Source organism: Loxodonta africana, chromosome 20, assembly GCF_030014295.1.
Source record: "Loxodonta africana isolate mLoxAfr1 chromosome 20, mLoxAfr1.hap2, whole genome shotgun sequence".
Taxonomy (NCBI): Eukaryota; Metazoa; Chordata; class Mammalia; order Proboscidea; family Elephantidae; genus Loxodonta; species Loxodonta africana.
The window spans coordinates 58,156,170-58,228,258 of NC_087361.1; the positions used below are offsets into that span (position 1 = coordinate 58,156,170).

General features: G+C 45.1%; 1 protein-coding gene and 2 pseudogenes across 1 annotated transcript; 2 read left to right on the top strand and 1 right to left on the bottom strand.

Annotated features, from left to right (window-relative positions):
- Positions 1–14,100: 14,100 nt before the first annotated feature.
- On the bottom strand, positions 14,101–31,444 carry LOC135228310 (large ribosomal subunit protein eL39-like). Its single transcript, XM_064273232.1, has one exon. The coding sequence runs from the start codon at positions 17,621–17,623 to the stop codon at positions 17,468–17,470; it is 156 nt and encodes a 51-aa protein (XP_064129302.1). The 5' UTR covers positions 17,624–31,444; the 3' UTR covers positions 14,101–17,467.
- LOC111750723 (5S ribosomal RNA) lies at positions 27,248–27,366 on the top strand (annotated as a pseudogene).
- Positions 31,445–42,641: 11,197 nt separating the features above from the next.
- On the top strand, positions 42,642–45,606 carry LOC135228311 (small ribosomal subunit protein uS8-like; annotated as a pseudogene).
- Positions 45,607–72,089: the final 26,483 nt, after the last annotated feature.

Sequence of the window (72,089 nt, forward strand, 5' to 3'; positions counted from 1 at the left end):
ATAGCACTGGCCCATGCAGTGTTTTGTTCTGTTGTACATAGGTTCGCTATGAGTCGGAACCGATTCGACGGCACCTGACAACAACAATACATAGCATTCTTTTGTCATTCCATTTTTTTAAATAAATAATTGCAAATACCAAGTTGTGGATATTTATACGAATATAACTAGAACCTGTAATTATAGCAGACCCAAGAATATATGAGTTATTCGTAAGTGTTACCCAAGCTCCACCTAGATGCTGGAAGACATTTTTCCAAAGTAGATTCTTAAACCTTCCTCCGAAACTTTCAAATGGACTCCTTAGTCCAATCCATTAAGGCAATTACGTGTTCATTTTCTCATTTTACTTAGTGCAAAGCTAGGTTAGGGAAAATTCAGTTGTATGGCCACTTACTAGCTCTCTTTCAAACCAGGTCTAAGCCAGCAACACACATACATATGTGCTTCAAATAATCACGTTCTAAAAATCGTTTACCTAAATTGTAGTGTTTGAATTATGGGGAGTTTAAATTTGGCTTCAGAGGGTGGCAAATATTTGGGGCCAGATAATGATATGTCTAAGAAACACTCACAGGGCTGTAAACCAGACTACGCCTTCCCCCCAGAGTCACTCCAGACCTGGGGTAGAAGAAAGAAAAGCAAATGCTAAAAGCAGAAGTAAACCTGTTGTGTCTGGGTTATTTCAAATACAGATAGGCTCCTCTAGGTGAATGCAGGTGATTGAGATCAGGTGCACTACATAGCTGTTCATTTTTCCACTCAATATTGTGTGCCCACCATGAGTGGTGCAAACTGTTAAACACTTGGCTACTAACCAACTGTTGGCAATTTGAATATATCCAGAGGTGCCTCTGAAGAAAGGCCTGGCAATCTTTTTTGAAAGGTCACAGCCATTGAAAATCTTATGGAACACATTTCTAACACATGTGGTTAGTATGAGTCAAAATCAACTTGATGGCAACTGATTTTCTTTCTTTTTTCTATTATGTGCCAAAAATGGTGTTTGGTACGTGTGGCAGAGGCTTTTGGTACCATGTGCCCGTGGCTCTTCCGCATCTCCCAGAATTCCACCTTCCTTTGTGATGACCAAGGGCAACATGAGCATTTGTGTTCTGGGGTCCTTAAAATTCGATGTGCTTCCTCCATCCCTAACTTCACTGCCAGAGACTTGAAGCTGTACTTCTTTTTTCCATGGCTGCTGCAACGAATGACCACAAACCTGGTGGCTTAAACAATGCAAATTCATGATCTCATGGTTCTGTAGTTCATAAGTCTGATGTGAGTTTCACTGGGCTAAAATCGAGGTGTCAACAGGGCTGCATTCCTTCCTGGAAACTCAAGGGGAGACTGTTTCCTCACCTTTTCCAGCTTCTAGAGGCCGCCTGAGTGCTGTGGCTTGTGTTCCCTTCCTCCGTCTTCGAAGGTAGTAGTGGTGCATTGAGCATTCCTACATGGCATCTGTTGGGCCTTCATCTGTTATCACATCTCTCTGGCTCACCTGGGAGCATTCCTCCACTTTAGGGCTCATAGTTATATAGGGCACCCAGAGAACCCAAAATATTGTCTCCATCTCAAGGCCCATTTACCTTATAGCTGTGACACATTCACAGGTTCTGGGATTAGGACATGGGCATCTTTTGGGGCCATTATCCAGCCTACCGTGGGGGAGATGCTGGTATCTGAGATGACAAGGACTAGATCCCTGAGTTACCAGATGGAAAACAGCCATCAGTGACCTCGTTGTACTTTGAGTGAACAAGAAATAAATTTCTGTTAAGCCAATGGAATTTGGGGGGCTTCTGTGTGGTAAAAAAAAAATAATTTTTTTTTTTTTTTCTGTGTGGTAGTTAGCATTAATTGTCCTGGCTAATGTGGTGTTAGTTAAGAATGTTTTCAGGTTTGTTTCCGTTCCATCCCAACCAATAGAATTTACATGCATTTGCAGAAATAACGTCTTACGTATCTTTGGATTCTTAGCGCTTGAAAAAGAACCAAATACAACGAAGGGATTGTTGAATGGAACCAAATGGAAAATAAGCAAACCAACAAAAACAAGTGAACGGAAAACCTGAGACCCTTGTTGGACCTATTTTAAGTACTTCCTTAAATGAAGGGAATTATCTTGGTCAAAGATAATTGTTTGTTCCTGGGCTCGACTAAGGCCAGAATTTCTCTGGGAGTCTGCCATCCTTCCCACCTTACTCCCAAGTCGGCCCATCCATAGAGGAGCTACAGGTGACTAGGAATCCTGGCCCAGGCCTCTGGCCAGGGGCTGGGACCTAAGACACACAGACCATGAGAAAGCACAGCAACAGCTGATGTCCTCAGCCATTGTTTTTACCCAGGAGGAAATACCGCAGACTTTGGAAGCACACAATCCTGAGTACCACTCAGAGCTCAGCAGTTCTTAGCTGTGTGGTTATGGGCAAGTCAGTCTCCAGCTCATGGCAACCCCGTGCACAACTGAAGGAAATGCTGCCTGGTCTTGTACCACCCCCATAATCGATTGGGATCAGATCAGTGTGATCCATAGGGTTTTCATTAGCTGACTTTTGGTAGTAGATAGACAGGCCTTTCTTCCTAGTTTGTCTTAGTCTGTAGGCTCCACTGAAGCTTGTTCCCTGTCATTATGGCACCTAAACCTCCACTGACAGACTGGTGGTGGCTGTGCGCGAGGTGCATTGGCTGGACGTCACACCTGGTTCTTCTGCGCAGAAGGTGAGCGTTCTACCATTGAACCATCACTGCCCCTCGGGGCACATAATAGGACCTTATTATTGTTACTCCCACACAACAGAGGCATTCTGAGAGTAAAGCAAGGATGAGCTTAGTTTAACCCTCTCTCCTGGTAAGTTGACTGATGAGCTCGATAGACCTGGAAATCCATGAGGTAACTGTTACCCTCACACCCTAGAACAATATTGAGATCAGTGCAAGGACCAGTCAATGGCAAAGGGTAGGCTACGCTTAATTGTAGAACTGTGGATGAAGTAACCATGTGGAAGCTTTATTCATTGTTTTAAAACCCTACGGGTTAGTGTGCTCTGCCGTTAACCAGAAAGCTGGCGGTTCAAGCCCACGCAGGAACCATTTCGGATTGTGTTTCTACGCCAAAAATCCTATCTTACGAAGGTAGACAGCAGCCTTGCTTTCCCTCCTACCCTCTTTGTCTTGGAGACTGGAAACTCATAAATGATTGAAAAATGGAATCACCATCACTGTTTTAAGGGATTCCTGGTGGTGCAACAGTTGAGTGCTCGCTGCTAACCAAAAGGTCGGGAGTTTAAACCTACCCAACCGCTCGGTGGTAGAAAGCCTGGCAATCTGCTGCCATAAAGATTACAGCCTAGAACACCCTATGGGGCAGTTCTATTCTGTCACATGGGGCCACTATGAGTTGAAAATCTACTTGATGGCACCTAACAACAACAGCAATTAAAGATTAGAAGAAAATCACTGCCATCAGTTAAGAAGGTGGCTCACTCAGTACTTAAATAGGATATATTAAAAAATTATTTGTAAAGCTGATGATCTGTGAGTCGATTCTGACTCACAGTGACCCTATAGGACGGAGTAGAACTGCCCCATAGTTTCCAAGGCTGTAAATCTTTATGGAAGCAGACTGCCACATCTTTCTCCTGCAGAGACGCTGGTGGGTTCAAAACGACGCCCTTTCCGTTAGCAGCCGAGCACTTTTAACTACTGTGGCACCAGGGCTCCCTCCAATGCACAGAGCCATTTTTTTCATGAGTAATCAGTGAACACCAAGTTCTGCTTTTTTTAATCTTCTAACAGTTTACTGTACGTTTTCTCAGGTCACGTGGGATAAAGCAGGCAATATTTACTACCTCACTTGGAAAGAAAGGCGCCATCTAAAAGGAAGTCAGCAGAGTCCTTCCACGTGCGCCAGGAAGACTTGTAGAGGATATAAATATTAATTTCAAACCAGATCACTCTGATGGAAGTGCTCTCAAAGTGTTATTGTAAATAATTTCAAGTTACACGATAACGCAAATGGCCCAATAACAGAGAACAATTCACCATCCACCATACGCAGTGGACAGATTGAAAGTAACAAGATCAGATAGAAAAAAGCCATTAAATTCTGACAGTTTAGATTGCTCCAGCGCTTTCCAATGGCCTGATCATGAGTACCTGCTTTTTTAAAAAAAATAATCTTTTTATTTTAGAATAGTTTTGGATTTACAGAAAAGTTACAAAGATAGTACCAGGAGTGTCCATACAGCCCTCACCCCATTTTCTCTATTGTTAACATCGTACATATCCATGGTACGTTTGTTGTAATAATGAAACCACATTGGTACATTTCTATTTAGATTTCACTAGTTTTTTTTTCCACCACCACGTCTGTCAGTTTGTCCTACTGTGGTGGCTTGCATGTTGCAATGATGCTGAAAGCTATGCCACCAGTATCTCAAATATTAACAGGGTCACCCATGGGGGAGAGTTTTCAGTGAAGTGTCCAGACTAAGACAGACTATACACTGCGTATCACATTAGCCTGTGGCACGAGCAAGAAATATATTTTTATTATGCAAGTCACTGAGATACCAGAGCTTGTTTATTAAAGCAACTAGCGATACTTTTCCTAACTAATGTTGAGCTGTTGAATTGGCTCCAGCTCATGGGGAGCTTACGTACAACGGAATGAGTCATTCAACAACCCTGCACCATCTTCATGATCGATGGTGTGTGTGAGCCCATTGTTGTGGCTATTGAGTCAATCCATCTCACTGAATGTTTCCCTCATTTTCGCTGACCCACTACTTTACCAACCGTGATGCACTTTTCTAGCGACTAGATGTTTCTGGTGACATGTCCAAAGTAAACAAGTTTTAGCCTCACCATCCTCACTTCTAGGAGCATTCTGGTCGTATTTCTTGTAAGACTGATTTGTTCTCTGGTTTTTATAGTCTATGGTATATTCAATATTCTTCACCATCACCACAGTTTGAATGCATCAATTCTTCTCCTGTCTTCCTTTTTCATTGTCCAACTTTTGCTTGCATATGAAGTAATTGAAAAGACTATGGCTTGGGTCAGGTGTACCTAGTCATCAAAGTGGCACCCTTGCTTTTTAAAACTTTTAAGGGGTCTTTTGCAGGTTTGCTTAATGCAATATGTCATTTGATTTCTTGACTCCTGTTTCCATGGACATTGATTGACGATCCAAGTAGAATCAAATTGTTGACAACTGGAGAATTTCTCCTCCAATCCTAACTAATACATTAAGAGGCAGTTTAAAAAAAACCTTTCCTGGTCATTTTGTTTTGTTTTGTTTAAAGTAACAGAACCCATTTGAATTACCAAAGATTCAGGCAATATAATTAGGCATATGTGGAAATATCTCAAGTCCCAGGAAGGAGGTACAGCCAGCCCTTGCAAAGGGTAAGAACCGTGAGCCGTAAAGCTATCGAGGAAAGTTACTCCCTCCACCTGCCTGGCTGTGTACGGAACCCTGTTTTTGTTTTTTTCTCCATCCCTCTTCATTCTTCTCTTCCCGTCAGAGCGGCTTTCTCTGCTGCTCCCTGTACCTGGGCCAGACTCAGCTCTCTCGTGAACAGCACTAGCAACCCTCTCGTAAAGATGATTGGTTCAGGTTGCTCCAAACTTACTCCCTGGATTGATCCACTGTGGCTAAGGGGTGGGACCACCTTGTACACATTAGGCTGTAGTTTTCTACCAGAAGGAGGCACAGTTGTTACAGACAAGATACCAGTGGGACTAGACGGTGCTCTTACTTAACTTACTGGGGTAAGTGCTGCTATGACCGACGCGTCACATTTTATTTTGTGCTTGTCGTTGTTGTTAGCTGCTGTCGAGTCAACCTGAGACTCATGGTGACCCCGTGCACAAAGGACCAAAGCACTGTCTGGTCCTGTGCCATCCCCATGATGTGTAGAGTGGACTCTTGTGATCCACAGTGTTTTCACTTGTTGCTTTTCAGATATAGACCACCAGGCCTTTCTTCCTAGCCTTAGTCTGGAAGTCCTAGTGAAACCTGTTCAGCATCACTGCAACATGCCAGCCTCCACTGACAGACAGGTGGTGGTTACCCATGAAGTGCATTGGCAGAAAACAAACTGGGTCTCCCTCATGGAGAGCGAGAATTCTACCACTCCCCCATTTTAGTTTTTAGTCCATTGTTTTTTATGACCTGCCCTTCAATGAAAATGTATATTTAATTGAAGAGCCACCTCTAGTTATCTGCTATAATTATCATCTCTTATCCAATTTTGGCTTTTTGGTATCAAACCTTACTAAGGAGGTAAAATGTTTTGTTGATTTGTAATTTTCTGTGGGCATTGACACTTAGGAAAGAACAAATCATCAGATCACACAGAGTGTTTGCAAGTGCTGGTGTTGTCTTAATGCAGAATAGTGCTGTTTTAAACTTAAGCACACGGACATCCCTGGGGTTTGTTCTTGAGCTCCCTGTTGGAACTTTTTATTCTTTAGCTCTCAGTTGGAATCCGCCTTGAGCTATGGCATGAGCTGCCACGTTAAGGGCCAATCAGTGAAGCTGCTTATCTCTCAGGGGAATATGAGCTGTAATCTCCCACACGCTTAGCACTCCCTTTTTGGTGATAGAAACTGTCATTCTCATTAGGTAATTTCCATAGACTTCTGGTGCCACATAACTGGAGGCATTAACAAGGATAAAATGGCTGCAAGGGAATTGTTAATATAAATTTTGATGGCATGTCCTCAGCTGATCAGAAGCAGGGATGACAGAAGAAATACCCAAGAATGGGAAGTTGACAGAGGAAATACCCGAGAATGGGAAGAACCACAAACTGATTAGGGAGAGATACTCTGAGGGCATCTCTAATCCCTCTTTGATCTGTATAACAGGACTGTTATGGACTGAAGTGTGTCCCCACAAAATCTGTATGGAAGTCCTGCCCCTATACCTGTGGATGGGACACTATTTGGAAATGGGGTTTTCTTTGCTTTGTTAATTAGGTCATACTGAGTAGGTATGGGTCTCAAACCTAATCACTTCTGAGTTTTAAAAAGAGCAGATTAGACACAGACACACACATACACAGGGGAAGACAGGCATCCGGTGAGGGCCAGTCTATAAGCAAAGGAATGCCAAGACCACCACCAGACACTACAAACTAGAGATGCTCACAGAAAGAATCCACACAGCCAAGGCCCTGACTCGAACTTCTACCCTCCAGAACTGTGAGGAAATGGATTTCTGTTCTTTAAAGCCACCATTTGTGATGTTTCTATTACAGCAGCACTAGGTAATTAAGACAGGGTTGTGGGGTGGAGGGTTGACATTGAGTAAGAGAATGTACAAATACGGTATCTCCTTAAAAAAAGTAGCTGAGAATTGTTCACGACAGCAAAAAGATGGAAACAACCTAGGTGCCCATCAACAGATGAATGGATACACAAACTGTGGTACGTACACACGATGGAGTACTATACAACGATAAAGATCAATGATGAATCTGCAAAACATCTCACAACGTGCATGTATCTGGAGGGCATTATGCTGAGTGAAATAAGTCATTCACAAAAGGACAAATATTGTATGAGACCACTACTATAAAAATTCATGAAAAGGTTTACACATAAAAAGAAACAATCTTTAATGGTTATGAGGGAGTGGAGGGGTGGGGAAGGAAAAACGCTGGCTAGACAATAGATAAGTGGGCACTTCGGCAAAGGGTAAGACAGTCCACAATACTGGGGAAGCCAGCACAACCTTTACAAGGCAAGGTCATGGTAGCTCCACAGACACATCCAAACTCTCTGAGGGACTGAACTGCTGGGCTGAGGGCTGTGGGGGCTGTGGTCTCCGGGAACATCTGGCTCATTTGGCCTAACATATTTTATAAAGAAAATGTTCTGCGTTCTACTTTGGTGAGTAGCACCTGAGGTCTTAAAAGCTCATGAGTAGCCACCTAGGATACTCCACTGGTCTCACCCCTTTGGGAGCAAGGAAGAATGAAGAAAACCAGGGACACGGGAGAGGAATTGATCCAGGTGACTGGTGGACAGAGACTGCCATGGCCTCCACCAGACTGAGTCCAGCACTGCTGGGTGGCGCTCGGCTGCCACCGCTGACTGCTCTGATGGGGAGCAAGGTGGAGGGTCCCGGACAGAGTTGGAGAAAAATGTAGAACAAAATTCTAACACAAAAAAAGACCAGACTTACTGGCCTGACAGAGACTGAAGAAACCCCAAGAATAGGCCCCAGATACTCTTTTAGCTCAGTAATGAAGTCACTCCCGAGATTCACCCTTGGACCAGGGATCGGCCAGGCCCATGAAACAAAAGGAGGGGAAAGGGGTGCAGCAGCCCAAGAGCGGGGACTAGAAGGCAGGAGGGGACAGGAGAGCTGGTTAATAGGGAACCCAAGGTGGAGAAGGGAAAGGGTCGACATGTCCTGGGGTTGGTAAAGGTGAAAAAAAAAAAAAACGTGGCTGGGAGGTTTTGCCATTACTTAGGTTGAGGCTTTGTGTATGAAAGACATATTTAAAATTAAATCAGGAAATTAAGACATAGCCAGAGAGAGTAGACGGCCATAAATGAGGTCAGGGGAAAGTCAGACCCAGAGACCAGTGAGGACGCTGGACTCAGCGACTCTGCCGCTTCTGTCAGGATGTCGGTTGGAAGTAGAAGAGAGAAGATGGCGGCTCCGTCACTCCAGTCAGGAGGTCGGTCGAGGTAGAAGAAAGAAGATGGTCCCTGGGTGGTACAAACACTTACATATGGCTGCTAATTGAAAAGCTGGAGGTTCAAACCCACCCAGAGGCACCTTGGAAGAAAGGCCTGGTTACCTACTTCAAAAAAATCATCCATTGAAAATTTTATGGAGCGCAGTTCTACTCTGACACACATAGAGTCGCCATGAATCTGAATCCACTCGATATCAACCCGTACTGGTAATGTGGTATACCACATAACCGTCTGTCAATTTGTTGTACTGTGGTAGCTTGCGTGGATGTTGCTGTGATGCTGGAAGCTATGCCACTGATATTTCAAATACCAGCATGGTCACTCATGATAGACAGGTTTCAGACTAAACAGACTAGGAAGAAAGGCCTGGAGATCTATTTCTGAAAACTAGTCAATGAAAACCCTATGGATCACAAAAGAATAGTGTCGAGTGCGGTGCTGCTTCACCTAGGTTGGAAGGCTGTACACAGTGGAAGCAACAGCGCACACCATTGTTCATGAACACGGTGTGGGGTCAGGCAACATTTTACTGTACTCGGGGTCACTGTGAGTCAGAGCTGGCTCCACAGCAGCTAAGAAGAGCAACGGGGTGTACGAATAAATGATAAGGTGGCTGTAATTAAATTGTTTATAAAATTTGACAGCCTATTCTTAGCTTGTCACGAGCAGAGGTGAGGGAGGAAATACCAGAGAAAGGAAGGGATCAGAGACTCCTCAGAGCGACAGACTGTGGGGGTGATCTACAGCAATCCCTTCCTGATCTGTGGAAGGGACAACACAGCTGTTTGTTGTTTGCTTCCTTTGTTTTAGTTTTCCACCTTTGGTGGAGGCACTGCCCTTTGGCTGGGATGGCTGGGTCAGAGGGATTGTTCTGGGCCAAGCAGAGCTGGTGATGCTGCTGCTGTTAGCCTCTCCCAGAGAAGCAAGGTCGGGGTGGGGGGACCTTCCAGGCAGGAGCATTGCATCCACCTGTAAGAGACAGCGGAGCGTTGGAGCCCAGTCCAGCACACGTCTGCTCTCCTGGAGCCCGGGGTGCACCCACGTGAGAGTGCTGTGGGAAAGGTGCAGCTGTGTTAGTAGAGGCAGGACCAGGAAGGGCCCAGGCCTCAGAGCGAGGGCTCCCCTCTGTGGTCCTTACCTGGGTGCGTTAGGGGAAGCACGCCCCTACAATGTTGATGAAGGGTGAGGGGCTGAGAGAAGCAAGGACACCAGGGACAATGGAGCCATTTTTCACAATGGCTGGTTCCTGCTGCCCACCCCCAGCATTTTGAAATTTAGCAGAACAAAAATCATCGGCAACCATCTGCTGCTAACTCCCCAGGAGGAGATTTTATCTTATTAGCCCTGATGACTGAGAGAAACATATGTCAAAGAGGCTGCCTTTGTGGGGTAACAGTCTAGATTAGATCAATCTGGGGTGTTTCCCAGTCTGAGAATAGGATTCTGTGGTTATATTACACATGTTGATGTTGCCACTGCTACACTTTATTATTGGGGCCCCCCGACCCCTAAACCCACACTTGGCTGCCACGACCCTGAGGCTCTGGGTGACCCTCTTATTTCTGTCTGAGTCCTCCTCGCCCTGAAATTGTCTCTATGGGTCATGGGTCAGCCTCTTCCACCTTCCTGTGCAATGCTCCTGGCCTCTGGTTACTTCATGACACAAAACTACAGAAAATGTCCCTGTGCTGTTGGCCAAGCGGGTCACTTCCCTTCTGCTCTTCCTTCAGCTACTGGGGTGTATGTGCCACGTGTCGTTACAAAAAGAAAACAATCCTGCTCTCGTAGAAATTCATGCAGTTTAGGAAGCAAATTCTAACAAGATTGAGAGCTTGCAAGGATAATTAATAGATGACCATAGGCAAGTTACCGAAAGGTCGGTGGTTCAAACCCACCAGCCGCTCCACAGAAGAAAGCTGTGGCAGTCTGCTTCTGTAAATATTTCAGCCTTAGAAACCGTATGGGGCAGTTTGACTCGTTCAATAGGGTTGCGATGAGTCAGAATTGACTCAGTGGGGAAGGTTTTTTTTGTTTGTTTTGTTTTTTGGTATATGCAAGCTGGAGCCCTGGTGGCACAGTGTAAGGGCTCAGCTGCTAACCAAAAGGCTGGCAGTTCAAATCCACCAGCCACTCCTCAGAAACCCTATGAGACAGTTCTACTCTGTCCCACGTGGACAGATTTGGACTTGACTCAACGGCAATGGGTTTAATAAGCAAGTGGAGCCCTGGTGGTGCAAACGGTTAACATGCATGCCTGCTGACTGAAAGGCTGGCAGTTTGAGTCCATCCAGAGGTGACTAAGAAGAAAGAGCTGGCAAACTATTTCCAAAAAATTAGCCATTGAAAACGTTGTGGAGCACAGTTCTTCCCTGGCACACGTGGGGTCGCCACGAGTTGGAACTTATTCAGTGGCAAATGATGATAAGCAAGTCGACCAAAAATACTATCAGAATTTTTTTTTTTTAGGTCATTGGCTGCCCAATGCAGCCAAGGCCAAAAACCCACCTGAAGTCCAGCCAGGGCCTGCAGACCACTCCTTACAGAGGCGAACAGCCAACATTCTTCACTGCCAGGGAGGCCCGTCCACTGGGAGTCACCCAGCAGAAGTGAGGCCCACCCGTGGCCCGAGAGTTGTTAAGATGCATGTGGACTGCCCCTTGCAGACACCTATCCTTGGCCAGCAGTTCACAACATCAGCGGGCCCCTGAAGTGACATCACTGAGCCCCTGAAATGACATCAGCGAGCCCAAGATGACAACATCATGAGCCCCTGAAATGGAGCAGTGAGGTTGCTACGTTAGCGAAGCCCCCGGCTGCTGCAGGGCTGCAGAGCGGCTCAAACCTACCACATTATGAGAGGGCACTTGCTCAGGGCCTAAGACAGTCTGCGTCAGCTGGAGGGCAGCTCCATGATCCTGTGCAGGGGAACGGGGAACGGGCAGGTGAAGGAGAGGCAGGACGGTTATGTTTAAGGCCCAGATAGACAAATAGCTGCCAGCAAGTCGACTTTGAGTCAGGGTGACCTTATGTATAACAGAACTAAGCATTGCCTGGTCCCGTGTCATCCTCATGATTGCCGGCACGTTTGAGGCTGTCGTGGTGCCTATTGTGCCAAACCATCTCACTGAGGGTCTCCGTCACACCTGCTGGCCCTCTGCTTCACCAAACACAACATCCTCTAGTGATTAATCCACCCTGGTAACTTTTTCAAAGCGAATGAGTCAGATGTTCTATGTGACCCACTTCAATGGCTAACTTTTGGAAGCATATCACCAGGCCTTTTTTCCTAGTCTGTATTAGTCTGGAAGGTACATTGAAACCTGTCCATCACTGGTGACCCTGCTATCTGAAATATCAGTGGCATAGGTTCCAGCATCACAGCAACAGGCAAGCCACCACAGTCTGACAGAGTGACAGGCAGGTGGCGGGAAACCCCAAATGACCCTTAGGTCCTACATCATACGCCTCATGTTCCCAGTGGGGGACTCAGAAGGGTACACCATGTTAAGGGAATAACACGCTATTGGTGAGGCTGCAAGGCAGATATTCCAGGGCAGGGGCAGGATGGTGATGGGGCTGAGCAGCAGTAGGTCGACAATGCCAGCGAGATCCTGGGGGTTCCAAGAGAGGTCACCATGTCTTGAGTGCTTGGGAAACACCACAGGCTTTGCCAGCTGTGGGCTTCAGCAGGAGTGCCAGCAGGACATCCTATGACTGAGTAATATCAGGACATTTCCAAGGAGTCAATAAGACCCAGAGAAGAAGAAATGAACCTGTACCAGGTCTGAGGCCCTGGCTGCACTGCTGTCAGGATGGCATGCAAGTCACCCACTATGTCTACATGTTATCTAAGAGGGCAGCTGGAGGGGCAGAGCAAGGGAAACGTTAGAGAAAAAGCCTTGAAAGAATTAACATTTACCCCAAAGAGGTGGATTAGTCCCAAGTCAGACTGCTCTTTAAACGAAACACACTGAGGTACTTCTAATGAGGCAGTTGTGGTTATCTAGAACTGTGCTGTCCAATATGGTAGCCAGTAGCCACATGTGGGTATTTATATTTAAATTAACTGAAATTAAACAGTTTCTCTGGTGTATAATCACATTTCACGTGGACAATAGTGGCTGCCTGTTGGACATGCAGCTGTAGACCACTGCTGTCATCATGGAAGGATCATGGGCAGTGCTAGTCTAAGACAGAAGCAGCAGTAGAGCTGGCCACTTCTCCATCGTAACCCCAACTGTATCCATAGGCCCAGCACATAAATGAATATGGTCAATATTTTCCTTAGAGTGCAGCTTTCCAAAATATGGTCTTCACCAACTTCTCCAAGCTTCATTTCTCAAGATTTATTCATTCATTAAACACATATTTACTGAAAGCATGTTGCCAAGTGCTCTCCTAGACACTGAGGACAAAAATATAAATAAATAAGACATAATTCCCATGAGAAAGTTTTCATGGAGCTCACTTCCTTCTAGGGAGGCCAACAACAAACAGCAAATAAACGGACACGCCCAATAACTACAGCTGGTGAAAAACAGGATGAAAGGCAGGAACGGGGTGGGAAGCAGCTGCTTTCTATAGAGTACTACGGTCCATCTCTGAGGGGGTGACATTCCAACTAAGACTAGAGGCTCCCTGAATCCACATCTCCAGAATTTGCCACAGTGGGTAGTACACAAAAACACTCAATAAATGGTTGTTGGATGAATAAACAAGACAGAGCCAAGTATTAAAAGTGTCAGGGGATGGGTAACCAGGTTGCTGTTTAAAAAAGGCTTCTGTCTAGTCAGTGCCAGTTCGTGACAACCCCATGTGTGTCGGAGAACTATGACTCCATAGGGTTTTCAATGGCTGATTTTTTGCAAGTAAATGTCCAAATCTTTCTTCCAAGGCAACTCTGGGTGGGCTCAAACCTACCAGCTTTTGGTTAGCAGCCTTTGCACCACCCAGATACTTCAAGGAGAGGGTATTCTTGGCAAATTGAATCTGAATCTCTTGACATTGGAATGAACTTGGTCAGTCTGATTAGCAGAAGGTAGACCACTAAGGCTAGCCACATCGGCCAATGGGAGAGAGAGGTGAGTTGAGTTTTTAATAAGTACATGGGCTTATTATTTTTCTGGGAGGGTGGTGACATGATCTGATTTACGTTTCAATAAGACCACTCTGGCTGCTCTGCAGAGATTAGATTGGGGCAGGGTCAGATGGCAAGAGCTCCTTGTCAACCCATTGCCACTGAGTTGATTCCAATGCACAGTGACCCTATAGGACAGAGTAGAACTGCTCCCCAGGGTTTCCAAGGCTGTAATCTTTTGGCCTGATCCAAGCCATTGTATTTTTCATCGTCTCATATGCATGCAAAAGCTAGACTGAATAAGGACGACCGAAGAAGAATTGATGCCTTTGAGTTATGATGATGGTGAAGAATACTGAATATGCCATGGACTCCCAAAAGAACAAACAAATCCATCTTGAAAGAAGTACAACCAGAATGCTCCTTAGAAGCATGGGTGGTGAGACTATGTCTCACATACTTTGGACATGTTATCAGGAGGGACCAGTCCCTGGAGAAGGACATCATGCTTGGTAAAGGAGAGGATCAGCAGAAAAGAGGAAGACCTTCAACAAGATGGACTGACACAGCGACTGCAATAATGGGCTCAAGCGTAACGATTGTTAGGATGCTGCAGGACCTGGCAGTGTTTTGTTCTGCTGTACATAGGGTTGTTATGAGTTAGAACTAACTTGACGGCACCTAACAACAACAATCTTTACAGAAGGAGACTGCCACATCTTTCTCCCGAGGAGCAGCTGCTGGGTTCAAATTACCGACCTTTCAGTTAGTAGCCAAGCGCTTAATGACTGCGCCATCAGGACTCCATACAGAGTAACAGAAGCAGGGGATTAACTAAATCACCTCAGGCAGCGTCCAGTCAGGAGATGATGGGGGAGCCCAGGTGGACCAGGTTGGGAGTTGTGGACCTAGAGAGATGGGGACACCTCTTGGTGGTGTCAGGCAAATTGGACTTAGTTTTCCCAATGCTATTCAGACTGTCCTGCCTATTCCACTTCCCACCTGCTGTTCAGATTGTCCTCCTACTCCACTTGCCACCTGCTGTTCAGATTGTCCTCCTACTCCACTTGCCACCTGCTGTTCAGATTGTCCTATTCCACTTCCCACCTGCTGTTCAGATTGTCCTACATCACTTCCCAATGCTATTCAGACTGTCCTCCTGTTCCACGTCCCACCTGCTGTTCAGATTGTCCTCCTACTCTACTTCCCACCTGCTGTTCAGATTGTCCTATTCCACTTCCCACCTGCTGTTCAGATTGTCCTCCTGTTCCACTTCCCAATGCTATTCAGATTGTCCTCCTGTTCCACTTCCCACCTGCTGTTCAGATTGTCCTCCTGTTCCACTTCCCAATGCTATTCAGATTGTCCTCCTGTTCCACTTCCCACCTGCTGTTCAGATTGTCCTCCTGCTCCACTTCCCAATGCTATTCAGATTGTCCTCCTACTCTACTTCCCACCTGCTGTTCAGACTGCCCCTCTACCCCACTTCCCACTTTCCTATCCCTCTTCTCTCCACTTGGAATGCTCCTCACTCCTATCTTTGCCTTCAAAATCCCACTTATCCTTCAAGACCCTCAGCTTTAATCTCCTTCTCAGTGAAGTCCCCTGATTGTCCCAGATAGAAATAATCCCCCCATGCTTGGAAACATTTACTAGTTACTGGGTGCCATCAAATGAGTTTCAACTCATGGCAGCCCCACGTGTTGCAGAGTAGAACTGCACTCCACAGGGTTTTCAAGAATGTGACCTTTCGTAAGCAGATTACCAGGCCTATTTTCTAAGGCACCTCTGGGTGGGTGTGAACTGCCAACCTTCAGTTGACAGTTGAGCCCCTAACCATTTATGCCACCCAGGGTCTCCTACAAGTATCACTGCATGATTAGCTATACCACCGGCACACACAGTGTTTAGCACCCTGCTGATCATCTATACCACCTGCATACATGGTGTTTAGTATACTGCTGGTATACCACCTATATACATGGTGTTCAGCGCACTGCTGGTCACCTATACCACCTGCATACACAGTGTTTAGTACACTGCTGTCTGTACCACCTGCACGCACGGTGTTCAGCACACTGCCATCTGTACCACCTGCATACATGGTGTTTAGCAGACTGCTAATTATCCATACTGCTTGCATACACTGTGCTGTGTTCTCAGTATTTGACTTCCGGTCTTCCCTACTGCTCTGAAAACTGCACTGGGTAGCCCTCAAGGTCAGCATCTAATTCAATAACTTAAATACGAGTATTCAATATTTGTTGAAGAAACAAATGATTAATCATACGTTTTTGCCCTTTCTCTTCATTTAACATCTTACTTTTATTTGCATAATCCCACTTCTTTGAGTATCATTTCCTAACCAGCTCTATGAGGGAATACAAAACTATTCTTTTAAACATAATATCTGTCCCTGGTGGGCTGCATTTGGCAGCAGCAATGGTCTGAAACCTCCAAAGGCTTGGTGAGCACTGTGGGCAAGTGTGAAATGTGTTCAATTAACTCTCGTTACCCAAAGTAAATGGAACTGCTTAAGGCAACAGCCATATATTCTCAATTGCTCTTAGGACTAGACTGGGAACTCCTTCAGCACAGCTTATTCATCTCAGCTCGTGAGTCTCTGTATGCCTGGCACACAGTAGGCTCTTTGGCATATTGGTTGAAGGCACATTTGGAAAGAAATAAGCTCTGCTGGTACAGGTATGCTCTGCAGACAGAGAAGCCACAAGATGCATTTGCCAAAACTCACAGAACTGTAAAACAGAGAGTGAATCCTAATGTATACTACAGACTTCTGTTAATAACTAAGAAACTAATACTGATAAATTATTTTTTTTTAACATGGAAAAATTTATTTCAAACATTTAAAAATGCAGAAACTTCAGTTAACAGGTTATATAAGCTCTACAAACATAGGCAGCTGACCAGAGTCTGTGGACCCCTGGTTTAGACCACCCCAGCTCTTCTAAGAACGTGCCACTCTCAGATACACGCCTCCATAATGGAATGATCAGATTATCAACCAAGATGCTATGTTCAGTGAGGGTTGCAGAGGTGTGCAGTCCAACACAGCGGCCACTAGCCACATGTTGTTAGTTTCCATCCAGTTGATTCCGACACAACGGCAACCCCATGTGTGTCAGAGCAAAACCGTACTCCAGACTTTTCAAGGCTGTGACCTTTAAGAAGCAGTCACGCAGTCTGTCTTCCAAGGCACTTATGGGTGGGTTCCAACCGTCAAACTTCAGGCTAAGAGTTGAGCACTTAACAGTTTCTACCACAATTAAACGTTAAAACTTGGTTCCCCAACCTTACCAGCCATATTTCAAGCGCTTTGGTGGCCAGAATGAGAACATTTTTTATCCTTGCAAGAAAGTTCTCCTGAGCAGTGCTGTTAGATCATCTGGCCGAGGTTGGGGATAGAGGAGTAAAACGAGTACTCCACAAACCAGAATTCAACAGTTCAAAGCAAAGGTCTCATACATTAACGGAATCACTCTCTTAATGCGGAAGCGTAAGAGCAAAGGAAGAAACGAGAATTTTCCCAACACATGTTCCAACACATGTTCAACGGTACAGATCATGGCGAAATTTTCAACTTGACCCTGTAAAACACTAGCAATCGTCAGAGAAGGGTTAATCTGTGCGCCATCATGTCTACGACTACAGACCCAGCTTGGTTCTTCTCCAGTGTCTCCTCTTGGCGTTGTACCTGATTTTATTACCCGTCTTCATTTGAATCCACTGGGGAATGGGGCGATTCTGCTTTTGTTTCTTGGCCAGGAATCTCTTGATCTTGAAAGTCTTATGAGAAGACATGGCGAGGACTAACTGAGGTAGCCGACACCGAAATGGCGGAGAAAAGGTCAAAGAGAGCGAAGAAGCCGGAAGGACGTTACGGAAGGCAGAGCCGGAAGTACATTTTAGAAGGCGCGGCCGGGGGCGGGACTTGGGAAGTGACGTCACAGACGGCTGCGCCTCCGACGTGTTCGCCGGCTTGTGTGCTTGTGGGGCTGCTGGAAACTGAGCGTGTGTTGTGCGGTGTTGAATTCGCTATGGTTCCGGTTCCACAAGTGGGTTCCCCTAGGAGCTCACGAGCTCGGTAGGGGCACCCTGTTAGCGGGTGAGACAGACAGCCACACTCAGTTCCAAAGTGGGAGCCTGTCCGCGTGCAGAATAGCAGAGGAGGCAGGACTAACCTGATGCGTTATTAACTAAAGTCGGTGCAAGATGATAATCATAGGAGGAGCTGTGCAGGGGGGAGAGATTACGTGGGAATATTCTGTACTTCCTGCACAATTTTTCTATAAACCTAAAGCTGCTCTAAAACGTAAAAGGTTTTATTTTAAAAATGTGAAGTGGCTGAAATTGTAAAGATAAATATGGGCAGCAGTTTCCCATCTTGTCACCTGCCGCCACGTAGAGTCACATCATTTTCTGTCCACCTCCTTCACTCATCCTTTCCTTTTCCGTGCCCTCTACTCGTCAGCCCATTTCTCCAGGATCTTCCCAAGGACCTCCTGCCCTCGCTCGTATAACCAGGCACCATAAGGAAGCCATTGCTTGTTCCTTTCCCTTTTTATTGTTCCTTTCCTTTCTTAAAGGTTTTTAATGCAATTCATTTGCAGATATTACCCTCGCTTCTATCTTTCTGTTAGCTCAAAATGTCTTAACCTGTGGTGTCTTCTAGCCCATGAGTCATAGTCTTTCAGGAACAAATTTGAAGAGGTCTCTGTGTAGGAAGTCCTGCAATGGTTAAGCACTCAGCTTCTAACCAAAAGGTCACTCGTTAAAACTCACCAGCCGTGCTGCAGGAGAAAAGACCTGGCAATCTGCTCCCAGAAAGTTTACAGCTTAGAAAATCCTATGGGGCAGTTCTTCTCTGTCAAATGGGGTCACTGTGAGGTGGAATCAACTCAACTACACACAACAACAACCGCAGAGGGAACCTGGAAAGGAAGCTCCACATGTGGAGGCATTCGGGTCCTAGGCCTGCTGTGAGCATTCTGTTGAGGTTTTCTCCCGTCAGGAGTGCTTCCCTCACTCTCTTTTTGCTTCGTGGTGATGGGAGGGGAGGGGGCTCCTCCTATTTTCTGCAACTGTTTACTTAGGGAGGCATCAATTATTCAAGACACCAGCTCCCTTCTGAAAGCCCAAGTGAGGGCAAAGGGCCTAGCACCAGGCCAGCAGCTCATTTGCTCCCTCCTGCAAGGCTCTGCCGAGATCACCCCGGCTCCTGGCTGCCCAGACCACAGCTGAGCTTGGAGAGGGAATGTGGTAAACATTGACACTGGAATTGAGATCTACTTTTGTTCTCCTTCTTCAGCTACTCAGGGGCTTTCCTTAATCTGTGCTGATGCCAGAGGCCACGTCTGGAGCGGAAGCCCTTCTGCCTGGTCCTCTGTCAGCATGCCAACCCAAGATGGGTTCTGATCCCAGCTTCAGACCCAGCCTTCTGAAGCCCCACCAGGTAAGAAAACTGCATTCTTTAATATTACAAATATTTATGAGACTCAAAGGTGGAAATGTGACCCTTGACTTAAGACAGGCATATAGAAAGCTTGTGCTAGACTTTTCTGTGTGGGGTTTGAGAAGAGACTGAGTTGAGCTCTTTTGTCTAGAGTGTGTTTCATGATGCTGGGGCATATGTAAGTAGGTATTTAAACCCTCGACTTTGAAAGGAGGAACCCTGGTGGCACAGTGGTAAAAGCGCTTGGCTGCTAGCCAAAAGGTTTGCAGTTCCAGCCACTCCGAGGGAGAAAGATGTGGCAGTCTGCTTCCGTAAAGATTTACAGCTTTGGAAACCCTTTGAGGCAGTTCTCCTCGGGCCTATAGGGTCACTATGAGTCAAAATCGACTTGACAACAATGGGTTTGGTTTGGTGGCACAATGGTTAAGTACTCGGCTGCTAACTGAAAAATTGGAAGTTAGAACCCACCAGCCACTACGCAGGAGAAAGACCTGGTGATCTGCTTCCATAAAGATTACAGCCTAGGAAACTCTATGGGGCAGTTCTACTCTGTCCTATAGAGTCACTATGATTTGGTTTTTGGTTGGACAGCATCCAGCAATAACTTTCCAAAATAATGCAATGCACTTGGAGTCTGATATTATTCTTTGTTTTATAGTGGATCTTACTTTCCCAAACAGTTCTCAAACTTCTTCCCCTTATAAACCCATAGGGGTTTCTATATCAATATTTCTTCTTAAAAGTAAGACTGAATATTATTTCGGATTTCTAATTAAAATTGTGGGAAATGATTCCCAGGAGAAGGACACTACAGGGACATTCATCCAGAGCTTGGAGCTGGTTAGAACTCGCATCTCTGGTTAGAACTCGCATCCCTCGTTAGAACTCGCATCCCTCGTTAGAACTCGCATCCCTCGTTAGAACTCGCATCCCTCGTTAGAACTCGCATCTCTCATTAGAACTTGCATTTCTAACAAGCTCCCAGGCAGTGCTAACGCTGCTGGTTAGGGACCAATTCTGAGAACCACCAGAAGAGCAGAGGTTCTCAAAATTTATTATACGTAAGAATTACCTGGGGAGCTTGTTAAAATGTAGATTCTGACTCAGTGTATCTGGGATGGAAATACAAATTATCAGCAGGGTTTTGAACACGAATGAACCTGTTTTAAGCCTTGCAGCCATCCCATCACTACTACCCTCCAGTCATCCTTCAATCAGGGTACTTAACCTTCCCTGGCAGGGGAGGCTCATCTCTGTTTTTAAAGATATCCGGAGAAGACTCTGGAACTTTCTTAGACATCCCACTCCCGATGCAATAATCTTCACCGGTGTTCTTATAACCCAAAACACTCATACCACTTCTTAGGGTGCCTCTTCTCTTTCATCTTCCCAAAACAGCCAGTGACAGTTTGTCACAGTCCCCTTGATACTAAGGTTTTATTAACTTGAAGACGTTTTCCAGTTGTGTTCATAGTTTTGGCCTCCATGACCTCTTGCCTGTGGTTGCTTAATGAATCTTTTCCTGACTACAGAACTCTAGTCCAGTTTAGATGACAAACTGTTGTCAGTTGCCTTCGAGTTGTTTCCGACTTACGGTGACCCTGTGCGTGCAGAGTAGAACTGCTGCACAGGGTTTTCAAGGCTGTAACCTTTCGGAAGCACGGAGACCAAAGATACAAACACAACTGTAAAAGGTCTTCCAAGGCACCTCTGGGTGGGTTCAAACTGCCAAACTTTTGGCTAATAATCGAGTGTTAATCATTCGTGCCATCCAAAGATGCAAACTACTCCCAGTTTAATCTCCTGTGGCATAGCTCTGATCAAGTCATCCCCTCCCTGCCTCAAGACACTTGAGAGCTTTCCCTTGGTGTTGCATGAGTACAAAGCTCTCCAATGGCCCCAGCCTGGCACTCCTGCCCTCAAACCAAGCTTTAGGAATTCTCTAAGCATTATCTCTGTTCTCAGACACCTCAGTCTTTTCTCCTTTTAAAGGTCTCTCCACCAGCAGGCCACCCAACCCCTTCACTGAGTGCCACAGAGGCATATATAAATTGATTATACAGGGTCCCTGACCAACTTGGTCATAGTAGGTGTAGTTTGGAAGACAGTCACAAACAGACATTTCAACACACCTGGTGTGGTAAGCCTTATGCTTTGGGGGCTGCTGTAAGAACACAGTGTGGGTGCCCATAGCCAGGCTGGGAGGTGCACATGACATGAAACTTAAACTGTGTCCCAATGGATGGGGAGGGGTCAGTCATAAAGAGATTTGTGGAAGGGTGTTCCAGGCAGAGGGAACCATCTAAGCAAAGGAAAGTAAAAGCAGTTTATTAGAGCATAAAGTAGGTAGTAGGGAGAGGCAAAAACTAGCGGTTATTGAGAATTTACAGTGTAACTCCCTGGAGCTGCTAACTGAAAGGTTGGAGGTTTGAGTCCACCCAAAGGAGACTCAGAAGAAATGCCTTGTGATGTACTTCCAGTTGCGCTCCCTACGGAGCACAGTTCTACTCTGACACACATGTGGTCGCCATGAGTTGCGATTGACTTGGCAGTAAGTGGTAAGACTGTACTATGCCCTTCACCTGGTCTGTGCTGTTTAACTCTCCCAGTGCCCTATAAGGTGGGCAGTGTCATCACGAAAGCTGAGATGAAGACTCTGAGGCACCAAGAGATGGGGTAACGTGGTTCAAGTTCACATAGACAGCAAGTGAAGTGTGGAGCCCAGGTTCGAACCCTGAAGTCTGACTCCTGAAACTGGACTCCACACAGCTCTTTAGCTTCAGTTGAGACTGAAGTTACGTAAAAGGCCATGACACCTTCACAGTGTCGCAGTTATGTTGATCTCTTGGGCAACCCCAGAGTGCCACAATGACTTTTTGGGTTTTAGTATCTTCATCTCAGCCAGACATGACTCCATGACTCTGTTCCTCTGTTCCTCGTTTTGGGTTGTCACAGCTTGAGTTGGGGGGGGTGCTAGCGGGAGCTAGGTAGAGGCCAGGCATGCTGTTCAGCACCCTACAGTACACAGGACACCCCGTACAGCCAGGAGCGATCGGCCCTAAATTTCAACAGCGCTGAGGTTGAGAAACCCTGCTCTATGGCACAGGCCTTATGACCTGCACTTTCTTAGTTTTCCAGGTGCTGATGGGGGTAAAGCTCACTAACCCATGTGAGAACCCTTGGCTGACAACCCTCAAGGGTGCATTCCCTCCATGTCTGCTTCAGTGAGAAGATCCATTTCCTACATGAGCCCAGGCTTCCTTCAGAACAAATCCTGCAGGGCAACATGGCTGCCTGGCACTCCGCCTGTGGCTCACCAGCTCCCATTTTGCAGGGTTGTTTTCTCCCGGAGGTTCACCCCCTTCCCCTGACTGTGTTTCATCTCGCCTGTTCCTGGCATTGCCTCTGACAGATGGGTTTATTGAGAGCCCAGGTCCCAGACGAGGATGCGCAGCACCGTCCACCACACTCCCTGGCCTGGCCCAGACCAGTCGAGACAGCCAGACATTTCTTCTCTGCTGAGCACTGGCTTTTCTTTCCCTGGTTATCTGTATTTACTCTGAAAATCGTTTCCCCTGTTTGTCTCAGTTTTCCTTTGAGCCCAATCCCTGCTCAGTTCCCTGTCTTCTCTGTTTATTTCTACTTCTCATTTTTCCCACTGATCGGATGCTCTGGAAATATAGCAGGAACAGTGTGTTCCCTGTAATATTTGGTTACACTTAATATTTCTCAGCAAATTGTTGACTTGGAACACCAAGCAGTAAAAATCCAGACCCGCTCCGCTTACCCTGGACATCAGCTTCAGCACAGGCTCCTGTTCATGCCAGATAGCCCTCCTTGATGGGGAGGGGGTCAAGCCTGGGCTGTAGCAGGAAGGTGCCTTGTGGGCAAGCTGCCAGCACCCCCACCCCATAGAAAGCAGTTGCTTCGAGTGAGTGGCTGTGACATACTTGCTGCTTGGCTGAGTAAAGATATTACATCCAATAAAAGTTTTGCTAGAACAGTCTTTGCTACCAGAGCTACGGACACCAGTTGACAGCAGCAGGTCATTTTCTGATTATGGGTTTCAAACTGAGAACTAATGAAATGCTTTTAACCTGGTTTTTAACTTGTATGGATTGCTGACTATAGGGATGGCACAGGACTGGGCAGCATTTCCATCCACTGTGTGTGGGGTCCCCATGGGCAGGGGGCCAGCAACAACTTAAACCTGTCTTGGGTCATGGCCCTCTTTGACAAGCTGATAAGAGGGAGGTACCCTTTCTCCACAGCTGTATTCAGCTGTGGGAGTTGAAAAACCCTCAAGAGGGCATGGTCCCTGGATGGCCACAGTGTCAAGCTTAAGAATCAGCCTCTGCCTCTGTGGTTTAGGAGATGCTATCAGGGAATACTGTCAGCAAAGCATTGTTCAATTATGTTACCAGAAAACAACAACAAAAACTTTTACTCAAACCCACCAACATTTTGCATCCTGGCTTCTCTTAAGGTGAAGAGATTTACTTTCTTGTATGGTTTAAAGAAGCCAGGAAGAGAAATAAAATAAAGAAATTGAGAAGCAGGAAACAAAGAAGAAGTCGAAAGCCAGGGCTTCCTAGGAAACCTGGACTCACCTCCCACCTGATAGAATGTGGTTAGCACAGGCCACCCAGCCCTGGACAACCTCTGGGGCAACTCTGAGCTAAGTCTCAAACACAAGAAGAAATGGCCCGAAGTGTCTTGGCCCAGTGACTGTGAGCATCCCGTTGGGCTTCTGCCACTCACAGAGATCAGATCCTTGTCTTGACCCTGCTCCATTTTCACCAAGTCACAGAACGTTTGGCTGTCAGTCTCTCTACCACTGCCGATATCCCAGCCTCCTAAGGAGGTGGGACCCTTGAACTGCTGGGTCAGCCTCCATACTTTTGTCATCTGAGGTGGAGAGGTGGCTGAGGCTGGATTGTTACTAGTGGAAACGAAGAAGAGAGGGGAGGGGAGGGTGGGTAGAAAGAGAGAACGGCTGAGGAGCTGGAGTGAGCGGAGTGAGGGAAGCAGACATTACAAGGAGCAGGATGAGAAAGAGATATGTAAAGACGATGTTTAGGAAGTCTAGTTGGACAATGTGGTTATAATTCCCTCTTTCCCAAAGAAGGCCTGAAAAAAGAATCATATCACTTTTCAGCTTTCTTGGAGTTGGATGAATCTAATCTTGTAGATTCATATCCCTGTTGAGATGAGTCATGAGGATCCAGTTTTATTCAGGTTAATAGATTATTTTTTTTCTCATGAATATGTCCCACGCTTCCCCCCACAAGGCAGAGTTCTCACCCACAGTCAGGAGACAGGAAGTAGAAGACAGGAACATGAAAGAAAACAGGGACTTTTCCTTAGGAAAGACTTTGAATTTGAAACCCTGAAGAAAACCTTTTGTTAAATGTAAAAAAAAAAAGAGCTTTCAGTTATGGAGTTATTTAGGTAGTAATATGGGCATCCTAGTTATTTAGGGAGTATGAGTGTTATTAATTACAGAAAAATCAGAGCAACCCAAGGAAATTGGGGTTTGTTGGTTAGAAGTGAATTTAAACTACTGCCCAAAGGGCTAGCAGTCATTACGGGATGAAGATTTAAGTAACAACTGCAGGCACCTCAAAAGGGCTTTCTCAGGAAAAATGGCTATTTTACTTTTAATTAAAGCTTACCTCTACTTCTACTTAGGCTTCTGGAAGCTTCTATGCCATCTGTAGTCATTAGGATTGGACACGAGTAAGACACAAGGTGGCCAGATAGAGTGCCAAACTCATTTGAACTGCACGTACCTACAACAAAAGTATTTTATTTCTGGACTGCTTGGAAAATGTAAATAAAATCCACCCATTTTATCTAGCGGCCTATCCCCTGCATCATTGCTGAAGAGAAGTGCGTGCTGCACATATCGGGATTTTTCTTCAGTTTCCTCATCTTCTGAGCAGCCTTGAGCTCGTGGTTCAAGCAGAGGGGGAGAAGGTAAGTGGAGAAATGGGGGTGGATGTCAGTTATGCCAAGGGAGGGTCCTCAGAGTGGGATCAAAAGAGGGGCACTCCTTTTCCAGCTTCTCAGCCTCTCCATTTCATCATCAATCGAAAGAAAAAGTTTTTCCATGAAGATGAGCCATAACCAAGGTGATAACCCACCCCAGCCTTGAGACTCCTCTCAAGACAGCCGTTTCTACCAGCTCAGAGGGAGAAGGGCCAAGCCCTTTCCTCCTCATCTCCCCTGTTTCCCAGCCCCTCCATTCCTTGATTTCAAAGCCTTTCTGAAACACATGCAAAGTTGAAAGGATAGACTTCAATTATTTCATTTTCCGAAGGTTAAAAAGGTTCTTGTAAATGACTGATGCAAATGCTGGAAACCGGGTTAAAACAACTGGGTACCAGATGGCAAAGGAAAGTGCTTTACTGGAAAGTGTTACAGACCAAGGAGCTCATTTACAAGAAGTAATTACACAAACAGCCCGAGTATCCCAGAGCCTGTGAAAGGGTGGCGGGGCTGGAAGCACAATTTGTACAGATCTGACAGTACCACTGCGCCCTTTACCTGTTTGCCTCCAACCCCTCTCCTTCCGTAGGATCCTGAGCCGCAGCTGGAGTGCTAATGAGCAAAGAGTTACACCCCCAAACACAGACACTACCACTTTCTCCATCACTCAGCTTCCTGAGAGAGTTGCCTAATGAGAGAAATTTAACAATAATTAAAAAAGAAAGTATGCTGCTGTCACCATCAGTGTTTAAATTCAGGAATTTGGTTTTGCCTCAGGTTAAGGAAACGAGAAAATTCGATTCTGGGATGTCCTTTCTTCTGCATCCTCTCTTTAAATTGAGAAGGAGCATGATACGCTTCACTCTGTAAGTACGTGAGCAAGTATACTTTTTGATGGTGTAGACACGGGGAATAAATGCACACAGGCTGCTACAGAGCTCTGAGTGAGAATGGGAGCATTGTTCGTCGCCTCCTGCTCTGCACTCCCAGTCTGGTCAGAGATGCCCCGCTCCACACGGAGCCTCCCCGTGCCAGTCTCAGAGGCGTGAGCCTTCACGTGTCAGACCCCCCAAAATCTGTTTCTGTCACTTGGGCCAAACTCAGCAGGCTTCCCACATAGAAATTCACTGTAGTCAGTGCTTGGGAGAGACCAAGCCCAAGAGCCCCACTGTGACACAAAGCCTTGTGTAGGTGATTGTGTATATTTTCACGGGGGTTTTCTATAAACCCATACACACCTCAAGTATTACTCTCCTTCCGAGCTTTCCTTTCAGGGTAGCTGCAGCCAGACAAGAGTGTAGATAACTCCATACCAACGGAATCAAAGAAATACTTCCAGGGCCCTGAAATCAAGGTACCCATTCTCTTGGCCACACAAGAGATCTGTCTGCCAATCATGTTCCTGAAGAAAGCAGGATTGGAAACCAGTCTGCCATGTTGATACTTGCACCCTAAAGCACCCATGGACCCCAGCCCAACAGGGGGATTTCACAGCCTTCAGGATTCACTGAAAATGGAACTGGCAGGACAGGGCCAGATGAAATAAGCCTGGAAAAAGCATGTGATGCCCAAATGTTCATCAGCTAACGAATGAATATACAAAATGTCGTGTAGTCGTACCGTGGAATATTATTTGGCAATAAAAAGGAATGAAGTACTAATTCATGATACAACATGATGGAACTTGAAAATATTATACTAAGTGAAAGAAGCCAGAAACCAAAGGCCACTTCATTCATGTGAAATATTGGACTCAGCAACCATAGAGACAGAAAGTAGATTAGGGGGTGCTGGGGCTGGTGGGAGAGGAGGATTGGGGGGTGACTACTAATGGCTACTGGTGGCTTTTTTTCCTTTGGGGAGTGATAAAAATATACTGGAATTAGATAGTTGTGATGCTTACACAACTTTGTGAGTATACTAAAAAATTACTGAATTGGATACTTGGAAAGGGTGAATTTTACAGTGTGTGAATTACATCTCACTAAGGCCATACCACCCTGAATGGGCCCGATCTTGTCTGATCTCAGAAGCTAAGCAGGGTCGGGCCTCATTAGTACTTGGATGGGGGGCCACCTGGGAATACCAGGTGCCGTAGGCTTTTATAGGAAACGCTGGTGGTGTAGCCACAACTGCCAGCCAAAAGGTTGGGAGTTCAAATCCACCAGCCACTCCTTGGAAACCCTATGGGGCAGCTCTACTCTGTCCTATAGGGTTGCTATGAGTCGGAATCGACTCCACGGCTGTGGGTTTTGGAAACCCTGGTGGCATAGTGGTTGAGAGCTATGGCTGCTCACCAAAAGGTCGGCAGTTCGAATCCACCAGGAGCTCCTTGGAAACCCTATGGGGCAGTTCTACTCTGTTCTATAGGGTCACTATGAGTCAGAATTGACTCGACGGCAATGGGTTTTTTTTTTGTTTTTTACAGGTTAAGCAAAAAGCATGTAACAGCTCTGTTTCACAGGGCTTATGGCCTCCCTGCACACTGGGGGCTACCATAGTGGAACACGGTTTCACAAAAATTTCCTAAAATATTTATGATAGATTTGAAACAAACAGTAATTGTCTTTGTGTCGATTCCAACTCATGATGACCCCGTGTGTTGTAGAGTAAAACAGTGCTCCACAGAGTTTTCAGTGGCTGATTTATTTTGGTAGTAGATTGCCAGGACTTTCTTCTGAGGTGCCTCTGGGTAAGTTCAAACAGCCAACCTTTAGGCCAGTAGTTGAGCACTTAACAATTTGTGCCACCCGGGGACCATTTCTGGATGATGAGACATGTCCATGAGTGTTGCAAAGTCAGATTCAAATTTCTGCCATACAATTTCGTGGGATTTAGGCGGTGGCAGGGGATCAAGGACCTTAGTCTGCAGCAAGGCACGGTTTACCTGAGCTCCTGACCTTCACCAGGACCGAGACCCACAGCCTAACTCCAAGCAGGACACGTCCTTGGTATCCCCTTTTGTCAGAGCCTGCGTAATACTTCCCAGCCCTCTCCTGCCCTCTCTGAAATCCAGCCCTTCCTTATTTGCCCTCTGTTCCACAGGTCAAGCAGGTGAGGGTCTGCTCGATGATTCCTTACGATCTGCCTCTGGTCCCTGCCATAACCATACCTTCCTGGTCTATAGAGCTGCTCCTTACCTCCTGAGACTGAGGTACATCCATTCTTTCATTCAACCAGTGTTTACTGAGCACAGACTTGGTGCCAAGCATTGTTCCAGGGCCTGGGAGTATGGTGATGAAAAAGATAGACAAGGAGAAGGGGTGGTCATTACACAGGTAAACAGATATCATCCTGTTGTCCTGTTGTCATTAGCTGCTGTCATCTCATGGGTGACCCCTCATGTGCAGACTAGAACTGCCCCATAGGATTTTCAAAGCTGTGACCTTTCGAAAACAGATTGCCAGACCTTTCTTCTGAGGTGCCTCTGGGTGGGTTCAGATCACCAACATTTTGACTGGTAGCAGAGTCATAAGGGTTTGCACTGCCCAGTGACTCCTAACAAATATCCTAGGTATCCAGTACCAGATTTCCCACGAGTTGGTCCACATGGAGCGCTTGAAGCCCCTTCTGTTTCACCCCTGCCAGTATGCACTTCTTTTATCCTCCTTAGTCCTCAGCATGTACCAGCCTGCACTTGTTTTACCCTCCTTATCCTCTGTGTGCCATCACTTGTTTTACCCTCCCTATTCCTCAGTGTGTACCAGCCTGCGCTTGTTTTACCCTCCTTGTTCCTCAGTGTGTGCCTGCCTGCACTTGTTTTACCCTCCTTATTCCTCAGTGTGTGCCTGTCTGCACTTTTTTTACCCTCCTTGTTCCTCAGTGTGTGCCAGCCTGCACTTCTTTTACCTCCTTGTTCCTCCGTGTGTGCCAGCCTGCACTTCTTTTACCCTCCTTGTTCCTCCATGTGTGCCAGCCTGCACTTCTTTTACCCTCCGTATTCCTCAGTGTGTGCCAGCCTGCCCTTCTTTTACCCTTTTTATTCCTCAGCATGTGCCTGCCATCACTTCTTTTGAGTCAGGTACAGTGCTGGATATATCATTCCCCTCCCACACCATCCTATTTTCCAAAGTGCTTAGCACATAGTAGGTACTGAAGAGATATTTGTTATATAAATCTAGAACAGTGACTCAGACTCAGGACTTTAGGAGCCATCAGCATACCCTCTGCCTTTTTAACTTGATGGTTTAACAGGTGGTTGATTGAGTCAATTCCTGATCGTTGCTTTCACACACCCGACCAAGCCTGCTGCAGTCAAGTCGGTTCTGAATCCTAGTGACTCCATGTGATTTCCAAGGCTGTAAATATCTACGGAAGCAGACTGCCACATCTTTCCCCCAAGGAGCCACAGGTGGTTTCGAACTGCCAGCCTTTCCATTAGTAGTTGATTGCTTTAACCACTGTGCCACCAGGGCTCCTTAAACCCCGGGAATCCCCTGCTATGAATACAAGAAAGTCTTTCCAAGCTCACTATGAAATAAAGACCACGGTGTCCTATGTGACTGTACTGGGTTCAATTGTGGCTCCCGTAAGGCGTGTCCACGTTCCAAGCCCTGGAGCTTGTGAGTGCAGTCTTACTTGGAAAGAGTCTTTGCATTTAAAGATCTTGGAATGAGACCTCCCTGGATTACCCAGATGGGCCCTAAATCCAATGTGTCCTTACATGAGACACAGAGGAGAGGCACCCGGGTAAGAGAAGAGGCTCTGTGAAAACAGAGGTAGAGACTGGACTTATGCAGCCAGAATCCAAGGAGCACCTGGAAGAGGCAAGGAAGAAAGGATCATCTCCCAGAGCTTTTGCCAGGAGGAGCATGTCCTGGCCTTCAGAACTGAGAGAATGCAGTCTGTTGTTTTAAGCCATGAGTTTGTGTACTTTGTCCCAGCAGCCCTAGGAAACTAATGTAATCACTATGCATTTCAATGCATGAATACACTGAATAATGTAATTACTGTGTTTCATGATGGGTGAATACACTGAAATACTGACTAGTGTGTTGATGTTCATGTACATGTGTGTACGTGTTATACACACAGACACTCATACATCTGAATGAACTGGCCATGGGCCCTGGTGTACACCTCTCCCATAGCACCCACCAAAGGTGACTGGGTTATCTATTTACATGTCCATTTTAGACTTGAGCCCTTCGGTGTGGTTGCTGTGTCTTGTTCATCTCCATATTGCTAGAGCTTAACACCAGGCCTGGAACAGAGCAGGTGCTCTGCAAATGTCTACCAGTCCACTGAACAAATAAATGATGACACAGGTACCTCTCAAAGCTCATAAGGTTTTAGGTGTATGGGAACTGTAGGATCCAGAGTCATTTCAGAGCCCTGGTGGTACAATGGTTAAGAGCTCAGCTGCTAATCAAAACGTCGGCAGTTTGAATCCACCAGCCACTCCTTGGAAATCCTGTAGGGCAGTTCTACTCTGTCCTATATGGTCACTGTGGGTTGGAATCAACTCTATGGCAATGGGCTTGGTTTGATTTTTTTAAGAGTTATTTCAGTGTCTGTACTTGTTCTTATTTATCAATCTTTTAATGCATGAGGGATAAAAATAAGTTATCTGCTTAATAAATGCCAAACTTCAACCTGGAAGAACATGCCTACAACGAGACAACTGTTTACAACAGGGTTTCTCAACTTTAGCACTATTGACACTTTGGACTGGATAATTCTATGTTGTTAGGGGCTGTCCTGTGCATTGTAGTAAGTTCAGTAGAATCCCTGGTCTCTACCCACTAGGTGCCAGGTACACCCCCAGGCCTCACTGGGACAACCAGAAATATCTCCAGACATTCTGGGGGACAAAGCCAGCTGGGAGCATTGTTTCAGAATTACGCAGAAGGACCTTCTTGTACGTTATTTTTCTCTGTCTAAATAAAGTTGTTTTTTTTATTTAAAGAATTCTAGTTTTAAATATCATTTTAAAACTCCTGTTCAGTCTCATTCAATCAACAAAAACAATAAGAATATAAACAACTAAATGGAACGAACACTTTCTGTGTTCCAATAACGTTAATCACATGTTTTCACGATTGACCGTTTATGAGTTACCTAGGCACAAGAGCACGTAAAATTCACTTCCAGATCAGAAGCATACCTCCTGCCACCACACCGCCCTCGTTGTACAATTAATCTCTTCCCCTCCCTTCCCCTCCTCTTCCCTCCCCTCCCCTCCCTTTTCTTCCTCTCTTCACTTTCACATACACCCTCACATACCCACTCACACACAAACACACTCAACACACACACGCACTCAACACACGCGCACACACACATTCATGCACTCACGCACACACACATTCACAAACTCACTCAAACATGCACACACACACCTTCCTATCCTAAAGGTAAATAAATGACTCCCCTTTCCCACTGTAGTAAAATTTCTAGGGCTCCCTCCTTATCTGGCACCCTTCTCTTTCCAGGCACATGGAGGGAGGGTCCTACTTTCCTACTCTTTCCATTGGATGAGGCCATGTGGCCACTTCTAGCCAGTGGACTCTAAGCAGAGTAACACATCCCTGCAATTGCCCACTGTGGCAGTTGTGAAAAAGACCTTGTGTTGACCGGCCAAACCCTGAGATTAAAGTGCCCTAGATAGCAGGGTTTCTGCATGGAGGACAGTTACCCCAGAGAGAGGCCCAAACCCATGGCCAATGTTGCCTGAGTGGGAAATAAACCTTTGTGGTATTAAGTCCCTGAGGTTATAGGCTTGTGCATTACAGCACCGTAACCTAGCTGACTCTGACTAATACATCCGCTTAGGACAACAAGGTTCGAAGTCACATCTGAGCAGTCCAGAATATTCTGTGTACAATTCTGACAGAAGAGGTCATAGACTAAAGCAAGGGTCTGTTCAAATACAAGCCTGTTAATTAAAGAGGAAATGAGATGAGCAGAGATTGATTATATTTCATATTAAATTTTGAATAAACTAAATGAACATTGGAAATCCTGGTGGCATGGTGGTTAAGTGCTGTGGCTGCTGACCAAAAGGTCGGCAGTTTGAATCCACTGGGCAGCCCTTGGAAACTCTATGGGGCATTTCTACTCTGTCCTATAGGGTTACTACAAGTTGGAATCCACTTAATGGCAACGTTTTTTTTTTTTTTTTTTTCCCCTGGTATATGAATTACTCACGTAAATAGAATTGTAATTACAAATAGTTTTAGTGATCAAATTCCGTGATAGCTGACACTCAAAACGTGCCACTCTTTCTTTAAGTAACAGAGAGAACCCTGAAGAATTCAAGGGCTGATGATCATGGGGATGGCACAGGATTGGGCAGCATGTTGTCCGTTGTGCACGGGCTTGCCATGATTCGGGAGCTAACTCGATGACAGCAGCTAACGACAACAACATGGAGTGCCTTCTCATCCCAAAGCCATTTTTGTATCTAACCCTCTGAGTCTCTGGCAGTTCAATTTGATATCTGCCACTCAAAAATAGCTTCTGATACCCATGGAGGGCTGACCTTGGACTCAGGATTTATTTAGGTACCAGTGAGGCCTGCTACCCTGTATCCTTTAGGCCACTTTCTGCATTAAAGATTTAGTCAATAGCCTGTTTTAAGAAGAGCTTAGGCCCGATTTAAAAAATAAAAGAAAAACTGCCTTCCCCTGAGTAAACCTGGTAACCTGACAGCTCCAGTGGGTAAATAATGTACTTTTTAAAACCCTTTCCAAACAGGTCTTTATCCACAAAGCTGCTTTTATAAGCTACTACTTTTCCTAATGTCCGCTTATTCAGAACTCCTTAAAAATATCACACGTGAAAGTGATTGACATCTTACGGGATCTGGGTCTGTTGGAATTTTTTTTTTTTTTTTAAAGGAAGAAATATTTTTTCCTTTGGGTTGATGAACAAGTCTTCCTTGAAATATGATCCTCTCAGATAAATAATGGCAATAAAAGTAAATGGAAAGTGGGAGCGAACGTGGTTTCTTGGTGCAGCGTGCAGCACTTTCTAATTGGAAGAGGCTAGAAGGGAGTTTTCCTTGGACGGCTCCCATCTGACTTCAGACCAAATAAAACAGTGATTTGCTTGCGAGCCTTGAGGTCTCTGTTCCCTTGTTAAAGGAGAAGCTAAGAACAGAAGACAAAGTACTAAGTTATAAAATTGTTTTCTAATGATTTGAGTGGGTATTTCATATCATATGGTAGAATATAGAGAGTATACATATGAGGACCAAAAAAAGACAGACCCCCCACCCGTTTGTCAGTTTGTCATACTGTCATGGGTTGTGTGTTGATGTGACATTGGGAGCTATGCCACTGGTATTTGAAATACCAGCAGGGTCACCCAGGGTGAATAGGTTTCAGTGGAGCTTCCAGACAAAGACAGACTAGGAAGAAAGGCCTGGCAATCTACTTCTAAAATTAGCCAATGAAAACCTTATGGATCACAACAGAATGTTGTCCAACTTACTTCGGTCACATCATCAGGGGGGATCAATAGCAAGCCCCCAAGTACAACAAACTGAGAGACGGGTGATAGAACCCATGGCTGACATTGCTAATTGACCAAGACCTTCTTCCTCACCTGAGCACCCAGAATCTCCAGCCCCTCAACTCTGCCCTCCAGACATCCATGCCAGTTAATATGAATTAGAATTTACACTGGACCCCCTTTGCTATTTTTGTGAAAGAGCAATGGTTCTCAAATGGGGGGTGACTTTGGCCTCCAGGAAAAATTTGGCAATGTCTGGAGATGTTTTGATATTCGTCAATGGGGAGGGGAAGAGACTAACATCTAGAGATCAGGAATGCTGCTCAACATCCTACAAACCACTAAAACAATCTCTCTCAATAATTGTCTGGCCCAAAATGTCACTAGTACCAACGTGGAGAAACGCTGCACTAGAGAGATATAATCTATGGTCTTGAAGTCACCCAGATTCAGGTATTAAAAGACAAATATCCCTTGGATAGGAAGTAGCTTAATCCTAAACAAGTAAGATCTGGAAGGCAAAGATTATCATTTTTTTCCACAGAGATTTTACATGGATTAAAAAAATCCGAAACCAAATCCATTGCTGTCGAGTCGATTACGACTCACGACGACCCTGTGTATTACACCATAGAACTGTGCTCCATCAGGCTTTCCTGGCTGCATCCTCTGTGAAAGCAGATCACCAGGCCTTTCTTCCCTGGTGCTGCTGGGTGAGTTCGAACCTCCAACCTTTCAGTTAGTGGCCAAGTGTGAACCGTTTCACCACTTAGGGATGTATGTGGAATAAAAAAAAAATAATAATTTTTTTTTTTTTTTTAAGGATTAATTCTCAGTAAACAAGCTGGAAAGTTATTTGGAAATTTGGAAGGAATGTGAATATAGCACACTGTCTTTCTTTTTTAAGAGCAATTATTTTTAACCTTATCTTCTTTTAATTCCTTTCAAAATGGAGTTCCCTTTTTCTTCCACAAAGTGGACACCCTCTTCCTAACATACCAAGACTCAGCCCACAGAAATATTCAGTGGAGTCAGCAGATCTTGATGGAAGCAACATGCTACAGATACCGGGGAAGAGCAGATGGAAGGAAATTAATACGGCAGCTTCATGTGCTTTGTTATCAGCAAAAACAAAACATATAGAAAGAACAGAATAAAGTGGTCATTATGGATTTTCTCATTCCTGGCAACCAAAAGGCTTTCTAACAGAGAAAGTTCTCCCAGCTCTGTGCTCTCTGTTGGTTTGGGCAGTAGCCCAGGAGGCATCTTGAAAGATGTTAAGCTTTTAACGCGTGGTGTAGGAAGGCCTGACCAGAGGCTTTTGGGACCAGTACTCTGTTTTGCTCCAGGATGCGTTGTGTGATTACTAGAAGTTTGCAGAAGGACTTTAGTCTGCTGTGTTCTTTAAGGCCCCGCATAAAACGGGGCCGTTGGAGAGGAGGTTCAGTGGTAGCATTCTTGTCTTCCATGCAGGAGACTGGAGCTGGTTCCCAGCCAATGTACCTCACGTGCAGCCACCGCCCATCTGTCAGTGGAGGCTTGCATGCTGCTATGATGCTGAACGGGTTTCAGCAGAGCTTCCAGACTAAGATGGACTAGGAAGAAAGGCCTGGAGATCAAATTCCAAAAACCGGCCAATGAAAACTCTGTGGACCACAACGGTCTGATCTACAGGCAATCCTGGGGACGGTACAGGACCAGGCAGTGTTTTGTTCTCTTGTGCCTGGAGTCCATGAGAATGGGGCTGACCCCGTGGCAGCAAACGACAACAACAATAGGTGATTCACTGTGTATCTTTGTTAAAACAAATTCCGTGCAAATTGTAGTTATTCTGGATGTTAGTAACAGCACTTCCCGTGCGTGCATGGGAAAAGAGGTGTAACTTAGGGGAAAATGTAAACTGATGTTTTATCGGTATGAGTTTCACAGGATTTTATGCTATAATGCTAATTCCCAAGGACCAGCCTAGAAAAGAACAAGTAGTTCTTTTTACAGTGACCAAAGTTCAAAGAAAACTGTAGATGTTCTTCAGAGACCATAAAGACATAAATAAATAAAAACAAATCAGCTTGGAAATACATTAATGTTGTCATTGACTATCAGGAAATAATCCCTGGGAAAACTGACAAATTAAATCTATTACTACTGCTATTAGAGCAGTTTCTTAATGTGTCACCAGTGAGAAGAAGATGGAGTATTTTTCAATTTGACATTTTCAGAGTGGTCAGTGATTAGCTAAATTAATAAATGTTGAAGCAAATTGTTCTTCTCTCTGCTGTTACAACAAGCAGTTGGTCAATTATTTTCAATAGATTTTATTTCTAAAAACTGCATAGAAGAAAAATCAGTAGATGAGGCTCCTCAAAAAGTCGAACATAGAACTACCGTATGGTCCAGCAATCCCCATCCTAGTTATGTCCCCAGAAGAAATGGAGGCAGGAACACAGACAGAAGCCTGTGCACCAGTGTTCATCGCAGCACTGGCCATAATAGCCCAAAAGAGGGGACAACCAAAGGAACATTAATAGATGAAAGGATAAACAAAGTGTGCTCTGTACATACAATGGAACGCTACTCATCTACAAAGAGAAATGAAGTTCTGAAGCATCCTACAGCTTGGGCGAACCTTGAAAACATCATGCTGAGCAGAAGAAGTAAGTGACAAAAGGAAAATACTGGATCATCTGGCTTATATGAAATAAGCGAAGTATAGAAACCAAAGATTATTAGCGGCTACCAGAGGTGGGAGGTAAAACGGGAGTTTTTGCTTAGGGGGCAGTGAGTTTATGTTAATAGTGGAATAATTGGGAAGAGAATGGGGAGAATGGTTGTACAACTTGAAGAATATAATCAATGTCAGTGAATTGAACATGTAGAAATTGTTGAGATGGCATATGTTTTCTTACGTGTATTTTCAACACGATTAAAAAAAAAAATGAACAGATAAAAAAGACCCAGCGTTTTAGCTGGAATTTCAAGACCCCAGTGGCAGTATTCCCGATGCCCTTGAGGCTTAATGACCAGGATGCCTAAGGCTGTAGTACAGCTTTGATGCTCAGAACTGTTGGTTCTGAATCACAATTGCATCACACATTATCAATGGAAAAATTTAAAACAGATGTAAAAAGTGGTCCCACCATATGCCTAAGAAAATTCCAAAACCATGGAAAATACAAAAATTATAATTTTTGTATATGAAAATACAAATTATAATTTTTTGATGGAAAAAAAATAGCAAGGAAGGTAAGATGAGTTTGGAAAAAAAGGAACAATGTGTCTGTAGTTTGGATTTTCCATGGTCTGGTTGATCCATGGACTAACAGGACCTCAGCAGATGCACACATAGCAGATACACACATGTCGCGGTGAAGGCCACTGAGCAGGGCAGGAATCTGGGGCCATAGCTGCTGTGAGTCATCCAGCGATTTCTGCTTTTTCTCATGCGGAACCACTGCTTAAGCTAAAAGGTTCTTGCATCTTCTGACGTGGGTCTAATGCAGCTTGCTTCCCAGTCGAGTGGTACAGCTGGCCTCTCCCACTGTATCAAGATCCCTGAGAAGCCGTCAAGAAGGAAGCAGCATCTGTTCATGGCGAGGGGAATTGATACCACTAAACTGCATACATGAAAAATGCTCAGTTAGCAAATGTTGTGTAATATATATTTTTAAAAATACTAATAATTAAAAAAAAAAAGATTTCTGAGAAGCCAAAATGAAAGCTGCCAGATCTGGTTTTGCACAGACATGAAGTCTTTTTCCCACACTGGTTAGTGCTGTTTTCTTCCATATTGACCAGTGTCCTTACTGTAGCAGCCCATGTGGTAATGGCGCCATTTGCGGTGTTAAATGCACCAACCTTGAAATCGCTATAGCACTCTCTTGCCATTAGCCTAATTTCCTTCTTGTCAAGTCCTCAAATTTGTCAAGTAAATTCATGTGTGGCCACGGCTAGACTTGGGCTCCAGAGCAACTAAGATCTGGGTGGAGATTCTGGCTCTGCCATCTCTGAGATGCTGCGGTCTTGCAGGACACCTGACTGTAAGTCCAGTTTCCTCGTCTGTACGAGGGGCGCAGTGCTAGCTGGTGCTTAGTGAGTGCTTTCCAGGTACCAGGCTCTGCTCTCAGCGTACGCAGTGTGTCACTGCTTCTCATACTAACAGCCATGGAGATAGGTACCACTATGCTGCCATTCTACAGATGAGGAAGTAAAGGCAGGGTATGCTGCAGTAACCTGCCAAGGCCACCCAGGCTGGACCTGGCCGATCAGTGTCAGTACCCAAGCAGTCTGGCTTCAAAGTGTGTGTTCTCACTAATGCCTTTCTTTAACTTCTCAACCTCTCTGCTTCTCTCAGGAGTCCTTGGGTGTCGCAAACAGTTAAGAGCTCCACTCCATCAAGAGCTTGGTGGTTTGAACCCACCAGAGGCTCCTTGGAAGAAAGCCCTGTCATCTGCTTCCGAAAGGTCACAGCCTTGTTGCTGTGACCTTTCAGGGGTGCTTCCAAAGACAGACTAGGAAGAAGGGCCTAGCGACCCACTTCTGAAAAGCAGCCAGTGAAAACAACAGTCCTGTCTGCCATTGATCATGGAGATGGCACGGCATTTTGTTCCATTGTGTATGAGGTGCTGATGAGTCGGGGACCAACTTGACAGCAGCTAGCAACAAAAGTATGCTTGTCACCGGGGAGCTACTCTGACTCACTTTGCCATCCTTGTCACAATACCGAGGACTAAAAAAGTCAGCTCACACGGTGAATGAATTCACAGCTACGTTCATACATTCACTCAACAAGTACTGACTACCCCCTGTGTGTCAGGCACTGTTCGTATCCTGGGGGTGCAAGACCATCAAAGTCCGTGCCCTCCTGGAGCTTATAGTCTAGAAAGAAAACAGATCACAGCCAGATAAGTGTACAAGTTGACCTTTCATTATTCATGGATTCCGTATCCGAGAATTTGATTATTCCCTTAAATACTTGCGCGAACATGCACATTCCTGGAGTGGCAAAAACAAGGTCCCACTTGGAATCCCTGGGTGATGCAAATAGTTAACGTGCTCGGCTGCTAACCAAAAGGTTGGAGGTTGAAGTCTGCCCAGGGGTGGCTTGGAAGAAAGGCCTGGCAATCTACTTCCAAATAACCAGCCACTGAGAACCCTATAGTGCTCAGTTCTACTCTGATACATGTGGCAGAGTCAACTCAATGGCAACTAGTGATGGTGGTGGTAGTGCTGTGAAGAAAGCTGGGGACGGGGGAATCTGTTATGGGAGAGGATGGGACGGGGCGGAGGGGTCCATCGCAGAGACAGGAAGCGGGTCTGTGAGGAGAGGACCTTTGAGCAGACACCAGATTAACAGAAGGAAGCCGTGTGAAGGTCTGGAGCACATTATTACTGCTTTTACAGTAAAATGGGTTGTGTGTCTATTTCTTAGAGTTCCTGCCACCAGTTCCAGTCAAAGGCACAATTCTCACCCCTTCTCAGCACTAAGAACAAAAGAAGAAAATACTGGAAATGCAGGTGGGAAGAGGAGAAATCTCTTCTGAGGAGCCTGAGAGAGCCCATTTCTGAAGGTATCGAGCTATGAAGGTACCATGTATAGACAGAAAACATTTCTATCTTTGGGGCTGCTGATCACTGTACTTCACCAGTTCACCCCAGGACAAAACCACAGTTTGCCACACTTTTGTTGGTTTCATTTAAGTCTCTGACCTTGACTCCTGTGTGGCTAAAAGCATATCATAATCGCAGTAAATTCGTTCTCTTTTAGTTCCATTAAAAGGAACCCAAGCCATTTCAAATATCATCTTCCTATCCAGTCTTGATTTTACAGTGCTTTTCACTGAAGATAGAGCTAATGCATTTCTGAGAGGTTGTCACAGAAGGAGCTTACGTGGGGCTCGTTTCTGCATCCACACATTTGTTCTGAAGCTTTGCTTTTGAAAAGTGTGTTTGTCATGAATGATTCGTGTTCCGTGGCTGTAGATTATGAATTTGGAGAACCAAGCCGCCTAGGAAAGGAAAAGCTCCTTTCACTTCCTGGGGTATAAGCATATCATTTGGTTTGAGTCTTTGAACTCGGATAGAAACTAATCGTAAAGTATCTGTTGTTATTGTTGTATGCCGTCAAGTCGATTCCCACGCACAGCGACCCTATAGGACAGAATAGAACTGCCCCGTAGTGTTTCCTAGGCTGTAATCTTTACGGGAGCAGACTACCAGTCTTTTCTCCCGAGGGGGCAGCTGATGAGTTCAAACCTCCAGTCTTTGGTTAGCAGCTGAGTGCTTAACCATTGTGCCACCGTGGCTCCTGTGGATCACTGAGTTCCTCAGAGCAGTGGGGAACGTGACCCGACCTTCAGATCATACCGTCAGTTTTGTGTGGACTTACCTAGGAGAGAAAATCACTGGTTAGGCCACTGTTTATGTCCACTTAGGACCCAGCTATGAATGGCATTGTGCCCCCCAAAGGAAACGCTGAAGTTTTAACCCCTGCACCTATGAATAGGATCCTGTTTGAAAATAGGTCTTTGACAGTGTTATCAGGTAGGCTAATATGAGGTCATACTGGAGTAGCATGAGCCTCAATCATATTTGATGGGTGTCCTTGGAGTCCCTGGGTGGGGCAAATGGTTAGCATACTCGGCTGCGTTATAACCAAAAGGCTGGAAGTTCAGGTCCACTCAGAGGCACCTTGGAAGAAAGACCTGGTGATCTACTTCTGAGAAATCAGCCACCGAAAACCCCATACAGCAGAGTCCTCCTCTGCACATGTGGGGCCGCCATGAGCTGGGATTGATTATATGTCAGCTGGCCCTTATGACAGTGGTTGAGGGCTCGGAAGCTAACGACAAGGTTGGTAGTTCGAATCACCAGCGTTCCTTAGAAACCCTTCAGGGAAGCTCAACTGTGTCCTGTAGGATCGCCATGGATCGGAATTGCCTCGGAGGCAGTGAGTTTGGTTTGGTTTGCTTGGTCCTTATGAAAGAGAAGACACGCAGAAACAGAGAGGAAGGACGGCGTGTGGAGATGGAGCAGATGCAGCTGTGAGCCACCAGAAGCTGGGGGAGAGGCAAGGAACAATTTCTCCCCCGAGCCCTCAAAAGGAATCAACACGGCTCTTACCCCGATTTGGACTCCTAGGCTCTAGTTTGTTAGATGATAATTGTTTCTTCTTATAAGCCACCCGGTTAGTGGTGCTTTTTTATAGCAGCTCTAGGAAAACAACACCCACCACATCTGGCTTCTCCTTTCTTCTGATGCAGACCCTGGTCACAGTCACAACCTGGAGTTCGTCCTTTCTTCTGATGCAGACCCCGGTCACAGTCACAACCCAGAAAGCCAATCATACAGGCATCCCTACAGCCACACCGACTGGTCAGAGGGGACACATGGACCAGTCAGACCAATTGGAGTCCTTCCTTGAAATTTTTTAGTTGGAGCTGGAGGGGGAGTCTTTTCCAACCACTTAATTAGACATGATGTCTGTGAACCCTGAGCTTGCTATGGCCAGCCCCTGTCACACTCCTCCTGGAGGCAGATCCACAACCGGAAGCTGAGGTCAGCACCAAGACCCTGTATTTCTCAGTGGAGTACTACTGGGAATTTGGACACGTAGTTCTTTATGGTCTAAGAATCATCCTGTGCATCACGGGACCACCTGCATCCCCAACCCTGCCACTAAAATATCAGCAAATGCCCCCAGTCATTGTGACAAACCAAATGGTGCCCCACATGCTCCCAAATGTCCCCTTGGGGAAGCCGAATCACTCCTGGGTGGGAGCATTGTGAGGTGGGTCACTCCTGAGTGGGAGCACTTTGAGCTGCATCACCCCTGGGTGGGAGCATTTGGAGCTGAGTCACACCCGGGTGGGGGCACTGTGAGCTGAGTTACTCCTGGGTGGGAGCATTGGGGGTTGAGTCACCTCTGGGTGGGAGCATTCTGAGCTGAGTCATTCCTGGGTGGGAGCACTCTGAGCTGAGTCACTCCTGGGTGGGAGCATTGGGAGCTGAGTCATTCCTGGGTGGGAGCACTCTGAGCTGAGTCACTCCTGGGTGGGAGCATTCTGAGCTGAGTCATTCCTGGGTGGGAGCACTCTGAGCTGAGTCACTCCTGGGTGGGAGCACTCTGAGCTGAGTCACTCCTGGGTGGGAGCATTGGGAGCTGAGTCACTCCTGGGTGGGAGCAATCTGAGCTGAGTCACTCCTGGGTGGGAGCAGTGGATGCTGAGTCACTCCTGGGTGGGAGGGCTGGATGCTGAGTCACTCCTGGGTGGGAGCGCTGGATGCTGAGTCACTCCTGGGTGGGAGCGCTGGATGCTGAGTCACACCTGGGTGGGAGCGCTGGATGCTGAGTCACTCCTGGGTGGGAGCGCTGGATGCTGAGTCACTCCTGGGTGGGAGCGCTGGATGCTGAGTCACTCCTGGGTGGGAGCGCTGGATGCTGAGTCACTCCTGGGTGGGAGCGCTGGATGCTGAGTCACTCCTGGGTGGGAGCGCTGGATGCTGAGTCACTCCTGGGTGGGAGCGCTGGATGCTGAGTCACTCCTGGGTGGGAGCGCTGGATGCTGAGTCACTCCTGGGTGGGAGCGCTAGATGCTGAGTCACTCCTGGGTGGGAGCGCTGGATGCTGAGTCACTCCTGGGTGGGAGCGCTGGATGCTGAGTCACTCCTGGGTGGGAGCGCTGGATGCTGAGTCACTCCTGGGTGGGAGCGCTGGAAGCTGAGTCACTCCTGGGTGGGAGCGCTGGATGCTGAGTCACTCCTGGGTGGGAGGGCTGGATGCTGAGTCACTGTTGGGTGGGAGCGCTGGATGCTGAGTCACTCCTGGGTGGGAGCGCTGGATGCTGAGTCACTCCTGGGTGGGAGGGCTGGATGCTGAGTCACTGTTGGGTGGGAGCGCTGGATGCTGAGTCACTCCTGGGTGGGAGCGCTGGATGCTGAGTCACTCCTGGATGGGAACGCTGGAAGCTGAGTCACTCCTGGGTGGGAGCAGTGGATGCTGAGTCACTCCTGGGTGGGAGCGCTGGATGCTGAGTCACTCCTGGGTGAGACTAGAGGCAAAGCTTGAAGAGGAGAGAAGGGCCAAATCACAGAGTGCTTTGGGTGCACTGTCTCGTGGGTTGGCCCTTACACTGGGGGCCACGGGAATCTAAGGAGGTGCTGATCAGAGGTGACGTGATCAGGTGGATGTACCCACAGGAGACTGGATTGGGGTCGAGAAGGACCAGTCAGGGAGCCAAGGTATGGGGCAGTGGATCTATCTGAACTGACCAAGGTTAACACCAAGGAAGTAGCAGCAAGAGTGAAGAGAGGAAAGAACAACTCAAAGGATAACAATGTCAGTGCCGACGACGACATGAAGACCAATAGGATGTAGAGAAAAAAGGAGGGGAGAAGTCGAGAATGACTCCTTACATCAGATTTTTAGGATAATTTAAATTGGAATGGAGCTAAATTCTTTGGATGCTATCAGCAATTTTCTCCAAACAATTTGGATGTGTTTAAAGAACACACAGTTGGGAGAATATCCCAGACAATGATGGGGATTAAGCAATTCAGGAATTTCGAAGGCTGCAACCATCAAATACTTCAGAATATCAGCTAAGAAGGAGTGTATTCTGGAATTTTTATGTTCTATTATACTCATTTTTTCCCCCAGGAACATAATTAAAAAAAAATTTTTTTTAAACAAATCTCAGGAACGCTGCCACCAAATGTTCTTTCCGAAGGCAAAAATTTGAAAAACAAAAAAAAACTACACAGGAATGTGAAGACTTTAGGGCAGTTAAGAGGTTTTGCTAATTACACTACAAGCTTGCCTCCTTGCAGCTCAAAGTGGGCAAAGCCACGGAAGGTGTCATACCAGGGTGCTGCGGATGGGATGGTGGGCAGAGGGAGCCGAACAGTGGGAATGAAGATGAACGTGAATACAGCATTCAATTGAAATGACTGAAGAAGAGCGCTGTCTCTCACAGTATACACACAGAGGGGAGTGTCACAGGGAAACATCAGTGGCTTCTTCCCCGCAGAGATTTTGGAGGAGAGAGAAGCATAGAATACACGGCTTGCCTTCTGCTTAAAAGTTGGTGCCAAAATCTCTGAAGTCTTAGGGGAAGGTAGAATCTAGAAAAAAAGACAAATCTCTGTGCTTTCAGGAGGCCTGGTGGTACAGTGGTTAAGAGCTCAGGCTGCTAACCAAAGGGTTGACAGTTCGAATCTACCAGCTGCTCCTTGGAAACTCCACGGAGCAGTTCTACTCCGTCCTGTAGGTCCCTGTGAGTAGGAATCCACTCCGTGGGAGGAAGATATGGCAGGCAGCTTTTGGAGCGCTCACACCCTTGGAAACTCTATTGGGCTGCTATACTCTGTTCTGTAGAGTCTCTATGAGCTAGCGTTGAATAGACGGCGGTGGCTTTTTTGGTTAGAAGACACTGTGTTGACTCTGGAGCATCATAGCTCTTGCCTACCAGGAGCATTGTTCTAGTTTTCTCTGCTATGTAACAAACTGTGACAGACATGGCAACTTTAAACAATACCCACTTACTAGTTCACAATTCTGTAGGTCAGAAGTCTGTGACTGGGTTCTCTGCTCAGAGTCTTAGGAGGCTGAAATAAAGGTGTGTTGAATAAAGCTGTGTCTTAGTTACCTAGTACTGTTGTAACAGAAATACCGCCGGGGGTGGATTTAAAGGAGAGAAATTTATTTTCTCACACATCTAGAGGCTAGAGTTCTAAATCAGGGTCTCAGCTCTGCCAATTCCTTCCTTGTTGATAGCCCTGGAAGCTCTTTGGTTCTCTGGTGATCCTGGCAGACACACGGCCTGTCCTCCCCCACGTGTGCCAGCCACTGTGTCTAACCTGCCCTTTTATAGACTCAGATGTGATTAGGTTTTAGATCAGGTGTGAAAAATGATTACATTGCATTAGATGGCATGATGGGGGGTGATGACATTGCATCACATCCATGGCTATAGGGGTGAGGACTCCAACACTTGTATTTTTGATGGGGGACACAATTCAGTCCATAACAAGCTTTGTTCTCATCTGGAGGCTCTGGGGGAAATATTTGCTACCAAGCTCTTTTAGGTTGTCGGAAGAATTCATTTCCCTGAACTTGTTGGACTAAGGTCTCTGTTTCCTTGCTGGCTGTTAGCCACGGGCCTCTCTCAGCCCGTAGAGGCTTCTTGTATTCCTTGCCATATAGCCCCCTCCATTTCGAAAGCCAGCAATGAAGAATCTCTTCCACCCATGTTAAATCCTCCCACACTTTGAATCGCTCTAGCCACCTGATTAGGTCAGGCCCACCAAAAATAATCTCACTTTCTTAAAGCCAGCTGATTTGGGGCCTTAGATGCATCTGCAAAATCCTTCTGAGCAGTTTCTTTCTGATATCTTTCCATGCTGCCACGATGGTGCGTGTGAATGTCCTGGCAGACGTCTGAAGAGCGTCAACAATGCAAAGAAGAGAGGCAAACTCCAGGTTCTTGCCAGGCTGTGCTCCAGGGTCATTGTGTAGCTTCTGACTGTGATGATGAAGCAGGGTTACATTGGCAAGTTTGAAATCATGGATGTTCACGGGGCTGAGAAAATTGTTGTGAGCCTCAGAGCAGTTTAAACAAGTGTGGAGTGATCAGCCCCAGACCTGACTTACATCTCAAGGATCTAGAAAAGTGACAGAATGATTTGCTCGACCCATCAGTTTAGTTTCATTGTATGACCTCAGCTGGCATCATGGACTAGAGGAAGCAAGCCGAAAGCACATCAGAGGGAAAATCCTGGGGTTCTTTTTCTAGGGATGTGATACATACAAATAAAATGCCTCATTGGAGAAAAAACCAGCAGCAACGCTTCACAGCAGCACCTAGAGTAACATTTGATTGTCCTAAGAGGGCAGGAATCTTTGGGGCTATCTTAGAGTTCTGCCTACCATAAACATCTGAAAAATGTTTATTGAATGTTGAATGAGAAAACAAATGAAAAAATGTTGGCAGTACGCTGGGATTATCTTCACAAGTGAAAGACAGCGTAATTTGGTTGTAACAGTGTCTCTCATCTGCTTTGCATTTTCACTGCTTACAAAAGGTCTGCGCCCACGCGAATTATTCACATTCGCTTGCTGCTAACACCAGCTCTGTAAAGCAGGTTCAACCAGCAAGGCTCCTCATCCCTCTTCCCAGATCTGAGCTCACCTAACTCCTTATCCAGTACTCTACAATGCCCCTACAGCTTCTTCAGGACTGATTTTAGACAAATGATTTGGTCACACTGCAACAGTGTGGAGAGAAGAATGAAGAGAGAGTGAAACCCAGCAGAAGTCCTGGGAATCAGGGCAGGTTAGGGCCTGGGGTGCTGACTTGTCTGCAGAAGTCAGCACCCTGGATTCAGCCAGGAGTCTGTGCCCACAGCCCACCCCTGTCATGTGGCATGGGTAGAAGACCTTAACAGGGGATTCGAATTACCCATATTACCCATGGCTGGGCCAGTGGGCAGTTGTTACTGTGAGGTTTCCCCTTGAGTAGTGGCACCCCAGCTATTTCTGGGTGTGGCTGTTATGCCCCTAACCCAGTGTTGGGTAGTGAAGTCAGTAGCAGGTTGTCTGCCATTTCCCTGTCACTCAGGGCTGAGCCGGCAACACTGACGGATGAGGAGGGCAGCCAAGCTGAGACTTCAAGGGAGCAGATCTGAGGTTGATTCGAGGTAAGTTGGGGCTGCCCAAGAGCATCTTCATGAAAGACATACCCTTTAGTACCATTAAGGGTGACGCTGAGGCTACTGACCCTGCTTCACCGGGGAATATTCATAAAACAGACCAACAGAGCTGGAAGCTGGGCATGTGTAACTCCTGGAGGAACACGAGTCAAGACTAACAGGAAGAGAAGAGTCTGTGCAAAATGGACCAGGGTCCTTCTCATGGGCTCCACTGCCCAGAATCCCTTGGTCTTCATGCTGTCAGAGTTTTTTTGTTTTTGACTCAAAAGATAAGTCCCTTCATTATATGTAAATTTGTGACACAGTATCAGGAAAAATCAATCACTAGAAAATTCTGGAAAAACTCTGGAATTAATTATAGCACAAGGCAGCTTTTTCATATTCCTCCTTTTTTCTACAGTTACTGCCCAATCATGGTTGGTGAAGTAGAGGATCAGCAAAAAATTAAGGGAAACCACCATGAGATGGATTGACACAATAGCTACAGCGGTGGACTCAAACAGACCAATGGTTGTGAAGGTGGCGCAGGACCATTAGGGCACCATGAGTCAGAGCCCACTCTGCGGCACGAACATCAACAACACAGACCTGAGAGAAGGAACCAGTCTGTGTATGTGAGTAGCATCCAGGTTCTAGTCTGAACAACTCTTCTGCTAACGAGTTGTGTGCTCTTGGTCCGTCCTCATTTCCATCGTCTGTTTCAGGCTGGCGGTTGAACTCTTTGATGAAGATAATCCCTTCTGGCTATCACTTCTGTGTCTTAAGGAATTTTTGGTTATCTGAGCTGTATTAAAGAGCCTGTCTCTGGAATTAATTATAGTACATGGCAGCTTTTACATATTCCTCCTTTCTTCTACAGTTACTGCCCAGTCGTGTCTATATAGCACTCAAATCTTTAAAAATAATCCACTGAATGTGTCTTTTCTTAGCACCCGTTGGAATGAAAGTACACACATCAGTGGTTAATTGCTTGCATGTGGACCAGCAGTTACATAGGCAGGCAAACAGGCTCCGAGATGTTATTTTAATGGGACGCTGTTCACCGAAACACACTTAATATGAAATCTGGCCTCAGAGTTACAGTCTGGCTCCTTCAAAAGTCTTCCACAGCCACCTTTCATGACCTGACCCACGTAAACGAGAGCCTCAGAATAAGCTTATGGAATAGTCAACATAGGAAGACAGAAAGTTAGAGGAGAACTTGAACTGAGCTCTGTTTGAGATCTCTAACTGTTCACAGTTAGCTGCGAATTCTTAGGAAAAATAATTTTTGCAATGTGATTCATCACATGGTTTGGGAAGAGCATTAGAGCTGATTCCCGGAGCCATAGTTTCCTGTGATATGGGCCTAATGAAAGGCATTTTTCAGTTTAATCAGGTCCCATATCTTGACATCATCCTTGTTTCTTCTCTTCCTCTCACTGCAAACTTCTTGGCTCTCCTTCCAAATACATCCAGAATCTAATCACTTCTCACCACCTCCTACTGCTTCTGTGATCTGAGCCAACTGTCTCCTACTGCTCTCCCCACCCCAGTGTCCCCTCATGTCACCTCAGGTCACTCAGGTCACTGCCTAGGTCCCTCGGTGGTTCCCCATTTCAAGCGGAGAAATCTCAGAATTCCCTATGCTCCCCTCTCTTCTCCTTCCTGCCCTCACCCACTCTGAGCACCCTCAGGGGTCTCCAGGTGGTACTTCTGCCCTCCAGCCAAGTTCCCCAAATTAGGGTGTCTCCTCTGCCCGGAATGTTCTCTCAAACATCCTGTGGACCAGTTATCTCAACTCCTTCGAGTGTTTGTCGACTGTGATTTATTCTGTCATCTCCTGTTCTATATTTTTAAATGCTGGCTGGAACCCATTAAACTGATTTCACCACCCACAGTTTGAAAAGCTCTGGCCTAAGCCAGTCCCCTCATTTGAAAGGTAACATCACTCAGACATTGCAAGGTTAAGAGGCTTGTCCAAATTTTCAGTGTATGTAATTGTTCAGACGGCCGTGGGTGTGTACACTTATTGGAAAAAACAACAACAACCCATTTCATCTACTCAGATGTTTTCTCCCAAACCACATGTGTATCAGCATGCTTTAAAAGAAGGTTTTCAGTAATGCAGGTGCCAGGTGGCTCTCCATTTAACAATCTGTAAAATAAACAGATCCGTGGAAGCAGCAGGCAAGAAATCAAACAACATATTGCGTTGGGGAAATCTGCTTTGAAAGACCTCTTTTACGTTTTGTAAAGCAAATGTGCCACTTTGATGACTAAGGTGCACCTGACCTAACCCACGGTCTTTTCAGTCGCCTCATATGCTTGTAAAAACTGGACAACGAAGAAGGAAGACAGAAGAAGAATGGACACATTGAAACTATGGTATTGGCAAAGAATATTGAATATACCGTGGACTGCTAGAAGAACAAGCAAATCAGCCATAGAAGAGCTATAACCAGGATGCTCCTTAGACGCGAGGATGGTGACTTCACCTTGCTTATTTTGGACCCGTCAGCAGCAAGGAGAAGGAGCCCTGGTGGTACAGTGGTTAAAGCGCTCTTCTGCTAACCTAAAGGTCAGCAGTTTGAACCAACCAACTGCTCCAAGGGAGAAAGAAAGATACGGCAGTCTACTTCCATAAAGATTACAGCCTTGGAAACCTTTTTGGGCAATTCTGCTCATCCTATAGGGTTGCTATGAGTCGGAATCAACTCCACAGCAATGGGCTTTTTTTTTTTTTAATCAGGAAAGACCAATCTCTAGAAAAGGACATCATGTTTGGTAGAGGGCCAGCAAGACAAGGGAAACCCTCCATGAGTTGGATTGACCCAATAGCTGCAACCGTGGACTCAACCATACCAACAATCACAAAGATGGCACAGGACTGGGCATCGTTTTTTCTGTTCATGAGGTCACCATAGGTCAGAGCCGACTCAAGGGCAATTACCAAGAACAACAACATAAACAGCCCCCATTGTACCATGAAAGGGATAACAACAACTGAGACAAGTGGAGGGCTGAAGTCAGGACCCCTCGTACAGGAAGAGCTCCTTGGGATCAAGGCTGGCGTCTTTAGGAGGGGCGGCCCCGAGCACGTGCCCATCACCCGCCCAGATAAAGAAGAGCGTCCATCCTGCCTGCAAAGAACACTTGAGGGCCACTGAGAGCATTTTCCTTGGTGGGTTCCCTTCACAGGGTGGAGGGCTGAGGGGATGGCAAAGGGCATGGCCTGGCATGTTCGTTACAGGTCATTGACAGCTGCACAGGAAGGCTCTCTGCTCTGAAATATTTCCTCCTGGCAAAGCTGGCTCTGATGACTTTGAAAAGTAGCAGAAGCCATCCGCCCTTTGGCAGCAGCGCGTGCATTTTACTCATTGCGAGTCAGGGCTAATAGTCCGAATGATTTTGAAGGGCCCTAAATGATTCCTTTATGCCTGGCTGGGCTCGGCCAGCGTTCCACTTACAACTCACAATATACACACGTCCCATAGGAAAATAAACACTTCTGTAAACCACGTTGGTGCCATGCCACTTAAAGGGGCCATTTTCTTAAGTACTCATTTGGAAACCAACTTTGTTATTTCAGCATCTGTCTTTGAAAGCCTACTTTTTGTATCTCTGGTGTTGTGTTTTCCTTTCAAGGAAAAAAAAAAAATCTTAACTCTTTCAAGTTTGAGAACTAAGTAGGTTTAAGAAAAAAATTAAGTCCGGAGAAAGGGCTTTGCTCCGGGCTTTCCTGGTTCTGTGTCAGTTTCCGCATGTTCGCTGCTCCTTTGCCTCCACCAGCCACTGCGTTGGTTAGACTGGCTCGCGGTCCCTTCACAATGTCCTGCTCCAACTCCTGGACAGCTAGTGAAGAACTCGGTCCTGAGCAGAGAGTCACTGGCGGTTCAGTGGTAAAGTTCTCACCTTCCATGAGGGAGAACTGGGTTCGAAACCTGGCCAGTGCACCTCATGTGCAGCTACCACCCGTCTGTCAGTGAGCACCTGTGTGTTGCTATGGTAATGCCACGGACTGAATTGTGTCCCTCAAGTATATGTGTAGTAAATCCTAACCTCTACGCCTGTGGTTATAACCCCACTTGGGACTGGGCTGTCTTTGTTATATTAATGAGGCAGATTAGTGTAGGGCTTGTCTGGAGCCAATCTCTTACAAGATATAACAGGAGCAGAGCCAAGCCGCATGGAGATCTCCAAGGGACCAGGAAACAAGCCGAAGAGACAAGGACTTTCCCCCAGAGCCGACAGAGACAGAAAGCCTTCCCCTAGAGCCAGTGCTCTGAATTCAGACTTCTAGCCTCCTAAACTGTGAGAAAATAAATTTCTGTTTGTTAAAGCCATCTGCTTGTGGTATTTCTGTTATAGCAACACTAGATGACTAAGACAGATGCTGAACACATTTCAGTGGAGCTTCCAGACTAAGATAGACTAGGAGGAAAGGCCTGGTGATCTACTTCTGAAAATAAGCCAATGAAAAACACCATGGATCACAATGGTCCCGTCTGCAACCGATCATGCGAATGGCTCATGACCTGTTCATTTTTCATTTCAGTGTCCTTGGGGTCACCATGAGTCAGGGACCAGCTCAACACCAGCTAACGGCAACAGCATCCTTGGCAGAAGAATCAAGGCCTTCTGCCTAGGATACTTTCCGGGCTCCATGTAGTCCGCAATGATGTTTCTTCCCACTGAACCCAGTGTTTAGAAGGTCTCCGGCATACCACGTGCTGTGAGGGCGTGTGTGTAAGTGAGTAGGTGTGGGCTGATGATAATATTGTGTGGTTGTGGGGAGTAAGGAGAGGGCAAGATGAATAAAGCACAGTCAGTCCTTCAGGGGATTTATGACTCAAACAGTGCAGTGGGACAGAACAGGTGTCAAGTGAAGTTACGACCTGGGGCCATTCTGGCTAAATGGATGGCACAGGACCACTACGGCAAAGGCAAGCTCATGATGCCACTCGCCCAACACCAGCCCTTCTACCTGACTTGTGCATCAGTGTCTGGTCACGGTGATAAAAGCTTACACCTTCGCTTCCTGATCACCAAGGAACGGCCACGGGGTTAACCACAGCTGCCGTGTGTGCAGCTCACTGCCTCACTCATCACCAGCAACACCCAGGTACACCTGTCCCTTGACCCCACAGCTGTGCTTTTACTACCAAAGGTCAACCAACTGTATTTGGGAAGGAATTTGAGGTTTTTTTCCTGCAAGTTGTCATGTGAAAATCTTGTATTCACTTAAAATTTAACAAAGTTCTTATTTAGAATAGTTTTAGATTTTCAGAAGTGTTGGGAAGGCAGTATAGAGAGTTCTGGTATATCCCACGCCCCGTTTTCTCTATTGGTAGCATCTCACACCACTGCGGTGCAGTTGTCTCAACTAATGAACAAGTATCTAGGCAGCGTTGTTAACTGAGGTCCGTACTTCACTCAGATGTCCTTAATGTTTACCTGATGTCCTTCTTCTGTTCCATGATTTCATCCAGGACACCACATTACATGTAATGGTCATGTCTCCTCAGGAACCTCTTGGCTGTGACAGTTGCTCAGGCTTTTCTTGTTTTTGATGACCTTGACAGTTGTAAGGTGTACCAGTCAGGTATGTTGTAGAATTTCCCTTAATTTGGCTTTGTGTGACCTTTTTCTCATAACTAAAATGGGTATTTTTAAAGACATAAATACAAACATGTTTTGTGTATATATATACACAGAATACATACATATACATACACATACACACAGGCCAAACATGTTGTATTAAAAAGTATGTATGTTCTATAAAGGGTGGTATTAAAAACCAGTGGATATTCTAATCTGGGAAACATATTGTGGGACATACCACGCAAAGAGTGATTCCTTAGGCTCATATGAGACAATAGACTTCAGCCACCCTAGGTGGAACTTTCTCTGAAAGTTTCCTATTTTAGCACACCAACTAAATAGCTATAATATTAGCCATACATATGACTCAGTATAGGCTAACTGCTGTTAAGAAACAACCCAAGCGTTCAGTGGCTCAACAAAATCAAAATGTACTTCTCACTCGTGCAATAAACAAACAGGAATTCCAGGTGAGACTGCTCTCCTGTCAGCAAAGACTTGGCACCCAGGCTTCTTTATTCCTGACTCTGCCACCCTCCAGGCTTTGTAGGAGATGGTAGTAGACAAGATAGGGCTTGCACATGGAGAACTGGTGGGCAAGTTTTGGGGGCCAGACCCCTAAGAGGCACACATTACTTCTGCCCACATTTCATTGGCCAGAATTCAGTCACATAAACCACCCAGTTGCAAGGGAGCCTGGGAAATGCGGTCTAGCTGTGTAGAAGGGTGAAAAAAAATCAGGAAATTGTGAACGCACAGCAGCTCCTGTTGCCCTGTGGATTTATTTCACGTACATTTTCCAGCACCTGAGGGGGATGAAAGTAACTTGGAATTTACATGCTGTTCCTTTCCTTTAGGTGTGTCTGTTTAGGTTTTCCTAGCCTCCTCTGAGGATTCTTTTTTGGCATGGCATCTTCTATGCAGGGACTTCCATTATAATGCTGATGTTTCCTTAAAGGTTGAAGTTTGTCTTTAAAGTAATGGAGAGGAAGAAGGACGAAGAGGTGGAAACTGGGGAAACTATCACATCAAACAAATGTGCCGTCCACTGTACATATATACATATGGCGTAGTAGGTCAGAGCTGTAGTTGCTAACCAATAGGTCAGCAGTTTGAATTCACCTTCTCCTCGGAAACCCTGTGGAGCAGTTCTCAGGCCTGTAGGGTCGGAATCGACTTGATGGCGATGGGTTTTCTATGTATACACATCATATATACCGGTTGCTGCCGGTTCTGACTGGTGGCCGTCATGGGCGTCAGGGTAGGACTGAGCTCCGCAGGGTTTTCAGTATGACCTTTCAGAAGTGGGTCACCAGGCCTTCCTTCTGAAGAGCCTCTGGGTGGATTCAAATTGTCAACCTGTAGGTTAGTAGCCGAGTACTCAACCTTTTGCGCCACCCAGGTGCTCCATATATTATATGTGTAGATACATACATACACACATGCATACGTTGTACGCACATACATATGTACGCACATACATGTATGTGTGAATATATATATACACATGTGTTTGTGAATACACGCACACGTACACACAACCAGATGTTTGGAAGAAGTAGCTTTTGTTACGTGCATTTATAGAAACATGAGCCAAACAGAGACTCATAAAAGGAAGCCAAACCTGAAGGCACATCTCAGTCCAAAGCCAAGCTCCAATAACTCACCTTTCTAGAGAAGAACGAACCGGATCTTTCTTCCCCAAACAGGCCTGTTCTCCCTTTCATTTTTTATAATTTTCCTCAATCTGAGCTATAGTATGTCTGGCTGCTAATTGTCTAGGAGTCTAGACAGTGATGATATTATGACCAAGCTATGCACAGATAATCACTGTGTCACTGTTTCCAGTGCTGCCTACACATACTGCTTCAGTGAACACGCTTGGCCTGTGTAATTATTCTTTTGATATTTATTTTCACCATGTAAGTAGAGAATGCTTATTTAATCAAACCATTCGGTGGAGCATTTTTTTTTTTTTTAATAATTCAAATGAAATATGAGAGTCTTAAGCTAAGAGAAAAAATAATGTTAATATTTCTCCGATTTTGCTGTACTCTGGGGGAAGTCAGCACCCTGGCATTTTTCTTGCCTCATTCACCAGGGATAAATCTTGCATAGGTTCCTTAGATACTTTTACTACAAATCATTCCCAGGCAGATGGGTTGGCTTGCGCAAAGTCGTTGTGATAAGGAAGACGCAGGGGTTTCTGGAGATGTCTTTCACTTATGCATAATCAGGCTTTGTGACCTAGCTTCAGTATCTGCATCACCATCCTGGGCCAATGAGCGGGTCACAGTGTGGGCACAACTCTTGGCTTTTAGGTGTTTATTCAAAAGGAAACATTTGGGGTTTTTCATTTTTGTAATATAACTTTTTTTCTTTTTATCTTGGTAAAATGTTTGCCAATTTAACAGTTTTTACGTGTATAATTTAGTATAATTGGTCGCATTCATCATGTTGTGCAACTTTTCCCATATCTTTTTCTAAATTATTCCACCTCCATTAAAAGAAACCCAGCCCCCCTAAACAGTAGTTCCCCTTTCCTCCTCTCTCCCACCCCTGGTCACACTGATAAGACCTGGTCCCCGTACATCCGCCTTTCTCATGTAAGTGCAATCATCCAGTATCTGTCCTCCAATGGCAACGTTTGTTTTTTAAAAACTCTCACCTTTAAGAAGTATAAGGGTGATGACGTCATGACATCCCTTTAACCTGAAGGAGGAGGACTTGGAAATCAGCTCAGAAACGCGAAACAACAAGGCCTGGGAAGTGGGAGGACTTCCAGACACAGTGGATAACAAGGTTTATTTTTGGCATGGAATGAGAAAATGATCAAAGGGACCTGGCCAAGGAAAAGGCAGACTAGGGAGCCGCAGGCAGACACTCAGGCCAGCCTGCCCTGCAAGGGGGCGGATGTTGATACAGCGTGATTTCAAGCACACTGGCGTTGTATTTCACATGCTGTTCCCCCAAAGTCAACGCATTACCTGAAGAAGTACCAGTATCAGCGGCCATGGAGTTGATTCCAACTCATGGTGACCCCTGTGAATCAAAGTAAAACGGCCCTCCATATGGTTTTCTGATTGTTTGGAAGTAGATTGCCAGGCCTTTCTTCTGAGGCATCTCTGGGTGGCCTCACACAGTCAGCCTTTCAGCTAGCAGCTGTGTTAATCGCTTGCACCACCCAGGGACTCCTCCTGAGAAGAGCCTTGTCAGATGAAAATCTGTCGATGGAAGGGGTACAATGGAACCTCCCCCTTTGCTGTGATAGCAGCCTGCTTGCTTGCTCATGAAACATGGAAACTATACACACGGCAGATGAATTTAAAGCACGTATAAGTTATATAGGTATGACACAATTAGAATACAATTCATCTGAGCAGGTTCGCAGCTCAGATACCTGCCAGACAGGTGAGGGGGACTCAAGGGAAAGCAACAGAGTGAGGTGCAGTGGGCAGTCAAGGGGCAGAAAGAAGTTTTTATGACCTACTAGAAGGGTGGGAGAATCCCTGGGTGGTGAAAACAGTTCATGTTCTCAGCTGTTAACCGATAGATTGAAGGTTTGAGTTCATCCACAGGTGCTCTGAAAGAAAGGCCTGGCAATCAACTTCCAAAAAATCAGCCACTGAATACCCTATGGAGAGCAATTGTTCTCCGACACACATGGGGTCGTCGCGTCAGAGCTGACTCAACGGCAATTGGTTTGGTAGAAGTGGACGCAGTTCCGCAGTAACAATTCTGCTGCGTTTCATGCTTCTGAGTAAGGCCGGCTCTTGCAAGATGGTGTGAGTCCAATGGTGGCCCCCAAAAAGTTATGTCCACCCCAAACCTATGAATGTGGCCTCGTTTGTCAAAGCAGACTTTAAGTTAAGGGTCATAGGATGAAATTTTCCTGGATTTAGGACCTGTGTCTTTATAAGAGAAAGGCAGAGGGAGGTCTGAGACACAGAGACACCCAGAGATGAAGGCCATGTGAAGTGGGAGCAGAGACTGGAGTGATACAGGCACAAGCCAAGCAATGCCAAGGATTGCCGGCGGCCACCAGAAGCTGGAAGAGGCAGGCAAAGGTCCTCCCCTCGAGCCTTTAGGTGGGACCTGTGCTGGCCAACATGCTGATTTCAGACTCCCAGTCTCCAGAAGAGTGAGATAATCAGTTTTTGCTGCTTTAATTAAGGCACCCAGTGTGTGGTAATTTGTTACAGCAGCTCTAAGAAATGAATACACCAAGCAGGAAACCCTGGGTTATTAACAAACACATGTCCTACAACACATGTATGTCTTACAACACACGTGTGCCTGTAACACACACATCCCACAACACATGCGTGTCCTACAACACAGGCATGTCCTGTGACTCGTACATGTCCTATACCACATGTATGTCCTAATACCATCCCAGCCTCAAACTTCTGTACTTTCCAGTCCCTTGACCAGGCTCCCTCTCACCATCTATAACCACCGCCCTTGACCAGGCTCCCCCTCACCCTCTATAACCACAACCCTTGACCTGGCTCGTTTTTGGTAGTAGGAGTTCCCTCCTTTCTGATGTCTTCTCTCTTCTTTTATCTCTTATGAGATAAAAAGTGATTTAGGCCACACCCCGGAGAAACTCCCCTTACATCTGATCAGGGCTGTGGATCTGAGTAAAGGTGTTGCATCCCAGCCTAATCCTCATTAACATGACCTAATCATGCCTTATTATTACTTTTTTTTAATCATGCCTTATTAACATAATGGGCAACTCACTCCTAAATGGGACCATAACCACAAGCATAAGAAAACCCAAACCCACTGTCAAAAAAAACCGAAACCAAACCCAGTGCTGTTGAGTCGATTTCGACTCATAGCCACCCTATAGGACGGAGTAGAACTGCCCCATAGAGTTTCCAAGGAGTGTCTGGCGGATTCGAACTGCCGACCCTTTAGTTAGCAGCCGTAGCACTTAACCACTACACCACCAGGGTTTCCAACCCACTGCCATTGAGTTGATTTCGACTCAAATCTACCCTACAGAGTTTCCAAGGCTGTAAATCTCTACGGAAGCAGACTGCCACATCCTTCTGCCACAGAGCCACTGGTGGTTTCAAACCACCGACATTTTCAGTTAGCAATGGATTGCTTTAACCACTGTGTCACCAGGGCTCTTTAACCACAGGCATGGAGCCCAGAATTTAGAACACATCACAGAATTGAGGACAATCAGATCACAAAATGGAGGACAGCACACAATACTGGGAATCATGGCTCAGCCAAGCTGAAACACATATTTTTTAATCCATTTCCTCCATCCTCAAGACCATAAAACATTTTGGATACCCCCCTGAGGAGTTCACAAATGGCTCATAATATTGCCAGACAGGTACTTTGTGATATAAAATGTCAGATACCAAATTACCTGGGATATATACTGTGCCCAAGCTAAAGACATATAATGTGAAACTTTATTTGTTTTTCTTCTTTTGTTTTCTGGAAAAGAACAGAGATAGCTAATGTAAGCAGAAATACCTCTAAAAAAATTGAATAGTTTATTATATCACTTGTGGAGATCCAAAAGCTGTTTTATTAGCCTAGTGTATGTTTTCCTAGTTGAGATATTTTTATTTTGGGGAAAACTGGTTTTTAGTGGCCTGAAGAAAACCTCACACACACAGCACAAGTTTTCTCTGCTAGGAATAGCAAACATTTACCTCTGAAGGGGAAATTCTAGCTTCTATTTATTTATATTGCTCCACCCCCCCCCAACAATTGCTCTTCTCTATAATTTAAATGGCTACAAAAATAGCACTTATGTAAACATTAATGCATAAAAAACTATCATTTTAATTTAGCCTGCAAATCCTGGAAGCTGAACATTAAGGAACCATGGGATTTTCCCTCTAAGCAAAAACAGGGAGTTCAAAATCTTTTTATCCCTAAAAGGTACCCTTCAATGCTTTTCAAGTTCAAATTGTTAAGCAGGCCTGAATTGCCATCGGTATTGCGTTTTCGTAAACGCTCATTTTCCATCTGCCACCAAAGAAGACTTGTATATTTTATCTGTTTTTGCTGACTTTCCAGTGTTCAGCATGGAGCCAGCCTTTCCCTTTCAACTAAGGTATTCCTTTTTTAACGATAATATAAAACTAATAGTTGCCTGCCAGCATCTATTGTAGGTGGCACAAATGATTTGAGCTTAGCTGCTAACCTAAAGGTCAGTGGTTGGAACCATACAGCAGTGCTGTGGAAGACAGTCCTTGCAATCTGCTTCCATAAAGGTTACAGCCAAGAAAACCCTATGGAGCAGTTCTCCTCTGTAAAACATGGGGTCACCATAAGTTGGAACCAACTTGACAGCAACCAGCAACAACAACCTTAAAAAGTTCAATTGTTGTGTTGGCTTTCTTAAATTAATAGATGTATGACCACAGTGGGAAAAACATGCCTGACCTTTTGAGTAGAAATTCTTTCCCAGAAAAGCTCAGGAAACTGTGATAAGGCTGGTGAAAGCCTAGATGGTGTTGGCCCAACAGAAGAGGACAAGTGAAGAACGTGGGGCAGGAAGGATAGAGGAATTTATACAGTCAAAGCAGGTGAGCTGCTTACCTGTAGGCATCATGCCCTCAGCCTGGAGTAGAGCCCTCTCATTCTGTCTGCTAATGTGGCTGAGTAAATAAAATGTACACAGAAACAGTGACCTGCGTCTAGAACACAGATTGTTTCCCAAAACGCAATCGAGGAGAAATGACGAAACTTCAGTAAGGACTGGTTGAACCATATAAAATTGCTATTTTTAAGTCAAAGGTGATCTAATAAGAGCAATTTCATACAGTTTTAACCTCATACTAAATGGCAATGTTGCTGTAATCAGAGTCTTAACATACGAGCTTTGTGAAATTTATCACATTTTAGAGTGCTAGGAAAAAAAGCTATTAACTGAATACAAATTAATATTTAGAATAGCTTTTTAGAGTTTAATTGTTTTTTAAGATGGTGATGAACAAGACCACTAGTAACAAAACTGATAATTAAGAAATTAACAGAATTTGATCTCTGGCTATAATTCAAGGAATGATTCTCCACAAAAGAAAATTAAATGGTAGTTTAGATAACGTGTTTAATTTTAAGGGTTGTTGCCTTGCAATTGATTTCTTTTTAAGAAGAAAGTAAACTGAATTTATAGTAAAAGCTAACAATTGTATTTTTATGTCTGTGGAAAAAGTATTTGTTGTTTTAAATGGGCCACAAGATCATTAAGTTACTTCCTTTGTGGAAGATGTATCCCAAGCCAGGATTTTCAACTCCACCTACTGTCTTCCTCTTAAGAGAGGGCATTCTGGAAATATATTTTAATTTTCACCACAAAAATATTATTTCTGTCTCTAATTGAAATTTGCAAAAACTACTCTTCAGTATAAATTGGAAGAGTAAGGCCTTGAGCCAATAGGACCTAATTCTGGCTGCAATAAAATTGTAAAAATACACTGACAATTCACACTTAGTAACAACAAGAAATAGCATGCCCTGATAGCTGTTTTTTCCTGGACAGCAAAGAATAAAGCCTTCGCCTTTTTGATCAAATAACATTAATAATTTGATTATAGAGTTTTAAGAGTTCATTTTACTTTAATTATTATGTTAAATTTTTAGGTTTTAAATAGATAATATACACATGTGGAAAAAATGTAGAAGGCACCAGAGGATAAATGGTAAAAGCTGAGTCTTTCTCCACACCGCCTCAGTCTTCCAGCTTCCTTCTCCAGGGTTAATCGCTGTAAACAGTTTTTAAAATCATCCCAGAAATACTCTATAGCCACTTAAGAGCTGTAACAGTGCTGCCCAGTAGGCTGTAATACAACCCATGTATGAGATTTAAAGTTTTCTAATAGCCACATTAAAAAGAAACAGGTGGAATTAATTTTAATGTTATATTTTATTTAATCCACTACAGCCAATGTTATCGTTTCAACAGGTAAACAACATAGAAATATTAAGGAGATATTTTACATTCTTTTATTCCTAATAAGTCAATCTGTATGCTGAGCAAAGCTGGACTGTAGAAGAAGAATGGGGGCACCAGGGTTGAAGGAAGACTAATTAACAACCTGCGTTATGCAGATGACACAACCTTGCTTACTGAAAGTGAAGAGAACTTGAAGTACTTACCGCTGAAGATCAAAGACTACAGCCTACAGCTTTTGGTATGGGTTACACCTCAACAAAAAGAAAACAAAAATCCTCACAACTGGACCAATAAGTCACATCACGATAAACGGAGAAAAGATTGAAGTTGTCAAGGATTTCATTTTACTTGGATCCACAATCAACAGCCATGAAAACAGCAGTCAAGAAATCAAAAGACACATTGCATTGGGCAAACCTGCTGCAAAAGACCTCTTCAAAGTGTTGAAAAGCAAAGATGTCACCTTGAAGACTAAGGTGCGCCTGACCCAAACCATGGTATTTTCAGTCCCCTCATACTCATGTGAAAGCTGGACAGTGAACAAGGAAAACTGAAGAATTGACACCTTTGAATTATGACTTTGGTGAAGGATATGGAATAGACCATGGACTGTCAAAAGAACAAACAAATCTGCCTCGGAAGAAGTATAGCCAGAATGCTCCTTAGAAGCAAGGATGGCAAGTCTTCGTCTTACGTACTTTGGACATGTTATCAGGAGGGATCAGTCCCCGGAGAAGGACATTGTCATGGACTGAATTATGTCCCCCCCCCAAAACGTGTATATTAATTTGGCTTGGCCATGATTTCAGGTACTGTGTGATTTTCCCATATGTTGTAAAACCTACCTCTATGATGTTAATGAGGGAGCATGGGCGGCAGTTGTGTTAGTGAGGCAGGACTCAACCTACAAGATTGGACTGTGTCTTGCTTGAGGCAATATCCTGAAATGTAAAAGAAACAAGCAGAGAGACAGGGGGACCTCATACCACCAAGGAGGCAGCACCAGGAGCAGAACGTGTCCTTTGGACCTGGGGTTCCTGCACCTGGGAAGCTCCTTGACCAGGGGAAGATTGATGAGAAGGCCAGCAGAGAAAGCCTTCCCCTGGAGCTGACACCCTGAATTTGGACTTTTAGCCTACTTTACTGTGAGAAAATAAACTTTTCTTTGTTAAAGCCATCCACCTGTGGTGTTTCTGTTATAGCAGCACTAGATGACTAAGACAGACATGCTTGGTAAAGTAGAGGGTCAGGGAAAAGATGAAGACCCTCAATGAGATGAATTGACACAGAGGCTACAACAGTGGGCTCAAACATAGCAACAACTGTGAGGATGGTGCAGGCCTGGGCAGTGTTTCCTTCCGTTGTACATAGGGGCGCTGTGAGTCAGAACTGACTTTGCAGCACCTAACAACAACCAGTATTTGCCAGCCAATGTGTGGTTTACACTCACGGCACATCTCAGTGGGAACTGGCGACATTTTAATATGATTATGAGTTGCCATCAAGTCAATTCCAACTCACGGCGACCTCATGTATACAGAGCAGAACTGCTCCATAAGGTTTTTAAGGCTGTGACCTTTCGGAAGCAGATCACCAGGCCTTTCTTCTGAGGTGCCTCTGGGGGGGTTCACACCACCGATGTTTCAGTTAGTAGTCTTGCATTAACTGTGCCACCCAGGGACCTGCTATGATTAGTGACTGACTACTGCATTGAACAGCATGGCTCTACAAATACCTATGAAGTGTAAGGTTATGTGTTTTATTTTCCTTTAAACCTTGCATATAATATCAACTGTCCTTCACTTTTTTACTATTTTAAACATTGTTACAAAGTTACATGTTTTTATATATATGTACATGCACATCTATGTATATGTTATAGAGAATTAGAATATACAGAAAAGTAAAAATTTAAATCATTTATAAGCCTATTCTAGTATTTTAGCATAAGTACATGGATAGTTCTGAACCTCCAAGTATAAGTATAGAGTATAAATAAAATTTAATAAAAACTCGTAAGTGTGAGACTGCTGGCCAAGATGTCATCAGGTTACAATTCTTATCATGAGGTAAGAAGACTTCACTAACCACGTTATTGTTGTTGTTAGGTGCCATCAGGTCAGTTCCAACTCATAATGACCCCATGTACCAAAGAAGGAAACCCTGCCAGGTCCTGCACCATCCTCACAGTCGTTGCTGTGTTTGAGCCCATTGCTGCAGCCACTGTGTCAATCCACCTCATTGAGGGTCTTCCTCTCTTTCCAGGACCCTCTACTTTTCCAAGTGTGATGTCCTTCTCCAGGGACTGGTTCCTCCTGATAACATGTCCAAAGTACGTGAGATGAAGTCTCGCCATCCTTGCTTCTAAGGAGCATTCCAGCTGTACTTCTTCTAAGACAGATTTGTTCGTTCAAACGAGTCACTAACCATAGCAAGTGCATATTTTTTTGTTTAAAATATGAAATCTCTCACACATGTGCACACATAAACACATGTACACATGCACACATGCATGCACACTCAAAACACACACATGCCTTGCACACTCAAAACACACACATGCCTTGCACACACACACACAAACACACATGATACTTTCTTAGGCTGTCCAGTGTAATTACCTGCCATTCAAATGAAGAGAATGGAGGGGCACTGCCAATGACTGTTTGGGGTTGTTTTGTTGATTTTTTGGTTGAGGTGGGAGTAAAGTACATATCATTTAACAAGTTACCTTTGAAAACCAGGGTGAACAGGCTTATTCTTTGCCTGAAGCCAGCTTGTGCCTTCATGCAGCTGTGTTTGGATATGTAGATATGGTACAGAAATTTGGAAAATAACCATGTGAAATTATTGTTTATCCTTTCTTCTCAGGGGAACAACGTTTTGAATAAGCTTTTCATTGACGAAGAAAAATCTCAGTGTCTAGTTAACGCCGAAGTATGAATTATAAAATTATGCAATTTGGTTCTGTGGAAAGAACACCAGGCTGGGAATCTGAAACATCCCATGTCTGTTCTTGTTCTAACCAGTGTGAGCCACTCCTGTGACCATGACGACTCACTCAACCTCTGTGTTTCAGCTCCCTGTTCCCTGGATTAGGAGCTGGGATTCAGGACTTTTATGCCTCAAAAAGCTGTAGGATTCTACTTCCATCCATCAGAGCAGCGCTTTCAAAGCCTTTCTTTCCCCATGACCTCAGTTCTCTGATAGATTAAGAAGTGTTGTTGATTTTCAGTTTTCCAACTTTTTTTTCTCTTTGTGAGGACCAGTGTAAACACTTCCAAGAGCTTTACATATCGAACCAGAAGCTGGAGGTCAAGGCTTCCCTTCAAGCATAGCTGCTTTTAAATTTTGTGACCCAAAAAATGAGTTATTCACAAAAGTACTGTTGGATGCGATTCTTTCAACGTCTCCTTATGGTTTATAGCAGGATCAGCAAACTACAGCCCACAGACCAACCTGTTCTTGTATGGCCCTTGAGCTGAGAATGGAGTCCCTGGGTGGTGCAAAAGGTTAATGCCCTTGGCTGCCAACCGAAAGGGTACAGGTTTGAGTCTACCCAGAGGCATCTAGGAAGAAAGGTCTGGCAATCTACTTCCAAAAAAAATCAACCACTGGAAACCGTATGGAGTATAGTTTTACTCTGATATGCATGGGGTCACCAGGAGTCAGAGTGGACTCAGTGGCAACCGGTGCTGGTACTGGTACTGAGCTAAAATAGTTATTAGATTTTTAAATAATTGGGAAAAAAGACATAGAAGTTTAATAATTAGCCACATGTGAAACTGATATAAAATTCATATTTTGAAGTCCATAAATAAAGTTTTATTGGAACACAACCATGCTCATTACTTCACAGATTGTCCGTGACTGCTTTCACGCTAGGACGGCTGAGTTGAATAGCTGCAACGGGGACTGACGGGCCCACAGAGCCTACGATATTTACAGAAAAAGTTTGCCACCCCTTGATTTATAGTATTTGAAAACAAGTGACTATTTGCAGAAAATATAGGTAACATTTATTGTTGTGGACTGAATTTTGTGTCCACAAAAATGTGTTTAAATTCTAACGCCTGCAGCTGTGGGTGTGATCTAATCTAATCTAACAAAATGCTGTCTTATGTAATGTCTGTAGTGAACCAATCAGTTGAGGTCATACCAGTGTAGGGTGGGTCCTGAACCCCCACCACATACAGCCTATCCAGCCATGTTAATCTCTCTGGACTGGAGACTCTGCCCAGAAGTCCAGAGGTCACCTCCTCCAGGGTCTTAAAACCCCACCCCAGTCCAGAGTCTTAGCTGGGTTAAATGCCCTTTCTAGGATGACCAACCATCCCTGTTTGCCTGGGACTGAGGAGGTTTGTGGGATGCAGAACTTTCAGTGCTAGAACCAAGAAAGTCTTGAGCAAACCAGGACGAGATTGTTACCCTACCTTTCTCACTGTTCCCACAATTCTCTGCACATACGTGTTAAGTCTGCCCTTCATAATTGAACGTCAGGATAGCCTGGTTTTGGATGCATCTCCCACACTAGACCACGGTCTTCTGCAGAACGCTGCTTTCCGCACCTGTAGCCGAGCACTTGGCGCACGATGGATGCTCAGTTAGGTTTATTATCATTATTATTATTTTTTAATTAAATTTTAAGTTTACATTTAAAAAATTTTTATTTTCCTTAATCAGTTGGTGTTTTTAAATGGAAAAATGATAAGAAAATTGCCAGACTCTTCAGGGTTATGTGTACCTGGGAGACGTGCACTCAGCTTTCCTCTTCGCACCCCCATGTCCCAAGCTCTGTTCTCCTGTAAGTAGCTTTCACGGGCCCCTTGGAGCCATCAGCTCCATCCCAAAGAGCTTGCAGTAACATCGCTCTAGAAATGTCCTGTGAAATACCTACTTTATTTGACAAATACATCAACGGTAAACCATGACAGCCTAACACATGAGCAAAGGAGTTTTCCCAGAATCAAATTTTGAAATCCATCCAGTCTCTTGGAAAACTGAATATTATCTGAAGGTTGTTTGGTTATTGTTGTTTTTAAACTGAGTCTAGCCTTCATACCAGAAGTTGCTATGAATCCCCTTTTTCAACTGATAGCATATAAATGGAAAAATGATAGATTTTAAGACTCCTTTCCTGAGAAATGATTAAATAGCATTATGGAATACCTATACCTCTGTATTAAGTCAATAATGCCAGTTCACTTATGAAAACACTCTGAAGACAAAGGACAATGCCCCAAGAAATATACTGATATATACCTTTTTTAATATATTCTTTATTATACAATCATGTATGTTTAATTTTGAAAAGTAGATAAATGGAAACAGAAAGAAAGGAAATAAGTCATCCATGATCGCACTGCTGTTAACACAGCTAACGGACCATCTTCCCAGTGTATCCGCATAGTTCTCTGAGGGAATTATAAATGGATGGATAGCATTTTACTGTAAGAACAGACCTTTCTTCTTATTATAAACTACTCTTCAAGGAATATCATTGATGGCAAATGTTTTTGTATGTCCATATTTATGCCCTTATGGAAAAATTCTTACAAGTGCAATTTCTAGATCACATTATATTCTGAAATTCTTTTGATTTAAATGTTTCATGTATTTTTGTAATAACTTCTGAAGGCAATAACAATGTTTACTTATAACAATGATTATCTTGACAGACTTGTATAGATATTTTGCATCCTTTTCTGTTTTTCAGTTTAATTTGAAAGGTAATTTAATTGTAGATCAAGAACTTTTTTGATTACAAGAAGTTTATTTTTACCTAAAAGAAGATTACAGTAAAGATACTGCATTTTAAGTTAAATACAGAAACTCTCTCAATATTTACATTGTTTAGCTGAAAAGTAGTTTGAAAACGCAGAGTGGAGATAAGTCGAGTGAGAGCTAGAAGTACCAACAGTGTGTTGGCTGTCTCACTGAAAAGACATTCCGAAATCTTGCAGCACAAGAAATACTTTGAAAGTCGGCCTTAAGCTTAATCCCATGGGAGTGGGTCTTGGCAACCAAGTCAGCATCTTTCTTGGAACCCTAAGAAGTTCACAGATTCCAGGAAGCTTCGACGCATTGTGCAACCCAAACTCTACCCCGTGGATCTCTTTTGCTTTTGAATTTATGAAACTTTCTAATTTTCCTAAAACATCGTATAAATTCTCTGCTGTCTATCTCTCAATCATAAAAGTGCCATTTTGATTTATGCTCTCAGAAACTCAATAAAATCTCCCTTCCCAGGCTAAAGGAGAGCAGGATCTGGAATCACTTTATGAAATGTACCTAATAACAGTATGACAACAACATGCCACGTTATCATAGCGCAGACGAAGCTGAGACAGCCCAGCCCGGTCTCGGCTATCTTTGAAACAGAATCTCATTCTTCAGGAAGTGGCGTTGGTAACTCAGTAAGCAGCAGCTGTTCCCGGGTCTTCGAAAAAAGGTTTCCTCGTTGGCCCAGGGTTCAGTATGCAGAGTTATACCCTGTTACCACGGAGGGCCAACGTGAAAACCCCTGGTTTCTATAATGATTGGAAAACTTCTGGGCAAATAAACACATGGAAAAAAAATTGCTCTTAATCTGAGGATCCTACCTCAATTTAAATGTACTCTGTTCACATCAATTTCTCTGTAATATTCATTTGCACTTATTACCCAGAAATTCCATACACATGAAATGATTGCTGCACTCTTTCCAATCTTAATAATGTGTGCTGCATCCCCGTACCGTTTTAAAAGCTTTCAGAAGACCCTTTTAAAATGAAAGGTGATATCACTGAATGCAGCGCCTGTTTACTGGATAGTGTGATCCCAGGCTTCCAGAATGCTCAGTATAAATAACAACCCAGCAGCACGCATTGCATCTAGCAGAAATTCGAGCCCATCCATTTTGTATGTTCCTACCAAGGAGAGTGGAGAATGCTAATGATGCTAATGAGATTTTGAAGTTGATGGAAGATTCATTTATAAATGAAAATGGCCAGGAAGATTATTAATCAAGTGATGATTTGTCAATACTTATTGGGTCTTACTATCAAGATGACCAACCACACTTCCAACGACAATAATAAATAACAATGATAAGACTATGTTGTGTTTATGTAGCAGTTTTTATCGGTGAACCTGAAAAGATATGTATTAATTATCCTCAGACTCCTTGACAGCCTGAGCTTAGAAGTATCTACTTCCAAGATGAACCTCAATCAACATCGTGGTCATCATCAAGCCAAAACAGCTTTAGTCATACTTGCCCAGCCAGTGACAGATGTCAGCCTGTGTACATCTAGCAGATGTGGACATGAGGTCAGTGTCCTCTGGAAAGGAGAGAGGTCGGCAAAACCCACATTATGCTTCCAGCCCGATTCTCTCTCTATGCCTTATTTCCCCAGGGTATCCTTGAAGCTGAGAACTTTAGGGCTATAGAATCAAAATATATTTGTTGAAATAATGAAGGTTACAAGGGATTTCTACCCATCTTTAAGGAATAAGGCAGAACACCTAACTCTTAAAAAAAATTTCACTTTACAACATGAGTGAACCTTGAAAACATTATGCTAAGTGAAATAAGTTAGTCACAAAGGGACTTATATTGTCTGATTCCACTTACATGAAATGTATAGAATAGGCAAGTGTATAGAGACCAAAGTTCATCTGTGGTCCCCAGGGTTGAGTGGGAGGGAGGGGATAGGGGACACTCTGCTTAGGGGACCTTGAGCTTCTGTTAAAGGTCACGGGAAAACTTGGAAAGGGGTAATGGTGGTGATCGAACAACCTGAACATCGCTGAATTGTACACATGAAGAAAATGCTGAAATGGAAATGATTGGTTGCATGTATTTACCCCAATTTTTTTCAAAAAAAAACCCACCTCTGGCTTTTGCAACAGAAGTGAGAATGGAATGATACTTTATAAGTTAGAGTATGTTCTCATCTCCTTGGACAGGTTAGTATTGTCACTGATTCTGCTACAATATAGTAGAAATCTCAGTATTGGCCTCCCGTAAACGTGCCAGTTCCGCTGTCATCTGAGGCAATCTCTAACAATCTCTTCCCCTCGCCTTGGAGAGAAGGATGGAGCGGTAGATGAGGAAGCTCACCAAGAGAGCTGCCCAAGTCTGAGTGCCGCCATCTCCCTGAAGAGAAGGACGGACAGGAGAAGGCTGGTAGGACAGCAAGATACACTCTGGTGGGAATGAACATTAAGAAGTGGATGAGGAACCATTGAAGAAACTAGAGAAATAGCAGAAAGAAGACAAAAGGGGGCATGAAAACTGCCTCATTCATGAAGGGCCAAGATGTAGAAAAGGGTGAAGCCTGTCATGTGCCATCTGAAAAGGCAAAGCTCGGGCCAGTGTGAGGATGCCAGGTGGGGACATTTCAGTTCCAGTGACAAAGCCAAAGTCATGACTGTCTCGTGAGCTGCCTTGGCAGGAATAGAAAGCCAAGGAGAGAAGGCATGGGTGTAATCCCTGTGTCTTCATTAACTCCACAAATGCTTCTTAAGCACTGACTCTGTGTTGGACACTATGCAAGATACTAGAGAAACAATGATAAGAAAGACAGACATGGTGGTGCCCGTCTTGGATCTGCTTGTCCAGTGGAGGAGGCAGATAGGAATCTGATAGTCACATTCATAATTGGGAACAATAGCTTGAATAAGTCTTGTGGAGGCAGGGTGTGGGGGCTGCGGGATTAACCTAAGCTACAGTTCAGAGATGTTTCCCTGAGGAAAAAGCACTGAGATGTGATGGAGGTAGTAGGAGGTGTAAACCAGGTTAAGGGTGTGGTTGGTATGTGTCTGCCAGGAAACAAAAGAGCCAGGAGTGGTGAAGGGCAGAGCCTAGAGGCCCTTGTTGGCACCCTCGAGTAATTTTATTTTCATCAGAGGAACACTAAGAGTCATTTAAAGGTATTTTTCTTTTTGAGCGGTGGAAGGGTGGTGATGTGGTCACTTTAGCTGTAGAATGGCGAATACATTCCCAGTCGGCGTGCAGTCACTTCCGACTCACGGCAACCCCGTGAATGTCAGAGCGGAGCTGTGCTCCGTGGGTTCTCAGCTGCTGATTTTTCAGAAGTAGATAGCCCAGCTTTTCTTTTGAGGCATCTCTGGATGAACTCAAACCACCGACCTCTCAGACAGCAGCTGAGCATGTTAACTGTTGGCACCACCCAGGGACTCCTGGAGAAGGGGTTAGATGGGTCCAAAGCATAGACAAGGAGGCCAGGAGCAGTGCTGTCATGGGATGTTAAGTGTTGGCTGCCACTGGACCTAGAATTTTAAAGCCCTGTGATATCTGTATTTGAAGTTATGACAAACATTCAATACGTCAGATATTTCAAAAATAAAAATTAGATTTTATGTGATTATTATCAATCCTCTAACTTTTTAGTTCCTACGATATTATGTTGCTTTTGCCGATATTTTCTTTTGATGTCAGGGAATTATTCTGTATCTTTGGCAATGTAAGGATAATATAATTGAATTATGCACCAAATTAGTCTATCAGTTATCAAAATAATGATGCAGGAAGACAGCATTCGTACCAATTACTGTCTTTAACTAGCTCACACCAAAGTTCACAAAATAAGAGAATAAAGCCAGCCTGAAAAATAAGCTGGGAAACAAAACTAAATTTAAGCAGAACTTAGATTTTCTCACCTCCATATTTACATCATTTCTTTTGGTATTACATACTTAGTACATTCCTGAAGATAGGTCAGGGTAAAGTCACAGTAAAAAGAGAAGTGTTTACACAGGCCTTATGGAGCAGGGTTGAGAGAAATAAAGAAGGAGTTTCTATAATTCAAAGATATTTTCTATCAGTGCCCAGAAAACAATGTCAATAATTTCCTATTAATCCCGTGTGGGTTAATTTTATTATTTCCTGTTAGTGACTTGTCTTTTTTTCTACAAAAGATTTACAGGGAAAGGTGTTAGTATTTGTTCACATTTTACAGTGGTCGATTGTGTGGTTTAACTCAGTCACTTACAACAAGCTAAAAAGGCTAAGGAAGGCTTTTTGTTTTATATATACACATATGTTTACATGTATATATAAAACGTTTGTACGTTAAACCTTTCTTGGGAGTGGTGGAAGGGGATCAATAGGAGGGAACTTTAAAGTGTAGGGTCATGATAAATCCCAAGTAGACTCAGGAGAAATTGAAGTAGACTTTTAAAGAAGGTTGGTGGTTGAAACCCACCCAGAGGTGCCTTGGAAGACAGGCCTGACGATCTGCTTCTGCAAGGTCACAGCCTTGAAAATCCTATGGAACAGTTCTACTTCGCACATGAAGGGCTGCCAAGAGTTGAAATTGACTCAACGGCAATAAACCACAACAGTGGTAGCACAGAGCAATAAAATAATATGTTTCTGTTTTTGCATGAGGCCCTCCACTGTGTGAGTCTAGCTGGACGTTTGCACAGAAACTGGGACTCCATGGCCCAAAAGCACAGAGTCCTGCATGCCCCTCCCGTGACATGGCACCTCCTGAGCCCAGCGCTACCCTGTAAAACAAAGAAGTCAGGATGTGAAGGGAGAGAAACTTCAGTGTAGCTCCAGCCTCTCCATTTTTAAATTACATGGTTTGATGGCAAGAGCAAACAAGCTGGTAAAACAACACAAATGAAAAAACAACAACAACAAAAAACCAGCCAACAGCAGCAGAAGCAGATACACACACTACTGGGGTGGTTCTGAGCCAACAACAGCAGCAGAAGCAGATACACACACTGCTGGCGTGGTTCTGAGCCAGCAACTGAAGCAGATACACTGCTGGGGTGGTTCTGAGCCAGCAACAGCAGAAGCAGATACACACACTGCTGGGGTGGTTCTAAGCCAGCAACAGCAGACGCAGATACACACACTGCTGGGGTGGTTCCGAGCCGGCAACAGCTGACGCGGATACACACACTGCTGGGGTGGTTCTAAGCCAGCAACAGCAGACGCGGATACACACACTGCTGGGGTGGTTCCGAGCCGGCAACAGCTGACGCGGATACACACACTGCTGGGGTGGTTCTAAGCCAGCAACAGCAGACGCGGATACACACACTGCTGGGGTGGTTCTAAGCCAGCAACAGCTGACGCGGATACACACACTGCTGGGGTGGTTCCGAGCCAGCGACAGCTGACGCGGATACACACACTGCTGGGGTGGTTCCGAGCCAGCGACAGCTGACGCGGATACACACACTGCTGGGGTGGCTCTGAGCCAGCGACAGCTGACGCGGATACACACACTGCTGGGGTGGTTCTGAGCCAGCGACAGCTGATGCGGATACACACACTGCTGGGGTGGTTCTAAGCCAGCAATAGCTGACGGGGATACACACACTGCTGGGGTGGTTCTGAGCCAGCGACAGCTGATGCGGATACACACACTGCTGGGGTGGTTCTGAGCCGGCGACAGCTGACGCGGATACACACACTGCTGGGGTGGTTCTAAGCCAGCAACAGCTGACGCGGATACACACACTGCTGGGGTGGTTCCGAGCCAGCGACAGCTGACGCGGATACACACACTGCTGGGGTGGTTCCGAGCCAGCGACAGCTGACGCGGATACACACACTGCTGGGGTGGTTCCGAGCCAGCGACAGCTGACGCGGATACACACACTGCTGGGGTGGCTCTGAGCCAGCGACAGCTGACGCGGATACACACACTGCTGGGGTGGTTCTGAGCCAGCGACAGCTGATGCGGATACACACACTGCTGGGGTGGTTCTAAGCCAGCAATAGCTGACGGGGATACACACACTGCTGGGGTGGTTCTGAGCCAGCGACAGCTGACGCGGATACACACACTGCTGGGGTGGTTCTGAGCCGGCGACAGCTGACGCGGATACACACACTGCTGGGGTGGTTCTGAGCTGGCAACAGCTGACGCGGATACACACACTGCTGGGGTGGTTCTGAGCCGGCAATAGCTGACGTGGATACACACACTGCTGGGGTGGTTCTGAGCCAACAGCAGCAGACGCAGATACACACACTGCTGGGGTGGCTGTGTTAGGGATCAGGTCTGTAGTTGTGCAATACAGAGCTAGTACTTAAGAAAAGCAGACACAGCTCCTGGGCACGGTGCCCACCTTCCATCCACACTGTGGGAACGCAGACATAAACACCA

What these genes read in the sequence shown, in the direction of transcription:
- LOC135228310 (XM_064273232.1), bottom strand. Translation starts at nt 17,623, where the DNA reads ATGTCTTCTCATAAGACTTTCAAGATCAAGAGATTCCTGGCCAAGAAA.